This window comes from Halichoerus grypus, chromosome 2 (assembly GCF_964656455.1).
Source record: "Halichoerus grypus chromosome 2, mHalGry1.hap1.1, whole genome shotgun sequence".
NCBI classification, from domain to species: domain Eukaryota; kingdom Metazoa; phylum Chordata; class Mammalia; order Carnivora; family Phocidae; genus Halichoerus; species Halichoerus grypus.
The window spans coordinates 189,361,414-189,425,292 of NC_135713.1; the positions used below are offsets into that span (position 1 = coordinate 189,361,414).

General features: G+C 57.3%; 3 protein-coding genes across 12 annotated transcripts; 1 reads left to right on the forward strand and 2 right to left on the reverse strand.

Annotated features, from left to right (window-relative positions):
- The first annotated feature begins 305 nt into the window (after positions 1-305).
- On the forward strand, positions 306-4,458 carry NKIRAS2 (NFKB inhibitor interacting Ras like 2). The gene is made up of 4 exons (XM_036069174.2): positions 306-437; positions 1,406-1,514; positions 1,941-2,182; positions 2,794-4,458. The coding sequence occupies exons 2-4, from the start codon at positions 1,421-1,423 to the stop codon at positions 3,031-3,033; spliced, it is 576 nt and encodes a 191-aa protein (XP_035925067.1). The 5' UTR covers positions 306-437; positions 1,406-1,420; the 3' UTR covers positions 3,034-4,458.
- LOC118520916 (uncharacterized protein C17orf113) lies at positions 4,398-32,138 on the reverse strand. Of its 5 annotated transcripts, none has more exons than XM_036069169.2 (8): positions 31,889-32,138; positions 13,280-13,428; positions 11,373-11,483; positions 9,372-9,537; positions 7,411-7,698; positions 6,704-6,897; positions 6,300-6,410; positions 4,398-5,820 (listed from the first exon to the last, which is right to left on the reverse strand). In XM_036069169.2, exons 1-8 carry the CDS (start codon positions 32,136-32,138, stop codon positions 5,584-5,586), a joined length of 1,506 nt encoding a protein of 501 aa, XP_035925062.2. In that variant the 3' UTR covers positions 4,398-5,583. The 5 variants fall into 5 exon arrangements, with proteins under 5 accessions (XP_035925062.2, XP_035925060.2, XP_077921864.1 ...); XM_036069167.2 differs by having other exon boundaries at positions 7,411-7,701; XM_078065738.1 differs by lacking the exons at positions 4,398-5,820; positions 6,300-6,410; positions 6,704-6,897; ... (2 more) ...; positions 11,373-11,483; positions 13,280-13,428 and adding exons at positions 13,812-16,371; positions 17,432-17,946.
- A 23,454-nt stretch (positions 32,139-55,592) lies between these two features.
- On the reverse strand, positions 55,593-63,748 carry DHX58 (DExH-box helicase 58). 6 transcript variants are annotated; one of them, XM_036069171.2, is made up of 13 exons: positions 63,594-63,748; positions 63,234-63,402; positions 62,818-63,019; positions 62,227-62,417; positions 61,390-61,506; positions 60,674-60,800; positions 60,299-60,490; positions 59,475-59,728; positions 58,804-58,953; positions 58,555-58,716; positions 57,693-57,883; positions 56,521-56,617; positions 55,593-56,220 (listed from the first exon to the last, which is right to left on the reverse strand). In XM_036069171.2, exons 2-13 carry the CDS (start codon positions 63,399-63,401, stop codon positions 56,035-56,037), a joined length of 2,037 nt encoding a protein of 678 aa, XP_035925064.1. In that variant the 5' UTR covers position 63,402; positions 63,594-63,748; the 3' UTR covers positions 55,593-56,034. The 6 variants fall into 6 exon arrangements, 5 of the variants coding, with proteins under 5 accessions (XP_035925064.1, XP_035925065.1, XP_077921865.1 ...); XM_036069172.2 differs by having other exon boundaries at positions 63,620-63,717; XM_078065739.1 differs by having other exon boundaries at positions 62,302-62,417; positions 63,620-63,703.
- Between the last annotated feature and the right edge of the window lie 131 nt (positions 63,749-63,879).

Here is a 63,879-nt window from a genome sequence, read left to right on the forward strand (position 1 = left end):
GTAACGTTCTAATTCGTCCATTTTTTTCTCAGCGTGTGGTTTTGTACCTGGCACAGAGTAGGTGCTCAGAAGACATCTGACGAATAAACGATTGAATAAAAGAAGTGTTACTGCTCTATGGTAGTCTTTAGAGAAAGAAGATTTGGGCATCAGAAACACCAGCACCCCGCGTCCCCGGCGCCTAAAACGGTGCGCTCGGGCGCACAGCCGGCCCAGGTCCCGTCATTCTCCCCGCCGGCCACTGGGGGCGCTGTGAGTCCGGCTCCCGCTGCCCGCCGCCGGAATTGGTCATGCCGGACGGAAGCTGGGGGGGCGGGGCCGGACGGAGCCTGGAAGGACCCGGGAGGAAAAGCAGAGTCCTTGTGGCTGTGCTGCCCCTCCCCTGGTCCCGGCGCGCCTAGAGGGGCCCGGCCGGGGTGCTGCGAGGGCTCCGGGAGGTACGGAGCTGGGAGGCCACCGCGTCCGGGCCGCCTTAGGTGGCGGGTCTCTGCCTCCGATTCCCTCGGTGGGAATAGGTGGCGGAAGCCCTCTGGCAGTCTCTCTTAGGGGTGTCCCTTAGTTGCGGGGCCCGCAGGCGGGAGGAGGGGTCTGTATCAGGAGTTTACTCGAGAGGTCTCTGTTTGGGACACCTTTTGGGAGTACATCTGTATCTGCTGTCTGGGGCAGTCTTGGTGTGGGGTTCCTTCTGGGAAGCCTATGTTTGGGATGCCTTCGACGAGATCTCTGTCGGGGACCTCTTCGGCGAAGGGGTTTCTGTGTCAGCCTCTTCATCCTGCTTTGTCAGTTGAAGGGCAGCACAGATTTTCTCCTTTCCAAAGCCTTTTCCCCTTAGATTCTTTCACTCTTTTCTTTCTTGTCTGATGTTCTTCATCTTAGCCATGGACTTGACTGGGAATTAGAGGGAATTAATTGTTGTCCAGGTAAATCATACAGGAAAGCAAAATACCCTCCTTATTTGCTCACTCTCCCCACGAAGAGCGGCTTAAGACAGATCCATACAAAACGGGATCCCTGCTTACTTCTCCATGGAGTCATGGTTCAAGACCGGAAGCTGAGCCAGCGCTCCCTTCAGCAACTGGTCTTCCACATCCTGTGCACAGAAGGGAACCTGGGCAGTGGTTCCTTTAAAGCAGAGACTCTCTTCCCCCTTTATGGCATCATTTACTGAGAACCTGTCCTGAGCCAGTTACTGGCCCTGTACTGGTTATAACAGAGATGAATAAAGTATAGCTCACTGTCCAGTAACAGACATAGACACATCATTCCAATACACCCTGACCCTAGGAGGGGACAGACAGTGCTGAATCCCTGAGGCTGTGTATTCTGTCCAGATCCTGGGCTCTCAGTTACGGGAGGTCTGCCCACTTTTTCATCCCACTTAACCCAGTGTGCTTCTGTTTTTCAGGGTTGAAGGCTAAGCATGGGGAAGAGCTGCAAGGTGGTCGTGTGTGGCCAAGCATCTGTGGGCAAAACTTCAATCCTGGAGCAGCTTCTGTATGGGAACCATGTAGTAGGTGAGTGTTGTTGGGGTGGGGGGCATGGTGGAAGAAGTTGAAGAATAAGTAGGATTTGATCACAACACGAAAAGGCTACCTTTTCGGTGGTGGTGGTTATTGCACCCCACAGAGTAAAACTGCATAGTGACCCCAACCCTAGCATATTGAAATCCGGAGAGAGGAAACCCAATACTTGAGCTAGGGAGGAAAAGCTCTCAAGTCACACTTTTGCTTAGCATGGAATTAGCATGAGATTAATGTCTGTTCCCCCCCACACACACACACAAGTCATCCAGTCCTGCCAGACTGTCCATCCCTGGCCCTCTCTCCTCGGCCCCACATTCCTTTCTCTCTGGCTGGTAAGCCTTTTAGGATATACTCAGTCACTCATGTTTCCCACCTTCCTTCTCTCTACAAACAAGTTTTCTCTTCATCTTGTCCCAGGTTCTGAGATGATTGAGACCCAAGAAGACATCTATGTGGGCTCCATTGAGACCGACCGGGGGGTGCGGGAGCAGGTGCGTTTCTATGACACCCGGGGGCTCCGAGATGGGGCTGAACTGCCCCGGCACTGCTTCTCTTGCACCGACGGCTATGTCCTGGTCTACAGCACGGACAGCCGAGAGTCCTTTCAGCGTGTGGAGCTGCTCAAGAAGGAAATCGACAAATCCAAGGACAAGAAGGAGGTTTGTGTGTGCAGGGGACACTGGTGATGAGAGGGAGTGGGCCCTGGGCTAGTTTTGGGGAGCCTGGCATGGCTGTTTTTCATTCATATCTCAGGAGATGGGGTAGGAGCTAGAGGGGGGGATGGAGGCCACTGGAGGCGGTCTTCCCCCTGGAGGTGGCCGTGTGTTGAGGCAGCTCAACCAGAGAGGCTTTTCTTTAGTTTCAGGGGTTCCTGACCTAACTCCGGAAGCCCCCACTAATCTTTCTTGATGATGGTTCCTTGCTCTTAGCTGTGAAGGCCCTTCTGTTCTCAAATCCCCCCGTAAGCTGCAGGTATTTGGGGGTGGTGCTCCCTTACCAGTTGTTTAGACAGACTGATAGCTAGTAACGAGCAGGTGTAGGTGATACGGGGTTTATAAGGGAACTCCTGGAGGGAGGGCCAGATGGAGGCCAGAATTTAAACAGAGGAAGGAGAGGACAAAGCAACCATCTCCCTCTCCCCAGTTACTGTTTCTAATATAGGAAGAGGTGAAACATTCGCCATTGAGACTTTCCCTTCTCTTAGGACTCCTAGGTAGGTGCCTGCCATCACACCACGGTACATCCTCAGGTCTCTCTCTGTCTTCCCCAGGTCACCATCGTGGTCCTGGGCAACAAGTGTGACCTGCAGGAGCAGCGGCGTGTCGACCCAGACGTGGCTCAGCACTGGGCCAAGTCCGAGAAGGTGAAGCTGTGGGAGGTATCTGTGGCCGACCGCCGCTCTCTGCTGGAGCCCTTCGTCTACCTGGCCAGCAAGATGACCCAGCCCCAGAGCAAGTCTGCTTTCCCCCTCAGCCGCAAGAACAAGGGCAGCGGCTCCTTAGACGGCTGAAGAGCTGCCATTCCCTCTCCACCTACCCAGCCTCATTCCAGCTTCTGGGGCTCTGGAGGATGTGTCCAGGGGTGGGGTTAGGCAAGCTGTCCCTCCCAGGCCAGGCAGCTGGGCTGTCCCAGGCTCAGGTCACTTTCACTCCCTCCCAACTCTGGGAAGTGCAGATAATCGAGGCTAGTGCCCCCAAATCCTCCCTCCCCTCCAGCTCTCATCATCCCTGCCCTGCTGTGACCTGAGGCAGTTGTGGGTCAGTGTCCCCTCCTGCCTGCCCTGGCTGGGAAGCAGAGCCACCATGCAGAAGTTCCCGGTCCAGGCTCTGGTTTGTCACAGGGGTCCCCCCACCTGTGGGTTTCCTGCCAGTGACACACACACACACACACTCTCACCTATGGCACCAGCCTGGACTCTGGAGAAAGGCATCTGGGTATCGTGTACATGCATGTAGATGTGTGCACGTGTTCATGTGTGTGCCTGCTGGTGTCCGGCTCCGACCGGCCTCTCCTTGGCTGGAAGAAGCCAGCCGCCTGGGAAGTGTAATTTTCCGCTTTCACTCTCCACCCCCCGCCCAAGTTGTTTTGCTTCCTCTTCCTGCTCAGGGAGCACACGGCCCTCATTGGCTGAGATGGAATGGAATGAAGGCTGGGCTTCACCCGCTGGCTTTGGGACCCTGCAAGGCCTTTCTCCTCTCTGGGTTTCAGTTTTCTCATCTGTAAGGTGATGGGAGTTGCTTAGATGATCTTCTGGATCCTCTCCAGCCCTCAGATTTTCTCATGCCTGTGGCTTCGGGCTGGCTGTTACTGTGCCCTGGCTTCTGCCTCTTCAAGGTGCTATGCCTCCTGGCCCTGGAGGCCGAGACACTGCTCCCCCGAACCACCAGGGGGCAGGCGTGCACTGTCTGCTCTAGTGGCCAGAGTGGCTGCCCAGTGCCCACTCAGCGGACCTCACACCGGTGGGGCCTGGTCTTCACCCCTTCCTGTGGTTGTTTTCGGCTAATAGCTGGACTTCTATTTATAAATTACTTGTGTTTCTCTGCCTGCTGCCATGGTGAAGGCTGGACAAGGTGCTCCTCTAGCCCCTCCTTACCTCAGATGCCTGAACAGAACAAGGCAAACCAGTAGCAGCTTCTCAGGAGCTGCCAGATCTGTCGGGACTCAGAAGGGTGGTTACACTTTCAACATGCTATAAAGTGAGCTTGTCACCCACAACTCCCCATGTCCACTTCATGCTTCTAATGTGCACACCCAGCGTAGATGAGACGCTAGAGCCAGGTGACTTCTAGTACACACCCCTTCTCCCCAAGACGGGAGAGGCGAGCAGGACGGGCTACCCAGGGCTGGGCGAGTCGAATTAGGGCATATACAGGCTCGGGCTTGAATTCATTTATTGATGCGTTGGACACAATAAAACCACAACTGTTATCAAAAAGTTTCCCTTCCCTCCCCCCTTCTTGTCCTCCCATTGGAAATATCTAAAAAAAAGAAAAGATACAGGTGGATACTGGCAAAGTCCCATACTGTGGGATGAAGGAGCAGTGCTGGGGGTGGGATGGGGGTTGTGACATTGACTTTGACAACATGAAAATAGGTCTTGAGAGTATGTCATCCTGGATCCCAACACTCAGCTTCACAGTGAGGGGGGCTGGGTGCTGGTTGGAAGGAGGGGAAGCTGGATTTGGTGTTAGGGACCAGCTTGGGGTGAGGAGCTGGAGGAGAAAGCTCTTTGTTTGGGAGCCCTGGCGTAGGGGGGTTGGTGTTTGCTGGGTCCAGAGTCTGAGACCCAGTGCTTCCCCCCACCCAGGTGGGGTTCACAAGGAATCAAAGGCTGAGGAGAGAGCTTGTGTGGGGTTGGTCACCTCTTAAAACTGGGCCCAGCCAGAAAATCACCCTCACCTAACCCCTCTCCTAGCGCCATCTTGTCAGAGCAAAGGAACCCCAAAAGCCTTCAGCCCCAGCCCCATTTTGGCTTTGCCCCCACGTAGCTCTGCTCCCTTTCTCCTCCACAGTCTTCCACTCCCCCAGGGTCACCCTGTCCAGATAGCCTTGAACCCTCTCCAGCTTGAGACCCCACCTGCCACCTCAGTGATTCTCTGGAGAATCAAGTAAATGGGGAGGGCCTCCCCTGCAGACTTGTCCCCAGCTCAAAGTTAAGATTCCTAGGGCCTCTGGCCATGGGGGTATAGGTCTCGAGTGGGGGAAATGAGAGCACCATGGGGCTGGGGCTACGATTTTGCATAGATCTTTGGGATTTCTCAGTTTGCTCCCCATAAATCAGGCTGGGCAATGCAGGGGAGCCCAGCAGTAGCCTGAGAAGGCTGGGGAAAGGAAGGTGGGGATGGAAGGTCCTTGGGCCAGGAGGGTAGTAGCAGAGTCCCTAGACCAGACTGGGTAAAAGGCAGATGCCCTTGAAACTAGCCCAGCTCTTCCTAGATTGGGCAGGAAGCCCTCGGCTGTAAAAGGCAGTTTCCTGGGGATGGAGGAAACTGAGGCATCTTGGGAAGAGGAAGTGGGGACAGCAACTGCTGGGAAATGAGCCCTGGCCTCCCCAGGAAGCCTAGTAGGGGGCAAAGACAATGGGCCCTGTGGCAGGGCGGACAGCTCCTGCTGGGGTACGAAACAGAGCTGGGCCCAGGATGGGAGCTGGGAAGAGGGTGGTGGCTGCTGTGGGAGCAGGCCGGAGGGCCAGGGGCCCTGGCAGGGCACAGATGGCAGCAGCTGCGGCCGGGATCGGGCTGGGCAGAAAGCGGGCCGCCAGCGTCTTGGTGAGTTGCTTCTGCAAGGCCAGTTTCGACTGCAGAGAGGAGAGAGAGGAATGGACCCAGTCTGACCCAGGAAAATCCCCCCCCCTCCCGGGGCTCCATCCTTGGGCTTTCTGCTGCAGGAAAGACGTGCCGTTTAGGGTTCCAAACCTAAATCCTCCCTTCCCACCCCCAAACACTCATTCCAAAGGGCTTTCTCCACCACCTGTCTTCCTGCCCAGAGGAAGGAGGCTGTGGGGGGGTGGGGGCAGAGATGGTCTCTAGGAGATGCACGCCCACCCCTTGCTCTTGACCCACCTCCCCGGAAATTCCTCTGGGCAGATTCCAAGATGGCCAAAAACACCAGCCCAGCTCTCCCTCAGCCCAAGCAGCCTTGAAGGTCGGGGGAGGGAAGGTGGCTTCCTTCCTGCCCCACCTTCTCCCCCCGCCCCCAGTCTCCCCACCTTGCCCTTCTGGTCCACCCTCTCCCCCTCCGGACCCCGGCCCAGCCCTGTTGCCTGGAGACAGATACCTTGAGGACACTCACAGCCAGCGCGGCATGCTTCTGCAGCTTGCTGTGCTGGCTGGAGGGCTTGGGGGGCTTCCCAGCCAGGCGGTCTTTGTGTCTCCTGCTGCTCAGGTGCTAACGGACAAACAGACAGACAGACTGGCAATGGGATGAGGAAGCCCAAGGACCCCCCACAACCCTATCATCCTCAACTAGCTAACCCTTCCTCCACCCGTGAGTTGCATGTTGGACACACATTTGTGGGGTGTCACCCTGGGAAGGGGAGGTGAGACTTGGCCTTTGCCCTCCAGGAGCCCTCTGTCCTTCCAGCCTTGCTCCTCTTCCTTTACTGGCTCCCTCCGGGCACCCGACACCAGTTCCACCCCCTCACCCTGCTCCAGCCCCAGTCCCAGCCTCACTTCTCCCACCTGCTTGAGCTGGGTCTCTGAATTGACTTGGAGCTGACACAGAGCACAGTGAAAAGGAGGGCTGGGCCCCTGTCGGCCCCCCTGGCCCCCTGCCACTCTCTTGGCCTTGTGTCCAGCTCCCCGGGGAACTGGGCGGCCCCGGCCCCTTCGGGGAGCACCTCGCTGACCTTCCACCATCCACCGGTGCTTGGCTCCTGAGGGAGGAGGGAAGACAACCCATCAGCACCGAAGAGGAGCTGCAAGGGCCATGGAGACCCCCCCAACCTCACCGAACTAGGTCAGTCTGGCTGCCCCATCAAGCCTCCAGCCACCTGAGAGTTCTCTTCCCCACCTCCGCAAGGTCCTCCCAGCTTCAATCATTTTCCGCCAGCCGCCCCCCACACCCAGGCCTTCTTGCAGTGGAACTGCACGGCTTCCCTTTGCTCTCATCTCCTGCCTTCCTTCTGGGTCTGACCTATGGACAGACGGAGGAAGTGTTTCCGGCCTTCTCCCAGTGACCCTTCAGTCCTTGCTGCCCCAGACTTCTCTTCCCAACTCTCCCACCTCAAAAACCAGCTGGAGGAGCCAGAATGCCCACCCAATCACAGCTGAACACAAGGCCTGTGTCACCAAGCCCTTGAGCCAAATGCCCAGAAACTCCAGCCTGCGTGCAGCTGGGGAGGGCCGGCTGCCTGCCCCTCTCCTCTCCTAGACTCCAGCGCACTGACCTGTGTTGTGAGCCTGAAGCTGGGAGGCAGAGTTCACTGTCACCTTGCACGTGGGGCAATAGAGGCGCCCCTTCTCGCTCCTGCCCTCCACACTCACACCAGTTCCCACAGCAGCGGCTGCTGGCTCAGGCCCTGGCGCCTCTCTCCCAGGCTCTGGGGAGCAGGGTGGGCAGGAGGAAGAAGAAGAGGAGGCAGCATCCAAGAGGTCTGAGTGGGCCGGCTCCCTGGGCGTGGGGTCTGGAGTCAGCGGTGGCTGGTGTTGGGGTCCAGGAAGAAGGGCCTCAGGAACTGCTGGGGAGATGGAAGGCATCGGGTAAGAATCATCTCGAGACCATGATTTTAAGTAGTGATATACTTGGGGTGGCATGGCACAGTGGAAGCATCCCTGACATAGGGATGACCAGCAGTGAAATCCAGACTCCATGCTCCCACCAACTCACTGGGCAGACTTGGGCCTCTTTGGGCCTCAGCTTCCCCATCTGAAAATATAAAGTTGGACAGAGGGGTCTCAGAAAGCCCTCACAGCCCTGATACTTCAGAATTATTAGCTAACTGTAAAGTAAGTGGAAGTTACCAAAAAGATGCACTGGAATATTTATAGAGCACCATTCATAATAGCATAAAACTGGAAACTCTCCAGGGTGCCTGGGTGGCTCAGTTGGCTGAGCATCTGCCTTCAGCTCAGGTCATGATCTCAGGGTCCTGGAATCGAGCCCCACGTCTAGTTCTGCACTTAGTGGGGAATCTGCTTCTCCCTGTCCCTCTGCCCCTCCCCCTTGCTCATGCTCACTCTCTCGCTCTCTCTTAAATAAATAAAATCTTTTAAAAAAAGATAAAACTGGAAACTATCCAAATGTCCATAACAGGAGAGTAGATTTAAAAAAAGAGTTGTATGGTCACGCAAGAGGGCTCTACACAGCTTCATGCAACAACACTGAAGAGGCCAGGTACAAAACCTCCATACTACAGGATTCACCAAAACCAGGAGCAACTGATCGATGGCAAGAAAAGTCAAGATCACTTGGGGGAGGGGTGTAGGTAGTTGAATAGTGTTGCCCCCAAATTCACGTCTGCCTGAAACCTCAGAATGTCATCTTATTTGGAACCAGGGTCTTTGCAGATGTAAGTAGTTAAGATGAGATCATAGGGGACCAGGGTGGACCCTAATCCAATGACTGGTGTCATAAGAAGACCATGTGGAAATAAAATAGGATAAAAACAGAGAGGGAGACAAACCACAAGAGACTCTTAACTCTAGGAAACAAACAGGGTTGTTGGAGGGGAAAGGGGTGGGGCAATGGGGTAACTAGGTGATGGCATTAAGGAGGGCACCCGATGCAATGAGCACCGGGTGTTGTATGCATCTGATTCTACCCCGAAACTAATAATACACTATATGTTAACTAATGTGAATTTAAATAAAACAAAACAAAACAAGACCATGTGAAGACACAGAGACACGGGGAGAATGTGATGTGAAGACAGAGGCAGAGATTGGAGGGATGCATCTACAAGCCAAGGAATGCCAAAGATGGCCAGCAACCACCAGAAGCTAGATGAGAGGCGTGAGACAGATTCTCCATCTGAGCCCAATCCCATCGACACCTTGATTTCAAATTTCTCACCTTCAGAACGGTGAGAAAATAAATGTCTGTTGTTTTCAGCCACCCACTGTGTAGTCATTCACTGTGGTAGCCCTGGGAAGCTAATACAAGGAGGCAGTGACTGGGGGAGGGGGCAGCAAGGAGGGCTTCTGAGCGCTGGTGCCATGTTTCTTGATCTCGGTATGTTCAGACTGGGAAAGTTCGTTGAGCTCAACACTTGTGATGTGTGCCTTTTTCTGTATGTATGGGCTACCCCGACATAGGCAAAAATAATAAGCAGAAATCTCCCAACCCCTCACCAGAAACCAGATTTGGATTGGGGAGTGGGGAGGGGAGGGAGAAGAGTTCAGGACTGACCTTTGTTCTGCGGCTCTCCTGGGGATCCACTGGCTGAAGTCGGGGTTGGGGACACCAGCACCCCATCCTGGGCCAGGGTTTGTGGCCTCTGCTTGCTCTTGGCAGCTTCGACAGCCTTGAGTTTTCTGGCGTGTTTGTGGCCTTTGTAATGTGCTTCGGCTTGGTTCTGGGGAGGGGAGGGCTTGGGGTCACCATTTATTTGCTGAGTCTGCATGCCCCCTCCATGAGCTGGCGCTGGGCAGGGGGCAGGTCAGAGGGGGCAGGGCTTCAGCCAGACAAGAGGGGAATCCTTGTTTTGTTTTGTTTTTTAAAGATTTTATTTATTTGACAGAGAGAGACACAGCGAGAGAGGGAACACAAGCAGGGGGGGTGGGAGAGGGAGAAGCAGGCTCCCCGCTGAGCAGGGAGCCCGATGTGGGACTCGATCCCAGGACTCTGGGATCATGACCCGAGCCAAAGGTAGACACTTAAGGACTGAGCCACCCAGGTGCCCCAGAGGGGAATCCTTATCATCACAGCATGTGTGTGGCCCTGAGGTTTACAGAATTCCTTCTCATACATACATGAGCCCCCAGGCAAGCAGCTTCTGGCTTCAAATTCTGTCTCAGCCACTTATTAGCTGTGCATCTCCGGGCAAGTTGCCTCACCTCTCTGAGCCTCAGTTTGCTGACTCGTAAACTTTGTGACAATACTGACCTCACAGGTTGTGAGAATTAAAAAGAACATGAAGGGCGCCTGGGTGGCTCAGTCGGTTAAGCAGCCGACTCTTGATTTTGGCTCAGGTCATGATCTCAGGGTCGTGAGATGGAGCCCCACGTGGGGCTCTGCGCTCAGCCAGGGGTCTGCTTGAGATTCTTTCTCCCTCTGCCCCTCCCTCCACCCTCTCTCAAATAAATAAAATCTTTAAAAATAAATAAACAAAAATAAATAGAACACGAATGACAAGGGCCTAGTACACACAGCAGGCGCTCAACAAATGTTAGTTACCAAGTTCATTAATGCACAAATGGAAAAAATAGAGCATTCCTCATACTTGGGGTATGTGCACCCCAGAACATTCATCCCTTTGTTCATTTTTTTCAGCAAATCGTCTTTGAGCATTTGCTCTTTGCCAGGCTCTGTGCCAGGGGCCCGGCATGGAGAAGACATGGTCCCCCCCCTCAGAGTGACGTCTTTCTGTCCATCTCTTGCAAGACTCATATGACCTGAAAACCTGAAAAGAACCCCTGAATCTAGCCTGTTAGTGTCCTCCCTCCTTCAACCAGAGGTCCCTGCTTATTGCTCCCAAGTATAGGAAAGACAGGCCCCTGTGGCCCCTCCCTAGACCCTTTCACCAGAGCAGATCTCCCCAAGCCCCAGAATTTTCCAGACAGGAGGTAAATATTCCCTCGGAGTCCAGAATGAGGCTTCTCCACTACCTAGGGGTAGGCTGTGGTAGAAAGTATGTGGGCGTTGGGGTCATCCAGGCCTGGGTTCAAATCCCAGCTCTGCTACTCACCAGCTGTGTGGCCTCAGGCAAATCACTTAACTTCTCTGAGGCTGTTTCCTCATGTGAAAAGTGGGGATGATAATAGCACCTCTATCCATCTCACAAAGTATCATGAGAACTAATTAAGATGATGGGCATGAATATATTCAACACATTAACTCTCTGGTGCTTTAAGAACTCAGCTCCAGACCAGGAACTGATTGGGGCCCCTGGGACCCAGAGCAGGGAAGGGCAGTCTTTTCTCTTGCAGAAGGATCCAGAACACAGGAGAGAAGCAGAAGGGAGGGAAATGGAGGCCCCAGGGCCACTAGAGATGAGGCAGAGGAATTTGGAGAGAAGAGACGGCAGGATGGGTAAAGGACTGGGAGCGCCTCTTCTGCACCCAAGGATGGAAAATACGGACCCCAGTCCCTTTGCCAGCCCTATTCCTCCAGGAGAGACCCCAGCGGCCAGCGTCCAACCCTCTCCCTGCCCAGCCCCCTCCCCAGCCTGTTTCCACTACTCCCTCTCACCGCTGAGTTGAACCTCAGGTGACAGATGTTACAGGAAATGAAGAGCTTCTTCTTCAGAGGGGAGGGGACCCCAAACGTGTGGCTGATGACAGCTTTCTGGATCGGGTCCATCTGTGAAGGGGGTGGGAGGGCACAATAACACTGGGGTCGGCTCTGGAAGGGGAGGCAGTACAAAATGCCAGAAACTACAGACTATTAAGGAGGGCAGGCATCGGGACATAGGAAGAACTTCCCCATCCCTGTGGACAGGAGACACACAGAAACAGTCTCTTCCCTGGCTGACCTTCTCTGTTCGCCCGGGCTTCAGCTTGGAGGCAGGGGGGATGGCCAGGGTGAACTCCGTGATCGGGAGAAAAACAACCATGTCCCGGTGATCACCTTGGCCTCTCTTGCTGCCCCACTGGTCTCTGGTTTGGGTTTTTTTTCCTTATTCACAAAAATCACAACTACTAGGACAGAGTTGGGGGCAGGGAGAAACAGGGACGGGACAAAGAGTCTCTCTGTTGGAAATCCTCTCCCATAACCCAGCCTTGTGCTGGGCCTGTGGGCTGGGGGGAGAAGGCTTATCTTTTCAGCTCTGCCACTGTCACAGGGCCTGAGGGGGGAGTGAGGGCATGGCCAGGGCAGGTGGGGGGCCAGGAAGGGGCAGGTTGCAGCACGTGCAGGCCAGACGGTTCCCTGAGTTGTAGGATTATTTCTTTGGTATATTAATTTATGTGGGGGTTTTTTTCCCCTCTTCCTTAACTTTTTTTTTTCCCTTCTATCAAACCAAGGCTTTATGTTCCCTTTCCTCAGGGGCTGCTTGTTGGACCAAAAGCAGTTGTCTGGGCTTGCTTATCAAGAGGAACTTTCCAGACCTCCCTGAGAGAAGAGAACAGAGGCTTTGAGAGAAAAGCATGGTTTCAGAAACTCCCTAGGGAACGGAACGAGGGTCTAACCCTCACCTAACAGCACCTGGGGCTGGGGGCATGCAGGGGACAGGAGATGCCCGGAGATGCGGGCAACAGAAGCTGTACCCACTCCCAAGGGACTGTGTACATGGTGCGTCCGCAAGTGACAGAGAGGACCAAACAACAGGGGACCCTCCCCAAATGGCTCAGGCTCCTGTGGACCTCTGTGCGATGCTGGAGGTTAGAAAGGAAGGGACTCCTAAGGATGACTGAGACTGAATTTCCCACCATCTTGTCAGGATGGGCTGGGGCTCCTTGATGATTACATTTGATGTTTCAGAATTAAAGAAAGGGGGGGTACTTCTTACAGTGAAGTAAAATTTACGCTCCCTGCACTTGTCATTCACACACACGCACATGTGGAAATACAGAGACACAGAGCACAGAAGCCTACAGGCAGGTACGAATCACAGAGCCATGCAGAAAAATGCAGACCCACAGGAGTACAAATGGCATACTTCACAGACACGCTCACAATCACCCACCCCCCCCACACTCAGAGGTCAGACACACACCAAACACGTACAGAGTCAACACAAAGACAAAAAAATCTCTCAGAGACATAGGCACATACGTTAATTACATACAGTTACCAAGGCGCAAGAGTTGTTTACAAATACACACACATCCACAAGTATCACACAAAGACCCATAGAAACATAAACTAAAACAGAAGGGCACACCCCAGACATACAGATGTCCCTCTACAAACACTCAAGTGTAACCTCCAGGCCACAGGCCCAGCAGTCATTACCCGGGGAGGGGGTGACACCATCCTCATTCCTTGGCCTCAGGGAAAGCTGGACCCAGGGGTCCCTGTTTTGGGAGTGCCCAGTCACTCTTGGGGATGTTGCTCCTACTTATACCCACCTTCCAAGAGCCAGCCCCTCTGTGCCCACCTTCCCTGCCCACCCCCAAACTCGGCCGCATGCCCCCACCCACCAGCCCAGCCCGTACCGTGCTGAAGTTGGGGGTGAGACTGAGCGGGGTGGCGCCATTGAAGTGGAAGGCGAGCAAGTGCTTGAAGTCCAGCGGGGGCTGCAGAGGCCTGGCAGGCAGGGGCAGGGAGGCCAGCAGGGGGCTGGGGGCACTGGAGGCTGGGCCTGCTGCAGGAGGAAGAAGGGCAGGGTCTGAAATGGGGAGCCACAGGGCTCACAGTGACCTCCACGGCCAGAAAAAGAGGCTGGTGGGCTTCTTGGGTGTGGAGCTAGGGCAGAAACTGTCTCCCTCTTCACAAAGCAGCACTGGCTAAGCCCGGGGCACTCACAGCCCATTTCTGTGCCTCTCCTCTCCACAATGGGGGGAGCAGAAGCAGGGAGAGCACAGTTCTCAGTTCCCAGCCCTGAAGGATGCCCCTCCCATCCCCTCCAGAGGCAGCCTGAGGGCCCCAATGAACCCCAGCTGGGAATCAGGCCAAGGGAGGGGCAGAGGCGTACACACACACACACACACACACCACACCATGGAGACTGTGTGATGTACTGGGTTTCCATTTATTGCAAGTTAAACCCAAACCCAGGGGGCCTGGGGAAAGGTCAGCCCCCTCCCCTCTCACTAACTGCCCCCCTCCCGATCCCCACATCATTCACTGCAGGGGCTGACAGAGAAGACGGGAAACCCGTTGGAATCTGAAGGGATGTTGTCCCCTAGCTCTGGTGAGGCCCCAACTCCTTCCAGAAGGCAAAAAGCCCTCCAACCCCTGGGTCAGGCCTGAGGCTGGTCCTCAGAGTTGGCCGGTCCAGCCCTGTGGTTTTAGGGTCTTTGGTCTTAAAGGTGTGAGGCAAGGGCAGGGGAAGGCTAGGAACTTTGGAGAGCAACCAGACTCTGAGGAAGAAAAGAATTAGAAATAAATCCAGTCCATCGGGACTTTTCTGGACCCTGTCATTGCAAAACCGTAAGAAGTCCTTTCAGATTTTTTGTGTGTTAACAATATGCAAGATAGGTTTATTTTACATTTATAGATGTATATGTCTATATACACAGCCATATGCAGAAGAGCCTCACGCAGTGGGTAGGGGAGGTAGGGCACCACTACCTCCCTTGAACTGGTAGCTTGTGCACAGAGAGGGTGCTGTGCTGTGTGTCAAAAACAAGGAAGTCATCTGCTCCAGTTCTACCCGAAGAGAGGAGATGCTGCCAGCAGGGGAGCTAACAGCCAAGAACCCACTCTCCTTTCCCTCAATCCCTCAATTCCTGAGACCCAGTCTTCCTCTCTCCCTCCAACCAAGACTCTTCAGTTTTTCTAGGGCCCAAATCTGGGCTTGGTCCAGACGGAAAAAGGTGAGCTACTCCTCACCAAACTCTGGCAAGGGCAGGAGCGATATTGAGGGTGCCCCCAAACCTAGCATCTCTGCCGGCTCGCCCAGGCCTCCCGTGACGCAGCCCTTCCTCCACAGCCCACCGGCCACGGTCAGTACTCAGCACCGAGCGGAGGAAGCCCGGGGCAGGTGGGTGGGAGGCCACCGTGAGGCGGTCAGCTTGGGTGTAGCACGGCCAGATCCGCCTCGGCCCCTAGACTGGCGCCCAGGGCCCCAGGCTACTGGGCGGAGGGAAGGCGGCCGCCCTCACGGGAGCTGCGACCCCAGGAGCCCCTCCGCCCACCCACTCTCCAAGAACTCCACGGCCAGCGCAAAGTCAAACTCGTGCAGCGGAGGCCCATCCACGGCGATCTTCACCGCCGGGCCGCCCCGGCCCTCCCCGGCCCCGCTCTGCCCCCACCACCGCAGCTCCCGGCTGCGGCCCACCTTGTCCAGGAGGCCGGCGCCCGCGGGCAGCGCCAAGGCCAGGGCGGCAAGGGCGGCGAAGTCCGGGAAGAGCTCGTGCAGCTCAGAGCGCGCGCACGCCAGCTTGGCGCACAGGGCCCGCGGGCCCAGCCGCCCCAGGCTGCGCACCACGCGCTTGAAGAGCGCGAAGTCGCCCAGCGCCCGCTGGCGCACCACGGCGGGGGCGAAGGTGCGCAGCAGCACCCGCAGCGCTCCCTCGCCGTGCGCGCCCAGCTCCTCGGGGGCCTGCGGGTAGCCGCGCGGGTCGAAGATCGCCGCGAAGGCGGCCACGGCGTCCAGCGAGGGCCCGGGATAGGAGTCCCACAGCCCCCTCCGCATGGAGTCCAGGAAGGCCCCCCGCAGCCGTTCCAAGCCCCGCACGGCAGCCTCCGAGTAGCCGACCAGCTCCACGCCGCGGTAGGTGCAGCGCCCACCGCCCAAGTCGGGGCCGGAGGAAGCCAAGTCCTGCAGGAAGCCCTGGAGGCGCGCCCCACCCGAGATGCGCTGCGCTTGGAGGGAGGCCGCGGCCCCCATCACCAGGGGCTGCAGCAAGGCCAAGTCCGGCTCTTCTGGCTGCAGGACAAGGGCGAGCTTCTGCACGGTGGGCAGAGTGTCCAGCAGCAGGTAGGTGAAGGCCACGAAGGTGAACTGGCGCAGGGCGAGGGCCAGTGCCCTAGCTGTGGGGGAGGCTGGGGCAGAGGCCTCCAGTGTGGGCACCAGGCAAGGCCAAGCCTCAGCCACTGCTTCCACGATAGGCAGCAAGGACGCCCAGGGCACTGGCCGGGGTCCCGCCAAGTCAACAGCAGCAAGGTCCAGTGCCGCCCGGAGCTCGGGGACCGTGTGGGAACTGGGGCCACCATGGAGGCGGAACAGGGCATCCAGCACACTTTCATATTCACTTAGGTAGGCCGGGGGCTCAGGATCTGTCCGGCCCGGGAGGCAGTGTAGCTCGGTGAGCAGTGGGCAGGCGGCGCGGAGTTGTGGGCCCACGTGCCCGAGGCGGTCGCCGGGGAGGCTCGAGCTGAGCCAGGCCAGCTTGGCTGCAGACACACCGAAGGCCTGCAGGATGTCCAGGAGCTGGCCAGCGGTGGCCTCACCCTCCTGTAGTTCCACACTGCCCAGGAACGTGGTAGCCGGCTGGCCGTCACAGGGGGACACTGAAGTGGCAAACAAGGCCAGACTGTGGGACTCAGGCCAGTCCCTGGTCTCGTCCAACACCAGCCCCACATACGGGGATGCCTTCAGGCGCTGGCAGGCCTCTGTGTGCAAGACACTGGCAATGGCCACCTGGGACAGCCAGGGAGAGAAAGGGAGGGACAGAGTTAGGCTTGTCCTGAGCAGGGGAGGTAGCAGTACAGAAGACAGAAAGGGCACAGGCCTCGGGCGCAGACAGACAGACTAATCCTGGCTTGGCTGCTTACTGGCTGGGTGAGCTTGGGCAAGTCATTTCACCTCTCTGAGCCTCAGTTTCCTCAGCTCTGAAATCAGGCTACTACTTGCCTCTCAGCTCCTTAAAAGGTTGTTGTCAATTAAAAATGTAACTTTCTGTGGCTGTGCTGGTAAGTGTAAAAATGCTTGAGGAACCATAAAGATTCTGCAGCATTTTGTGTGTGTCTCTACAGCATGGCCCCGGTTCCTATTCCTGGGGGTCTCCCTCCACTCTGCGCTCAGGAATTAACTCACAGACATGTTCCCTCCCAGTTACATAGAGCCCCAACTGTGTGCTCTGTTTGTCCGCGTGTCAGCTCTCTGTAGGATGAGATATAACTCACCACCCTCACGCAAGTCCCTAGGACTCACACACCTGGTATGGAGGACAGAACTGCAACTTGCATGCCCCGAGGGGCCACGTGGGTGGTACTGGGCTTGATGTGGGCCAGGGATACACCAAAAGAAATGGAGAAGCCGTGGGTCTTCTTCATGCCCTGAGGGCACAGGCACCTAGCTTTTCAGAAGTCACAAACCCACATTTTCATATGTAATCTCTCTCTCTTTTTTTTAACTTGGAAACTAAGTGAGGTTTTCCAAAAACACTGTGAAAATCAACAAGATACATCTGTGGGCCAGTCAAGCCCCCAGGCTACCCAGCTTGCAACCTCTGGCCTCTGCTGGGAGGGAAAGCCCCTCTGCCCCACCCCTGGGGACAGGGCCTGGTCTGGCCTCTTCGTGGCCGTGCCCCCAGCAGCATGGCTCAGTGAAAGATTCTGCTGGGTGAAGGTATGAATGAAGCTCTCTGGCTCCTGCCCGGGGACCTGGCATGTTGGCGCTGTGCCCAGAGGGCTCGATGTCCTCCCTCCTCAAGCCCTCCCCCACACCTCTGGCCACCACCCACCTGCATGTCCCTCACCCTCCTGGGGCTGTAGCAGTCGCCGTGCTCTGTGCCCAGCAGGGCCTGGCACAGGTTGAACCTCTGGAGCTCGAGCAGGGCGGAGCAGCGGTCGTCGGGCACGTCCTCCTTGGCCATGCAGTACACCGTGGTCAGCACGGCCACTTTGGCCGGGTCCACCTCGATCTTGACGCCCCTGGAGGTGGGGGGCGTCTCCAGGTCTGGGTAGGCCCCTCCTCCCTCGGCGTGGCCCTCAAAAGTGGGCTGGCCCCGGTTGACGGCCAGCGCCTGGCGGTGGGCCCCCGAGGTCACGTGGCGCAGCAGGGCGTGGCGCTGGAAGTTGTCGGTGCCCACGGTGAAGGCGTTCTCCGCTTTGCCATGCTTGTTCCGCACCAGGGCCTGGCGGCACTCGAGGCAAAACATCAACTTCCGCTCATAGTCGAAGTCCAGCCAGGGAAACTCCTCTTTCCAGTGCTCGTTGAAGTAACGCTTGCACTTCTTGTTGGAGTTGGAGGCCTCTCCGGCGGGTTTCTTCCCTGGGGGCACCATTCGTGCTCGAGGGGCAGGGCACCCCCAACCCCCACCCAAGTGGTCTGGCCCCCCAGCCTCCCCCTACACACCGCGGCACCTCCCTTGACAATGGAAGTTGGTGGGGAAGGCAGGAGGGGAGCACGCTGGGCTAATGGGGACCATCCATCTAACTTAGCTGGGAAAGTTTATTCCTGCTCCTCCGGTGGGAGACTGGAGATGAAAGAGACAAGGGAGAGATGTTAGGGGGTCCACCGTGGGTTCATGCTGCCCCCACAGAGCACTCCCCAACTGACCGGGGCACAGCACCTAACGGGGAAGGGCTACTGGAATGGGTGGGGTCATGCCAAGGGCCACAGAATGTCATCCAAAGTGGGGGGAGGCCTGGGGGCCCCAGCCCACTCTGAGGGTCTCCCTCCATCCGGGACAAGGCCCTGATGAGCTGTGACTGTTGAAGCATGGCAGAACTCGGCTCTGGAAAGACTGGCACCCTCTGTGCAACTGAGTCCAGGTGACAGCGGTTCCCAGGGCTCATGAATAATCTGTGACTGAGCCAGGATCGGACCTTGACTCCTCATTCAAGGATGGCCAGTCTCTTCAGTCCACAATCATTTATTTCATGAGAATGAAGTTAGCACAAAGCTGAGATCCCAGAGCCATGGGGCCAAAGAATGGCATTCATTTTCACCGGGCCTCCCTTCCCTAAACCTATACATGGGCACACTCACACGCACACACACACCCTGAGAGTGTGGTGCTGGGTAGGGAAGCCCAGAAGTGGGGGCGGGCCCCAGACTTAAGGGGCTAGCTGGCCACCTGTACCTTGCTCACTCTTCCACCACCCCAGGCATGAGGCCAGTGAGCTGTTCAGGACCAGAGGCCACGTCCTGCCAACGGCCAAAATCAGACACCTCTACCTCCTTACTATCCCTCAACCCTGTCCCCTAGATGCCCACTCATATCGACAGCAGTAACTACCCTTTGTCAAGTGGGAACTGCGTCAGGCCCTGTGCTAAGGACTTTGCAGTGACTCCATGAGAAGACCAAGATTACTCTTGCAAGTACTCTCTGAGGGTGGTAACCTCCTCATTTTGGAGAGGAGGAAACCAAGGCTGGGGGGACCTTAAGTGACTTGCTCAAGGTTCCACAAGCAGAAAGTGGCCGAGGCAGAGTTAGAACCTACGTCCAGGGGCGCCTGGGTGGCTCAGTCGGTTAAGCGTCTGACTTTGGCTCAGCTCATGATCTCAGGGTCCTGGAATCGAGCCCCGCATCCAGCTCCCTGCTCAGTGAGGAGCCTGCTTCTCCCTCTCCCTCTGCTCCCTACCCCTCACTCATGCTCAGTCTCTCTCAAATAAATAAATAAAATCTAAAAAAAAAAAAAAGAAATCTACATCCACTTGACCCCAAAGGCCAAGCTGAGACTCTGGCCTGCACTGTCTCACCTGGATTATACATCCGCCTCCACCTTTGCAGTCACGCCCCCAAATTCGTCCCTCCCTCAGCATCCGGAGAACCAGCTCACACACAGGCCACTCCCTTGCTTCCTTCCACCTCTTCGCAGGTGTCCTAAGTGGTTGCCTGAATCTACACACCTCACCATGAGCCAGCAAGGTCCTCCTCAGCCTCCCGCTGCTCCTGGCTGCTCGCCAGCTCCAGAGGCTCACCATTCCCCCCCCCCCCACACCCAGCTGTTACTCTGCTCCTGCCTTCATCCTCTGTGCCTGGGCTTTCCTATCCCTCCTCCCTGGCTAATTCCCATTCATTCCTGGAGAGCAGCTCTGCATCCTCTCTGCCACCCGGATCCCCCCAACCGGGGTTGGTGCCTGTCCTCTAGTGTCCCATAATTCTCTGGGTGTGGGTCTTGATAATACAATACAGTAAACTCAGGGATTCTCTATGTATCTCTGCACTTGGTTCCTAGAAGGCCAAGATCACATTTGTTCATTTTGGGATCCCTAAGCCCCTGTAGAGGGCTCGGCATGAAGATGCCTTTGAGCAAAAGTTTGTTGTTTAAGAGAATGGAAGGACTGATTTGGGCTGTATGAAAGAACTGCCTGTTTCTAAGGCTACTGGTTAGATGACTGGGCTCTGAGAAAGCAGTGATTGTCTTGTCCTCCTGATATGCCCAGCACCCTTATTGAACCTAGCACTTAGTGGATAAGTAAAGGGCAGATGAACAGAATGCCAGGGGCAGCCTGTTCAGTGCAAGGGAAGGTGCTCCCTATTGCCCGATGCAGTGAAACTCTCAGTGGCATTTGGGACTGCTCACCCCACCCTCCCTGAAACATGCATTTCTCTTGGCTTCCTAGACCCTATGTCTCCCAGCTTTCCTTTCCCCCATCAGCACCCCTCCGCCTCTGATGTCATCTCTTCCTCCTCTTCCTAACCTAAAACTGTCCAGAAAGCTCAGAACCATGTCTGCTGGTCACCCTGAAATAAACCACTCCAGCCGGAGCCACTCCTCTGGGTGCCACACCTCTCCATCCAACCACTTTCCTGGCTTGTCTAGATGGAACTGTCGATCTGTCCCTACAGATATGCTCCTCTCCCAGTCATCCCCATCTCAGGAAATGCCTCCTCTCCTACCCAGGTGCTCTGGCCAGAAAGCTGCCCCTCCAGCCCCTGCTCTCTTCCATATCCTGGAGCTGGTCTATCCACAGGTGCTGTTGGTTCACCCTCCACAATCTGCCTGTAACCTGTCTTGTCTCTCCATGCCGCTGCTACCAGCCTTGTCCAGGGCACCTGCATCTCTTGCCTGGACTACGGCAGTCACTTCCTGATGGCACTCTGGGCTTCCACTCTTACCCTTCTCTGAGCCATCTGGACCAATAACAGCTGGAGGGGGCTTTTGAAAACATACTGCTTAAAACCCCTCTGTGATTTCTTGTTGTCTGAGGCCAGTGGCAGGGTCCCTTTCGAGGTCTGGCACTGCTGACCTCTCTGGTGGCCACTTGTGCCTCTCTCCCCTTCCTGCTACATCAGCCTTTCCTCAGTTCCTCCAGAGTGCCAGGTTCCTGTCCCCAGGGCCTTTGCACATGCTGTGCCCTCTTCCAGAATGTCTCCACCTCCTCTCAACACTTTGCCTATTTCACTTCCCCTTTGGTCCCCTCTTCCAAGGAGACTTCTTTTTCCCTTCCCAGGAGGTCCTTTTCTTTTCTGTCACTATTTCCTGTTTGTTCCCTCATTGTACTCCTCACGGTTTGCAAATTTGCGTATTTTCTCTGCATTTCTATTGCTTGGCACGCTCTCTCTCTCCTTCTTCTTCTTCTTCCTCTCTCTCAAGAATGCAAGCTTCCTGAGGGCAGAAAGGTAACTAACTTGTTCACATCTGAACAGAAGGGAATGCTGCCTGGCACCCAGCGGGTGCTCCACAAAATTTGGGGAGTGAATGAATAAGGAACCACCAGCTTTCAAGCAGAGAGAACAATGAGTGCTGTCTTGGGCACCTGTTGGGTGGCTAAAACAGCTGCCTTTGACCGCCTTTCCTCCCAAGATCCCATGATTCTGTGACCCCGTTTAGCTCACCACCCAAAGGATCTTAGAATGTGGAGGAGGTGCAATTCCAAGGTGGTACCCTTTGGAAGTTTGTCAGCTCCTCTCCATATACCTAGAACTGGCATTCCTGCCCCATTCTGCAGAGGGATAAAATTACTATGTGACCTAGGATGTTTTTGATCAAAGAACAAAAGAGTAGGTAGGGAGGATGCATGGGAAGATGGATTCTGAAACTGCACTGTCAGATATGGTAGCTAGTAACCACATGTGGCTGTTTATAATTAATCAGAATTAGAAAAACATTGTAGAATTCCTCAGTCTCGCTAGCCACATTTCAAGTTCTTGATAGCCACCGGCTACTGTATGAAATGGCCCAGACAGAGACCACTGACTTCACCCCAGAAAGTTCTATCGGACAGCGCTACTCTAAAACAACCCAGCCAAAGTCACCTCAACCTGAGGGAACCAGGCCGGACGGGGTGGGCTGTAAATAAAATGTGACTATGTGACCAAGGCTGACCAGGGTGGCGCACCTGTCAGGCCCAGGTCCCCCACACCTCTCTGCACCCTGGCCACCTAGACGTGAGGCGCCACAACTTGTGGGGCTCCTGGGATGACTGTGTATTGGTCTCTGGTCCCCACTCCACCCTGGCAGGTCAGCCTCAAACACAGAGCTTATGTGGCCCCAGGTGGCAGTCCCCAGCCTCCTCCCCAGGCCCCTTTGGGCCCTTTCCCTTCGGGAGCCCCTAGGGGGATCCATGCTCCGGGTCGGAGGACGGGCGAGGTGGGAGCTCCCTGCTCGCCCCAGACCAGGACACGGAGGGCTGGGGAACTTCCTCTGGGGGGCGCGTGGTGGGGGAGCCCTCGAAGGTCCCGGAGGCCCCCGCCTCCCCCCGCGCTGCTGCCCCGCCCGCAGGGCTCCCACCGGTTGCCCGCCCCCCTCACCCGGCCGGAAGCTCCGGGAGGGGGCGCCCCGCCCGACCCGGGCACCGCGCCCGCCGCACACACTCACGGAGACTCAGGAGCCACCATCTTGCGCGGTGGACGCTCTGGCCGCGGTCTCCTTGGGCCCAACTGAGCGACAGCAGCCACTAGCGGTAACCGGGGCGAAGAGGCGCCAGCAGCCGGCGAGGGCCGGGGCGGCGGGCAGGGCGGCGGGCAGGGCGGCGCGCCCTGGGGCTCACCTGGCGCGGCCGTCCCCCCTGCGCGCGCACTCGGCAGGCAGCGGGGGCGACGGAGGTGAGACCGCCGGAAGGGTGTCCCGCCAGCGGGAGGGACAGGGTCATTCATTCATCACGGGCACCCACCAGTTCTAGAGCAGCTCCCAGGTGAGAGCTCCCAGGTGAGAGCCAAACAGGTAGAGCGCTAGGGAGGCACCGGCGAAACGCTGTGAGATCACAGGGGAGCAGGGGGGAAGCCGACGGTCTGCGGGGAGAGTCTATTAGGTTTCACTGCAGGATAAGTAAAGTTTTAGCAGGGGAAGGGCATCCCAGGCAGTGGGCCTGGCTCAGCAACCATGGGGAATTGAAAGTGCAGTGCAGGTTCACAAAGGTCAAGGCGGAGTGGAAGTATGGGGGGGGGCGGGGCCTGCTGCTGGAAGGCTCTGCAGTGAGACTGGGGAGTTGGACCTTCTGGCCTAGTGGGGAACCTCAGGAGAGGGGTTCCCTGTGTGGGTTCCCAGGTGAGGGGAGGAGAAGGTGGAGGAATGTGGAACTGTGGCGGCCATCCCTCCCAGACCTGGAGTCCAGAGGCCTGCAGTGGGGCTCCAGTGACATTGAACTCTGAGGCCTTGGGCTAGACACTTACCTATGAGCCTCAGCTTCCTCCATCTGTGAAGTGGGAATTACAGCTGGGTGAGGAGGAAAGGGCAAGGCAGGGATGGGTCTGAGGAACAAAGGAGCTAGGTGTGGAGGCCGTTTGAAGAGGGGGTGCTGCGGCACTCGGTGATTTAGTCTCCCCTTCCCATCAACACAGTCATCCAGAAATGCCTTCCAGCCGCACCCCCCCCCCCCCCCGCCCCAATTGGGTACACTTTTCTCCCACACAAGGCCTAGGGCACACGTTGATTTGAGGTCGGGACCTCTCCGGTGGCTTCTGGGAACTCCCCCAGCACCCTTCACACCGCACTGCTCTGTGCCACCCACCATCTGCCGCTGACATTCACCGTGAACCCTGGCCCCCCCAGCTGCTGGGATGATGCATGAGTCATGGCACATGCACACACACATGACCGCCTGGCTTGTGGGTACACTCAAATGAAGGGAGACACCGCAGACCCAAAACCTGCCCCAGGAGGGTACCACACAGCCTGGCACCCATGAAAGGGTCAGGTATATGGGGGGGGAGGTCCTTCTGTGATGGCATTTTGCAGCAGAACACCCTGGCTAAGTCCCTCCCTTCTCAACCCTGGCCGGGGGTCCACAGCTGGGACCTACAGCTCATTGGACGGCTGCCTTAAGAGGGCAGGTTGTTGCTCTGGTCAAACACAAACTAGACAGAGTGGCAGAAAAGAGGCCACCCTCCGGGGTCCAACTGAGGCTGGGGCAGGGGCACAAAGCGGGTGTCTTATGAATTAACATCACTCTGGCTGCCAGCCAAGGGAGAGGATCTGGGCAAACCTCATCCAGCTGTTTTGCCGTCACTTGGAAAGATACACAGAAGAGCACAGGGACATACACCCTGCAATCCACAGGCGCCCACAGATGGCAAGTCACAAACCCCAAGGCACACACTCACACCTCTCCTCGTGATGAGGCCATCTAGGCACACTGATGTGTGCGTATGCAGAGGTGGTACCCGTGCAGAAATGGACAGACGCCCATGCCGGCTGGGGGCAAAGGCCGGCCCAGAGGCCACGCACAAGCATGCACGTACACAATGCACGTACACACAGACAGGCAAGATCAACAAAGACACATTCAGATCGTATACACCCAGAGGGACAGACAGACACATGAGGACCCCCCAGGCCCCTAGTAAGGCATATACAGATGATTTGAAACCACAGCACACACCATCACAAAAAGAGGCATAGACACAAAGATCTATATACACATGCAGTTACCCAGAGATCAGTGCGTGCACACACGCTCTCTTACAAAATTAAATGCATCAGATATACACACAAGCTCATGTAGCCAGACCCAGAGTCTCTGTCTCTTGCCCCACCACACGTCATAGGGGCAGATGGGAGGGCCCTCCCTGAGGTGCACGTGTACACACACACACACACACACACACACACACACACATCTCAAATAGTAAAGCTGCCCGTCCTATCCCAGAAGAAACCAAACTCTGAAGAAAATGGGAATCTCGGAGGGAGAGAGAGCCAAAGGCAGGGACTGGGGGGTTGATCCAAGATCTGTGTGCTCACTCCCCGGTCGGCTTAGGATTCCCACCATGGCCAGAATGCTCCCACGTTCTCCAGAGCCCTCCTCCCCGAGCTGGAGGAAGACCCCCAAGACCAGCCACAAGAAGAACTCTGAGACAGCCCTCCAGCCACCAGCCCTTGCCCTTGTGGAAGGGGTTCCCAAAAATACCTCTGAAAAGGTAATGGCTGTCTCCCTCAAAGAGTGCCAGGTAACCCCTGTGTGGAGAGGTGAGCCAGGAGACCATGGATAAAGGTGGGGGGCATTAGTATGGACCCCAGGGCAGTGGCTGGAGGAGCCACCCAGATTTCTGCCTGTCTCCCTCTGTTCACTTCTCTCTCTGCTGAAGTAATGACTCCCTCTTAAACAGTCCCCCGGCCCCACCCCCCCACACACACCCTCCTTTGGAGGCTCCTGGCAGCCCCTCAGAGGCAGTTGAAGGTATGATTTGATACAAGGAATCTCTGGCACAGGCTCCTCAAACGTGCATCTGCCCCAAAGTGTAGCCCACCTCCCTCCTGCTGGGTGCACCTCCAGTTTCCTGACCAGTCCTGCCCTCCACCCCCACCCCTACCTTTGTTCCCAGCCACAGTGGGGGCTCCCCTGCCCAGCCCTGGACCTGGGAAAAGGTACCAAGAGTCAAATGGCTACCAGAATCTCTCCACAGACAACTTTTGGGGGCCAAAAATGGCAGGAAAAGGATAGGGCGGGGAGAGGAGACACCCACCCTGGTCTGAGCCCCCTCCCCACGCTCTGGCCTCCCCAGCACTCACCCAAGAGCATTCTCCGCCTTTGGAGGCACCGCTGAGCCCGTCTGAGGAGCAAATGAAACCAGCCAGGGAGTGACAGAGGGAAGGGGTGGGGATGTGAGGGACAGGAGGGGAGGGCAGAGGGAGGGACTCCTGCTCCTGCCAGAAAGCACCGGTTGTAGGGCCCTTTCTCCCCTTGTCTGGAAGCAGCTGCCTGTTCCCTAGTTTCTCCCATCCCAACCAGGGTGGAAAGCACAGAGCACTTCCTGCCCCAAGGGTGGAGAATGGGGCAACTGTGGGGACTAGGGACAGGGGGCGGCCTCCATCCCCCTCCTCCCGAGAGTCCCTGTCTAGTGCCTCTCGTACTTAAGCGCAGAGTTGACCCTGCCTATAGAGACCTCCAGGAAGGAGGTGCTGCCAACCACTTCTTAGCCTGCCAGAAAGTTCTTGCTGAACTTGAAGCCCTGCCTCAGGGCTTGCTGCTGCGGGAGCCCCCATTCTCCTGTCCAGCCTTGCTCATCCTCTGGCCCACCATCCCTTTACATTTACCTCCCTCTGCTGAAGGGGAAACTGAGGCCCAGAGAGGTGTGACCACTTCATCCCAGAGCACTGGCCATGGTGGTGGGGGAAGGGAGCCCCAGGGGCTTGCCCTTCTTAGTCCAGTACCTGGACCTGGACCTACTACCCAGGCAATGCCAGGTGGGGTGGGGGGGTGTTCATTTTATCTGCTAGAACTTCTGACACTTCTCCCCTGCTCCAGACCCTTCCCTACCCCCCAGGCTCAGCTCTCCTCCATTTGCTCCTTCCTCCCCCTCCTCTTCCCCACTAAGAGCCAGCTCTCTACTCACCTGAGCACCTGGTGGCTGGGAGGGGTGGAATGGGGGAGAGGAGGCAGCCAACCCACAGCTGGATCCAGTCTGGCATTCCAAGCCCAGGCCCAGCGCTAGCCGCCCACCCCCTCAGCATCCTGTCTCCACCAGACAATAACCTGTAATCTCTGGGGCAGCCAGTACAGCCGGCAAAGGGTCTGCGGAGGGGTTGGCAGCAGCAGCTTCTGAAAACAGGTTTGTTAGGAAGAGGCTCTAGGGGGAAGGAGTTGCTCGTTTGGGGAGAGGAAGGAAACTCAAGCCCAGGGCTAATTAACCCACCCAGACACAGACGGAATCTTTGTCTTCTTGAGGGCAGGGATCTGAGCTAAGCCCCCTAATTCTCCACCCAGACAACCTTGCATTTCCTGGTGGTCTCTGGTAGGGGGAAGGGTCTGATGGTCAGGTTCACACCTGGGGGAGGGGGACGTGATGGCCGTCCAGGGAGAGCGAGGGGCACTTCCATCACCTGCCACTTAAGGAGAACAGCAGCAGGAGGAGCTGGTTAGACTGCAAGAAGAACTTACCAGTGGCCTTGGGGGAGCCCAGTGTCTCCAAAACATGCACCCAAAGGCCTCGGGATGGATTGGGGGGCACTGAGGAGGAATCAGCAGCCCAGGGAGATATGGAAGCGATAGGGGGGACAGGCTGGAGGGTTTCCAGGGCTTCCTGATGGGACTGAAATTAATCCATCTGCGGGGAGTGGGGGGTGAGGAGCTCATCAAGCCGGTGACTCAGGCGTGACCTGAGCTCAAGGTCTTTGATCTCGGGCTCAGAACGCAGCAAGAGGCTTGTGCAGTCAAAGACTCAGAGGGGAGATGGAGGGTCTGATTAGAACAGGAGCTAGGGGAGGTCTGAGGGTGCAGGGTGGGCGACAGCCTCCACCCGCCACTCTGATCCCTGGCCACCCCGAAAGGCACATCTTTGCCCTGAAATCCATTATCGTCTGAGTTCATCTGTCTTCCTGTCCCCCTTAGTGTCTACTCTGCACTCCCCACCCAAGGCCCCCCTGGCCCGTTCAGAACTTAAGTCATTTCCAAAATCCCCTTCTCTCTGCTCCGGTGTCATGTTGCACCGCTGATGGTGGGTGGGGGGCGGGGGGTGGGCCGGTGAATTGTATGGCTGGGTCAGCCCTGCCAAGAGAAAGGAGAAGGGAGGGATTGGCTTTGGGAGGTTCCCCTTCCCTCCCCAGCCAGGTGAGGCCAAGTGGGGGATGGCTGGCATCTCCCCATCTTTCAGTGGAGGATACCAAGGCACAAGGCAGAGGAGAGGCCGTGGGTTCTGAGCACTGTGAAGTCATCTGGGAGCCAGTCAGCCTTCTCTGGCCATCCCTCCTCCCCATTCCTAAAACATCCAGGTCCTATGTCTCTTCATATACGCTGCTCTCCTGAGCAGCAACGGGGCTAGTGCAGGCGAGTCAGACACGCTGGGATCCGAACCCAGCTTTGTGGCTTTGGGTGTGTTGCTTAAACTCTCTGAGCTCCAACATCCCACTGTAAAGTGAGAACTGAGTGCCGCCATCTACTCCTGGCCTGTGGCCGGGTGAGGAGGGAATGCCTTGCTGCATGTGGACGTGCTCCCCAAACAGTGCAGGTCCTAAGTAGATGCATCCGTGTTCCCCGGGCCCTGTGCTGGCCCAGCATCCACAGTAGAGGCTGGGGCTGAGAGGGTTGAGCCAGCAAACCTTTCTGTAGATGTTCAAAAACCACCTAAATTGTTTAGGGTGTGCATGTGCGTGCGTGTGCACATGTGTGGTGGTCAGTAGGGTTACTGAGTTCAGCCTTATTGGGGCGGAGGTACCTGGTGCCCACACACCCCACCCTGTGGGAGGAAGGGAAAAGGGGGTGGGGAAAGATGGCTCAAGACACATTCCTGCAGAATGAAAGGGCCTGCTGTGTAGGATACAGATGGGGCGGAGGGTGGGCAGGGGAAGTTGGGGAAGTACCTGGGGGGAGGGAATCAGGGAAGTCTGGGGTACCTGCCATTTCCCCATCCTGTGTCTCCTCCCAAGTGTTCCAGGCTCACTTAGGTGTGGCTCAGTGAGGAGGCCTCTGACCCAAGCATTGGCAAGGAGGCTCAGAGAGGGAAGAGTCCCAGCCTCCCCCTCCCATGGATGGCCTCAGGGACATGAGCAGGAGAGGGTCCCCGCCTCACTGCCTGTGACGGCCTGTCACTGTGCAGGCCGCCAGCCCCACAGACCCCTAATCAAAGTGACAGCTCCAGGAGGCCTCCCAGAGTGGCCTTCCAACCCCCACACCTTCAGCACCCTCCCAGCAAATGAGTGGGCCTCCTAGCTGCCACGGGCCTGGGACCTCACATGTCTAGCAACAGAGCCATGTGTTAAAGACTCCTATACTTTGCCTTAAGCCTCTTGAAGGTTTATGTGTGACTCTTTCGTTCAGAGGCCAAGGCTGCCCCCAGTCAGCTGCACCCTAAGGGCTCTCTGCTCTGACCCAGTCCCCACCAAGGGCTGGGAGAGGCCTTCGGCATGGCTGAGGGCCTCTCACCCCCAGTCCTCACCCAAGGGCAGTTGCTATCATCCTCAGCCCTCAGAGAGCCAAGGAGACAGGAGAAATGCATGGGAGTGGGTGGAGTGGCCTGGAGTAGGCTAGGAAATAATGAGGCCAATGGAGAACAGGTTCTTAGCTGGGGCCCCCAAATTCCAGGGTTCCCAGAAATCTGAGGACCCTTCATCCCTGCCCTAGGCACGGCTATCACCCTCCCCTGCTCCCACAGTGCTGCTCCCTCCCTCAGCAGGGCGGTTAGAAAGGTCTGGCCCCATTGCTTCCTCCCCCTCCGGATGCGTAACCGAGGGCAGGCACCGAGAACCCCTCCGTGCAGAATCCTGGCACGGGCCAGCACAGACGGACGACTGGAGGGACAGTGACTCTCTTCCCATTTCATAATCTGGAGGGGGGAGGGCATCACGTCTCCTGGTGTCCCCACAAACCTACCCAGAACTCTGGGGATGAGGACTGTGGGAAGAGGGAAGCCCAGCGAAGGGGTCCCCATCCCCTTGAGCGTCTGTCTCTGGCCACACCTGGTGCTACAGCCCTCTCTCCTCGCATGCACGCCATGTGCTCTCTCCAGGGGAGCATGGTGGGCGGGCAGGGAGAGAGGGAGGCTTGTACCCCAGGGACTGCCATCTACCCGCTACTGCCCTCCAGCCCTGCTTCCCCATCAGTACCCCCCTTCTGATGATGGCACTGCCCGGCACAGCGTCACCTTAGCTGGAGTCATCCTGGGCACCTCCCTCTCCACATCCCTCCGTCACCGAGTCCTGTTGCTTCTGCTACAGAAAAGACCCCAGAATCTCTGTCCTCCTTCTTCTCGGGTACCCCCAAGTCTTACCCTTCCCCCTTGCCAGAGACATCTAAAAACACTAACGACGCCCGCTCAGAGCCCTTCAGTGACACCCATCACCTTCGGGACAGAGGCTGAACCCCCAGCCTGGCTGTGAGGCCCTCCCGGGGGGTTCCTGCTCCCCGTCTGCCACACCCACCACACACCCGCTGCTCCCTGAAAGCCATGGGCCTCAGACCGCACAGCATTCGCTCTAGCCCTTTCTCTGCCCAGGATTCCCTTTCTGTCTCCGAGGTCCAACGTCAACGGCGCTTCTCTGAAGCTTTCCCTGACTTCTGTCAATTCCCTTCTGCCTCTGACTTCTCCAAGCACCATCTGCCCAGCTCTTTGGAACCTGTTATTATCTTGGACAAACCTGTCTGCATGTGTCTTCAGACAGCTCTTTCTTGACAGGCCGGTATGCCACCTTTGAAAAATATGAATTCCTCGACAAATACTGTGTGTTCTCAGTTATAGGCAGAATCTAAAAAAGTCAGTCTTGGGGCGCCTGGGTGGCTCAGTCTATTAAGCAGCTACCTTCGGCTCAGGTCATGATCCCAGGGTCCTGGGATGGAGCCCCGCATCGGGCTCCCTGCTCAGTGGGGAGCCTGCTTCTCCCTCTCCTCCCCGCTCGTGCTCTCTTTTGCTATCTCTGTCTCTCTCTCACATAAATAAATAAAATCTTAAAAAAAAGAATCAAAAAAGTCAGTCTCATAGAAATAGAGATTACAGTGGTGGTGGTCAGGGGCTGGTGGGTGGGGGCAATGGGGAGATGTTGGCCAAAGGGTACAAACTCCCAGCTATCAGATAAATAAGATGTGGGGATCGAATGCACAGCGTGGCGACTATAATTAACAATGCCGTATTACACACTTAAGTTGGGAGATGTTAAATGTTATCGAAACGCACACAATCATAATTATGTGAGGGGATGGAGGTGTTAACTAACTTTATGGTGGTAATCGTTTTGCAATACATAGGTGTACCAAGTCATCACATTGTCCACCTTAAACTGACACATGTCAATAATATCTCAATAAAGCTGGAAAAAAGTAAAAATACGAATCATCCAAACAGCAGCTTGCATAGTTGGTTTCTATAAATAGCTAATGAAAGAATGAGTGGCTTTTGAAACACAGACATACACACACACTCCAGAAATATCCATATAGTCAGATACACTCTTACTCAGAGTCACACCCTTGGAGTCCAGCCCCAAGCTCAGGTAGAGCTGAGTTGATACCAGCCATCAGACCATCCCCTGCCTTTGCTTACGCAGTGACCTCTGCCTGCAATGTCCCTTCTTCCCACGCCCCTGTTCCAAAGCTCAGTGTGTCCCCCCTTCCTCCAAGAGGCCTTTCCTGGTGTCCCCAGGTATAATCACCCTTTCTCCCTTCGTACCCACACATGGCACCCACAACACTCATCTGCTCTTTTTGTGTCTGCCTCAGACCAAAAGCCAGACTCCATCTTGGAGCAGGACGGTGAGGAGTAAGATGGGGATTTGTCTCTAGGCCCCAGCACAGTGAGGGAAACGCAGTTTTCCCCATGGCCCCTGTGTGCCTGTCAGCTGGAATCACCCTCATGAATGCATTCACCCATTTCCCCCAGAAATCTGTCTTGTAGCCAGCGGCCCCTTTAGTGCTCACAGCCAAACCTCTGCAAAGTCACCCCAGCCAGGGAGAGGCAGAAATCCTGGCCAGGAGTCCGGCCGCCAAAGGAAGAGGGGCTTCCCCTGTCTGTCCCTCAGCTGGAGTGCCGTGCACCTTGCTGATCCCAGCCTTCAGAGGCTAGAGCAGGAGCCCAGGCTACCCCTTGTCAGAAAGGCTATCCCTGCCAGGGGGCTCCAGGCTGGAGAAATGCTGCTTAGGGGTCCTAGCCCCAAGAGACCCCACAGGGAGAGCTCCCACACCCCAAAAAGACTTCAAGAGAAGTCCTCAGTCCTAAAGACCCTCAGATCCTGAGAGACCCCACGGACAGTTGTCCAGATGTATCAGGGGGACTTCCGACCCTGAGACCCCATTGAGGGCACGGCAGACCCAACACCCCCCAGAGAGAGGCCACAGACCCAGAGCCTCTCATGGGGCATAGACGGAGCCTGTGGGAGCAGTGCCCCTCCACACTGACCTGGCCCGGCAGGGGTCTTCCCCAAGCTGAGCTGCCTTAGCCGCCGCTGGTGGGCGCGCCCCCCGCAGTGCACCTGGGCCTGGGCTGCCGAGTTCAGCTGGATGTTGCAGACGTCACAGAGCGTGTAGGACGGCCGCTTTCTTTCGCGCTTGGGCTTAGGCAGTTCTGGGGGCCGAGGGGGGCACTCCGTAGCTCCAGATATGGGGGGCTCCTTCTCACCCGGGGGGGAGGGGCTCAGTGGCCGCTTCATACCTGAGCAGAGAGAGAGGGAGACAAGTAAACAGGCTGAGTACTGTGAACACATAGAAGGAGCAAGAGGGGTTCAAGACCCTGAGACACCTGTGTCCCAGATGAAAATCCCCAGCTTTTGGACATCCGCAACCCAAGGGCGGCAAAGGGAGCGTGACGGGGTCCATTTCAAACAAAGCAGCATTAAAATACAGGGATGTCTGGAAGAGTGTCACAAATGTCCGCACCCCAAGAGGCCGACACCTGGGACTCGGCCACAGAGCAAAGCTCAGAGAGGAAGAGTTGGACCTTGGGGCCCGGGGGAGCAGGGAGGGGGAGGCAGCAGTGAGGTTAGGGGAGTCGCGCTGGGGGAAGCCAGGGCCCCATGCTCAGCCTCGCAGCAGGCGCTGACAGTCCTGTGACAGGCAGGCATGTGGCGCTTGCTGCGGCCGCTGGCCAGAGGGGTGACTGCAGAAACCCTACCTCCCTGTGCCCAGTGCCCGCCGGGTGACATTCACAAACATTGACAGTGTGTGAAGCCATCCCCACCCCTGACCCACGTGGCTCCAGATGTCCCTTGCTGTGTTGGCCACCCAGGCCGTGGCAACAGTTGGTATTTTCAGTAACGACCTGGGCCCTGCTGCCTGCGTCGGCTGAACACAGCCTCTTCCCTCTCTCTCCCTCTCTCTCTCTCTCTCTCTCTCTCTCTCTCTCGCACATGCACACACACGCACACGCACACACGCCTGCGCCACCCCTCCAGGCCCCTCATCTGCCACACACCATCTTCCTGTTCCGACTCACTTCTCTGGAACCTTCCTGCCTGACTCCTCAGCTCTAACCTGCTCTCTTCTGGGCTTGCCAACTCCCTTCCTCACACTGAACTGTGTTCCTTTTCACTTCCTGGATCTGTGTGCGTGCTCTCTGCCTGGACTGCCCATGGGGGGGGGGGGCCTCCCTGAGGGCCCGGCCTGAGCCTCCCTCCTCCCTCGTGGGGACAGAGAATTCCCGAGCTCAGGGACATGTAACTTCCTCACAGCCCTCAGAAGAAACCGACCCTGATGACACCTTGATTTCGGACCTCTAGCTTCCAGGACTGTGAGGCAATACATTTCTGTTGTGTAGGCCACCCGGTTGGTGGTACTTTGTTGCCGTGGCCCTAGGAAACTGCTACATGGAAGTTCTGACCCGTGGGCTTTCGACGGTGTCTGGCGGTTTGAGGGGCAGCCGTCCTGGAAGCCAGGTGGAGCAGCGAGGGTGCAGTACCAGTGACAGGCTCCAGGTGGCGCCGCGAACACCTAGCGGGAAGCGAAGGGGCTCAACTCCATACCCCTCCTGGAGGGGAGGACCCCACTCCCCCACACTCCTGCCGTCCCTAGCCCGAGCCACGCCAACCTCCCGGGCACTGTGTCTGGGGTCCAGGGCACAGTCCTGCCCACAGAGGGCACCCTGGGAGGTTACTCCCCTCACATTGCGGCCGACCCCCTCCTAGGCTGCACTGAGTCCCCACCTACATTCTGCACTCTTTCACCTCGAGGGAGAGGTCATCAGAGTTATGTTCTGGCCTGCACACCGTCTCAGCAGGAGGAAGGAACCGGAAGAAAGTACCGCATGCAAGTGTTTTAGGGGAGCTCCAGCTTGCCAGTGGGGAAGAGTCTTCAGGGGAATGAGGTTTTCCTGGCCAGGCCTAGGAGAGCTGCCTGCCCCGCCAGCGAGGGGACGGGGGATTTTGAAATCTCAGTGCAATTTATGACAGGCGGGCTGAGGACACGGCCCAAGAGAGCCGACAAATATCTGCCGTGGGGCTGATTAAACCTGTGTGATATACAGCCTCTGGGCTCACAGGGCCTGCCTGGATTCCGGGGCTAATTGTGCTCCCCTGGCCAGGCTGCCAGGCTGCTGCAACCTGCCCGGCCTGACCCAGCCTCCCCAGCTGTCCCCTCAGGAGCCACACTGCTCCAGCTAAGCTATGACTCCCAGGCAGAAAATGTGGATGGGTGGACACTTTTGAGGGCACCCCTGCTGTGAGCATCAGCAGGCCAGCACCCCTTGCCTATAAAGCGGCAGCATGACTCACCCTCGCTGGACCTACACTTGGACAGGACCTGGCTCACATGTTCTCTTTAACAGAAGAGGAAATTGAGTCCCAGAAGGGGTGAGTGGACTTGCTTCAAAGTACATGGGAAGACAGGGAAGAGCTGTTTCTAGAAGCTTCCTTGCCTCCCTCTTTACCCAGCTAGCCAGGCCACCTCTTCAGAATTGCAACCCCATTTATTGAGACCTTCCTATGTGTCAGGTGCTTTGCACATAGGATCTCTTTTAAACTTCATAACACCCCATGAGGTGGGCACTATTATTAACCTATTATCCCACTTCATAGATTAGAGAACAGGCATTGAGAAGTTTCATAGCCAGACAGGGAACCTACACTTGTCTGACCCTGGAGCCCAAGTCCTTAACCACTGCCCTATCCCCCCTCTCCTTAAAGTCTGCCAAGTCCTCTTTTGAACTTCTGGGTGGGGAGGGGGGTTTTCAGATTCTGGGAAGGACTCCTGGGAGGACTTGGGGTTGCCCAGCCCCTAACAGCTGGAGTGCCAGGCAGGAAGGGGCCGGAGCCAGAGAGGCTGGGAGGGAGGGATGTGAAGAAAGGGGGAGAACTGAACCTGAACTGAGTTCTGGAAATGACCAAGTGAAAGCAGAGCAAAAGAGCATGCACGTACCCAGGTGTCTGTCTGTCTGTGATTTGCACAGACAAAGCCCTCTTGCTCCCACCTTCCCTGAGAGAAAGCCAAGGCTGCAGCAGGGAGCCGGCCTTGGACGGTGGAGGGAGCCACCCATGTAAAGGCAGGCTCACACCGGAGCTGGAGAGCTGATGGAGGCCAGGGTTCCTGCCTGTCTGTCTGTCTGTGTGTCCACCCATAGGGAGCTGGAGGGGGTGGGGGATGGAGGGAGCACCCAGGCAGGGCCCCAGGGCTCCACCTCCACCACCACTGCTGAGTGATGAATGGACTTCAGGGCTTGGGTCTCCGTGGGGCCTCGGGCACTGCAGTGGGGTGGAGCCCTCCGCCTGCCTGTCCCAAGAGCGCTGGCTGGAAAGGGGCCTTGGAAGCCGAACAGTGCAGAGCGGGGAGCTGTTTCAGCTGCAGGCTGGGAAGGGGTCCTCAGGAAAGAGCCGCTTTTGCCAGAGGGTTAATGGGAGTGAAGGGTCTAGGCCTGTCCCCAGCCTTGGGCAGGGCATGAAGGGCTCCCTCACTAAATCCTTAATGAGCCCAATTACACTCTGGTATTTTCCCCCATGCCTGCCAACATCTACCCTCCCACCTTCCCCAGCCAGGTCCTAGGCCCTGCCTCTGAGAAGGGAGCCCGGCTGGCTGGCCAACCTTGGGCTAGTCCCTGTCCCTCTGGGCTTCAGTTTTCCTTCTTTAAAGAGAGGGGGGTTGGGCTGGGCTAATCTCTTAGGTCCTTGGCAGGCAGTGGTGCCACCACCACTCCCAGCAGCTGCCTCTAAGGTGGGGGTGAGGGGAAGACCAGGTCCTATTGGTCTGTCGCAGCCACCAGAGAAAGGCGGGGGGGTTTGGAGAAAGAACTGCCCATGGTGGGTGCCCCTTGCACTCTGGGCACTGTGCAAACTGCACCTCCATTGACCCTCACAGCAACCCTGGAGGCATTAGAGATGAGGAAACTGAGGCTCAGAGTCTAAAAGAGAGGCAGGTGAGTAGGGCCAGTCCTCTCCCATCCTGTGATGCAGGCGGAGGGGGTGCATGCCCCAGCAGCCCCCATCCCACTCATTCACAGGATCACCAGCAGGAGCTGGGGGTCCTGCCCCTCCCCACCAACCCAGCTGCGGAGAGAAGTGTCTGGAAGAAGAGAGGCCTTGTTTGTTCTTGTCCTAGCAGAGTGTGAGCCCTCCTGGGCCTGGCTGCCAGCTCAGTGCCCCTGAGGAGCCACCACTGAGCATATTGGTCTCTCCTGCCACCTCCCCTCTCCCAAGGCTGACACCTTTCCAGGGTGAGGAAGGGGGAATTAGCCACTTCAGTGCTTGGCCACCACAGGGTGGCATCTATCCCCACCATTCTGTGGGCTCAGAGAGCTGGAGTCACACCCAGGTCACACCCCAGACTCCCCACAGGAGCCAGAGACCCCCCACTAGAGGAGTAGGATGGCCTGAGTAGGGCCAGCCATGCCAACCCCCGCCCACACCTCCCCACTTTGCCAGGGCAGGAGGCTCCAGGTGTCGGGGGCCGGGGGGGGGGGGGTTTCCACTGGGCAAGCCAAAGCAGCCATGTCTGTCTTCCCATCCAAAGTAGTGACAGAGGCAGCCCATCACCTTCCCCTGGGGATGCTGGGTGCTGGGGATTTCAGGAGTAAACTGGCTGAGAGGTGCTGAAAGCCTAAACTCAGCTCCAAGGAAGGGAGAGAGGGCATGGGAGGTGAGGGAGAGCCATGGTCCAGAGATGAGGTCACCGTCCCCCACTACTTCCCCTCCTCCAGTGTGCTCTGTCCTCACCCCTATCGGCTGGGTGTCCCAGAGGGCCTCCTGCCATCCTGACACCCCAAAGATAGGGGCTGTCTCTCCTGGGCAGTGATCTCCCTCAAAAGAGCCTCAAGCCACCCTCAGGAAGGAAGTCCTTCTTGCTATCTAACCACAGTGACCACACAGAGAAGCTGCCTCTAAGATGGTGATGGGGAGGGGCGGTTAGGAAGGGAGTACTAGCCTCAGCACCCCCTTTTCTAGCCTCTGCTGCCAGGCCAGGCCTGGGAAACCTGATTGTTGTGCAGGAGATCCCCTTACCTCCACCCCTCTTAGCATCAGGACCAGGATCTTGGTGCCCTGGCCTCCTCATCCATGGCTTGCTTGCCCAGCCCAGCTCCCCACAGGCTGAGCAGTAGCTCCCCAAACCCCATCCCCTGCCCATGAGGGCTCCACCACCAACACTTCCAAGCTAGGGCTGGGGCATGAGTCCGGGGAGCCAGAGGGAGGAGGGGTGGGAGTCCCCAGACTGTTTGAGAGTTGTGGGTGGAAGGCAGCCCAGGAGCGCCCCACCTATGCCCTTTGCCAAAGATGAGGCTATGGGCTTGAAGGGGGAAGGGCGGACAGGAAGGCCTCCAATGACTGGGAATCCTGGAAATGGAGGGGGGTGGCGAGTATGCTCTTTGCACCCCCAAAAAGACAACAGGAGATCTCCCCTCCCCTACTCCTTCCATTCTATTTTATCCCAGGGGCTGATAGGGGTGGATTGATTTTGGGATTCTCTAAACTCCTTAGGAAAAGAAAGTGAGTTATTTGGTCCAGCTCCCTATCTCCAGAGAATGGTCCCCTCTTCGGGGGGGGGAGGGGGGTCTCACCTTCTCTGCCCTTCCAGCCTCCCTTCCCCTAGGGGGAACTGGAAGTCCTTGCCATCACTCTTGTTGTCTCCCCTCCCAACCTCGGGCGTTTGGCTAAGTTGCGGTTCTTGCCTGCCCACCTCCCCCACCCCACAAGGTGGGGCGGGGTCCTTGCGGCTGTCCGGCTGCCCGCAGCCCTACAGAGCCACCCACACCCCCAGCTCCGGCGCGCGGGCCCCTCGGGCGCTCAGCCCCAGCGGAGCTCTGTCCGGGATGGGGAGCCAGGAGTGCGGTCCCGCGGCCAGCGCTGCCGCCTACCTGAAGGGCGCTGGCGACCCGAGCGGGGCCGCATCCGGCTCCCCACGGCCCCCCGGGGCGATCCGGATTCCCGGCTCCTGGAGGTGCGTGGCGGGGTGAGTCCCAGGCCGGCGAGTCCCGGGGCAGCCGCCAGTCTCCCGAGCCCGCCCCCGGCCGGCCAGCGCAGAGCAGGTGCCAGGAGCCGCGCCGCTGGGAGTGGAGCGCAGGCGAGACCCCGGAAAGGAGCTGCGCGGCGGGGCTCCCCAAGAGGACAGGCGAGGAGAGACCCAGGGGTGCTCCCTGCAGAAGGGCTGGGCCCATTGGTGAGTATCCTTATCCCTGGCCGGCCAGGCATGAATGCCCCTTGGCGTCCGAGGGGCCCTAGAGCTCAGGGAAGGGAGTCCCAAAGTGGCCACCTCCCAGGGCTCTTCTGTGATCTCCCCACCCCCTGCAAATTGCCCCTCTTTTGGGGGGAAGCTGGGAGAAAAGGAGGAAACTGACATTCAGGGAGCACCTACTGGGTGGCAGGAGGGATGGCCTTCAACCCTCATAACCACTCTGCCTGAACTGGTGTGATCCCCATTTTACAGACCAGGAAACTGAAAGATTGTCACTGGCCCCCAGTCACACACGAAGTGAGCACCAAGCGGGAGACTCCAGACTGCTCCTAGGATCCCTTTCCGGAGGTCAGGGGAGACAGCCAGCGGGGGAAACTTCACCCGTGTGTGTGGCTGGGGATCTTTCCTGATTTCTCCCAGGGCATCAGTGCATGGTGTCTGGCCCAGAGGGGCGGCACAGTGCAGGGGCATGAAGCCAAGCAGGGGTGGGCAGGAGGCAGGGGCTGGAGGCATGACCTCCTGAGAGTGCTCTGCCATCTTTCTGTTAACGGAGAGGCAGTAACAGGGTAAGAAAGTGAGTCTCAAAGAAAGGGGGTAGAAATGGCTCTTGTATCCCAAGAAGATGCGTCAATACAGCTTACCCCCATTGTGCTCAGGGCACTGTGTTTACCGGGCCCTGTAAAGAGGAAGTCCCACCTTGGGGAGCCCTGGCCAGGCCTCGCCCACTGGGGCAGGGCACCTGGCTGCCCCTCAGTTGAGCAGAACTTCTTCCCTGTCCTCACACCCATCAACTCACTCCTGTCTTGAGGCCTTTTGCCACTGCTGTTCCCTCGGCCTGGAACCCTCCCCTAACCTTCACAGGCTTGTTTCCTTGTGGCTCAGGCCTCAGCTCCAATGTCCCCTCTCCAGGCCCCATTGTCCCCACCCATTATTCTTTGTTCCAGCCCCGGGCTATTTCCCTCCTGGCACATCCCCCACGATGTCCTTCTTCTGCTTGGACACTTACCTGTCTCCTCCAGAGGGCACGGCCTTTACCTCCCAAGTGTCTAAAGCACCAGCCCAAAGCTTGATGTGTAGCTAACAGATGCTCGATAAACAGTTGTTGAAGCAATGCATGAGTTCCTCCCCACTCTAAAAGTAAATCCATATTACATTGCACACTTCAGCGAGGCGAATTGTATGCTCCGCGAATTATATCTTAATAAAGCGGTTACTATAAAAAAGCCCAGGGTGGGGCTGATAGTCACCGCACACGTACGCCTCACCGTCCGGCCTCTAACCTGATCCAGTCACACCTGTCCCCGGCACAGTCCGCATCCTGTGTCTGGCCGTGGAGGGTCACAGTTGCTCAGACTTGGAAGGGGTCTTAGAGGTCATCCTGTCCCTTTTGTAACTTGTCCCTGACAAGTTACCCTCTGGCCTCTGCTTGCTTGCACATGCCACAGGGAGCTCCCTGCCTCACAAGACAGAATATTCCATCGTTGGGTGGTTCTCAGTGACAGAAATCTTATCTGTATGGGGGCGTGAAAGCTGCTTTCCTATAATGTTCCTGCATGGGTCCTAGATCCGCTCCTTGGTCGAGCGGAAGAAACGCATACCACCTTCCACAGTCAGCTGAACATGGCTGGCAGCTTCTTCCTAAGGGGTCCCTTCTCCCAGCTCAAGAGACCCATTTCCCTCAACCCCTCTTCCCCTGACATGGCCACCTCCTCCAGGAAGCCCCTCCTACGTGCTCCCAGGACACTTTGCATTGGTCCCTAACACTGTACTTTCCACATCGTATTGAAATGTCTTCCCCAAATCCTGCCCCAGCCACCCCTCTGCACTAAGTGGGGGTAGTTCTAGGCCTTTATTCACTCCCTTCTGCCCAGGACCTTATGTGGTGACCAACTGAGCCGAACTAAGCAATTAATAAAAATGTGTTCCCAGGGGTTTTATTATCCTAGTCACATCCCTCTAAACTGATTTAGGCTTTCAATGTCCTCCTTAAAACAGAACAAGGGAGAGAATCACTGCCCCCCATCCTCAACCCTGTTTTCTAAGAATGCTGTCCACCCCTTAACTTTTCTGCACTCTTTAGTCAGCTCTATACAGAACTGGGCGGGGGTGGGGGGGTGGGGTCCATGAAACCCCCCGGGGCTATTTTCCCGAGATACGCTGGCAAGCTCAGCCTCCCCATTTAGTCGCCAAGAGAGCAGTTTCTTGAACTGTGAGCACCAGACCTAGGTTTCGGCTTGCTGGAGCTCCCATTCTGCCCACAGCCTGTTGAAATCATTCAGCGGGACCACAGGTACCAGCTTAGTACCACGGCAGGGACGTGGCTTCACCTAGCTACCTAGGAAGAACACATGACTGAACTCCAACCCCGCACACAGACAAAACACTGTCATTAACTGTGGGCCTTCTGTATCCTGTACTCTTCCCACACCTCTATCCTCCCATAGTCCTCAAAGGTCAGTATTCCGCTCAAAAATAAGGAAAGGGAGGCTCTGAGAGGTTAGTTCAACTGCCCCAGGTCACACAAGCTAGAAAGAGGTGGAGTGGAAATCCATCTGGTTGACTCCAAGCCCTAGGCTGTCTTTGCTCCAAGTCCTGGTGCTTCTAAAGGCTTTATCTCACAATGCCTGGGGACTCTTTTCCCCTAATGGTGGGGTGAGGAGGAAGGAAACACGGAAAGCTTCTTCATAATAATGGGAGCTGGATGGGCAGGGCGGTGGTGCTCGTGCTCCCTCACCCACCTACCACTGTCGGAGGAGGGCTTCAGGCCCCAGGTTATTGCCTCCCCCCGCCCCCCGCCAGAAAATGACCCTTAGTCCAAATAAAGCCACCTAGTCTCTAGTTGGGCCACTCAGTTCTCATGGCAGCCCAGTCTCATCCCATTATTTCCTCTTCCTCGGCCTTGTCTGTGAGGAATCCCCAGCCCTAGAACAGTGCCTGGCACTCCAAAGAGAACCAACCCATGTTGCTGGATTTGAGGAACGAACTGACTCTCATTGTGAGAGGCAGAAATGGGTTGGGGGCGCCCGGGTGGCTCAGATGGTTAAGCGTCTGCCTTCGGCTCAGGTCATGATCCCAGGGTCCTGGGATCGAGTCCCGCATCGGGCTCCTTGCTCAGCAGGGAGCCTGCTTCTCCCTCTCCCTCTGCCTCTCCCTCTGCTTGTTCTCTCTCCGTCTCTCTCACAAATGAATAAATAAAAATCTTTAAAAAAAAAAAAAAAAAAGAAATGGGTTGGGTCCCTTACTCTGGCTGTGTGGGCTGAGGCAAGTGACTTTCCCTCTCTGAGCTTCAGTTTCATTATCTTTAGAACGGGGCCATGAATACATAACAACGAAGCCCAGGGTAATGTGAGATCATCCCTGCAGAGTGCCCGACATCATATGCATCCAATTAATAATATGGGCATCCTTAATGAGGTGTTCGGGTCCCCGCTTGAGAGACAGGGCACTGGGGCTTAAAAGGGGGACGGGACTTATGTAGCCCATGGTACCAGCTTGGAACCGGCCTGTGCAGGACAGGAGCCTGGTTGTGTCTGCCTTCAGGCTGAGCCCTCTTCCCAGCCCCATGGGGCCTTCCCTGAGTGCTCAGTAAATATAATTTCTACCACAAAATTATGAGATGGTTATACTAATCATTCATAGTAATAATACCAAGAGCCCCGGCTGAAGCAAAGCCTACAGTGAAGGGGCTCAGGTAAGGAGCTGTAGACCCCTGCCCAGCCGGCTGCTTCTAGTCTGCTCATGGCCCCACTGGGGCTGGGGTACGCAGAGTGGTTCCAGGCCCCTGGGTTCCAGGAGGGTGAGAGAAGTCCCAACCTCAGGTGGGCCTGTCCCGTCCATTACAGCTCCTTTCTGTTCCGTTGCTGAAAGGGCAAACTCACTAAAGACTTGAACAAGTCCGCCATGATCCCTCCCCCAACGGGGCCAGCCTTTTGCCTCCCAAAATAGCCCAGAGCCACCATGTGCCCAGGGCGGCTCCCCACTGGTTGCAAATCCCCCTGAAATTAAATCCCCATCCTGCCCCAAGCAGGATGGCACCACCCCCTGCCCTGCTGAGCTCCAGGGCTGGCCAGGCTCCCCCCAGTGGAAACCGGGACAGTCGTCCTTCACGGTGACCGAGACATAAATCCCCAAATAATGAGACAGGCGCTGGGAGCACAGAACCAGACACGGTGTTAATTGGTTCACTTCTGGGCAGGCATGATGTGGAGGCAACAGCAACAGGCCTTGGTTTCCCAGCCAGCAAAATGGGGTGGGGGCTGCTGTGATGATGTCCTGTGTCCCTGGCTGGGCTGATTCTCTGACCGGCCTCCCACCCAGACTCACCAGCAGCTCTTCCCAACCTTCCTAGAACACTAACTTCTCAGATGTAAAAGGGAAGGATCGGGGTCCACTTGTCCAGGTCTCAAGGTAGGGAGGCCCAAATCAACCCTCCCATGATCTAGAACCATCTTCTTTCCTCTAAAACCAAACCAAAAGGCTCAGTCCACCTCAGCATGCAGGAGGATGGGGGGTGGGGAGGCAGGAGGGCCCAGCGGAGCCTCCCTGCTCCTCGTGTGAGGCGGGTGATGGATTCCTGGACGAGCAAGAGGTCCTCAGTTTGCAGTAATCAGAATGAGATTATCACATTAAACTCTAAAAGTCTTTGCTCAAAAAGTAGCAGTGACAGCTGACACCCTTAACTCCCCCGACTGCCACCATCACCCTCTCTTGGACCGTGGCCAGATGAGCTCCAGATCCTGGCCACGTGGAGGCTCCACTGCACCGGGCTAGAGGCAGGGGGATGGACAGAATGACTTCTCCCGGTCTGGGCTGCTTCTGAGTTGCGGTGAGATGGCAGGGGGAGGAGTTGGGGGAGGGGGTGAGCGTTGTCTGGGGGATGGGAGCATTGTTTGGAGGGCCTCAGGGGAACCCAAGTAACTTGAGACCCGGCAGACCTGCACTGATTACAACTCTGCCACTTACTATCCCGAGCCTGGGAACACGCCCCTTTGCTCCACACCTCAGTCTCCCTGTCTGTGAAATGGGGATAACGATGACAATAACTGATAATAACTCCCTAACCCAAGGCTGACAGCTGAGGAGATTAACTAAGACAACATACAGACCAACCCCTGCAAGCTGCGAAGAGCCATGGTCCCGTGAAGGATGACATTGTTACAGCAGGAGGGACTGTGATCAGACTGCAGAAAGAACTTCCTCACAGCTGGGCGTTAGAAACCCATGGGGCAAGAAGAGAAGCCAGGCACACGGGCCTGGGTGGGGCCCCCAAAATGTCACCCACGATCCCCCCTCCCGCCCACGGTGCCCATCCCCATGTCCAGACCAAACCCCTCCCTTCCTGCCCATTACCTCGCAAGGCTGACAGCCTGTCCCCACTCTTTCCCAGTCCAAAGCTGTATCCAGCTTGTGTTTGTTGCCAACGCAACGGAAATTATTTCAACCTCCTCACCTGGCTTGGCAAAGCTGCCTGGGTTCTATAGGAGAGGCCGGAGCTGGAGGAGAGGAATCTGGGAACTGGGGTGCCTACAGCAGGGTGGCCCCCTCCCCAGAATATTAGCTTCAATAGCAGCAATCAAGAAGGCAGTCAGCCTGCTGGGGGGACTTCCCCATGCTGCCCCATGGGAGGGAAGGGAAAGGCTGAGGGCCCGGGGGTCCTCACCAGGACCTTGGCTACCTTCCCTCTTACTTAAAGAGCTGCATTCAGAGCAGGCCGGGAAAGGCCCTGACTACCAGCCAGGATCAACCCTGAAGAAATTAAGATCTTTGCATTTTCTTGACCCACCCTTCATTTCCTGATGCTCTTATTTAGTTAGTCTGTTCAACAGAATCCTCTCACCCTGGCCCACCCCACTGGACCCTGGGGCCCTTCCCCTTCCTCAGTATTAGAAGCTGGATCCAGAAGGATGGAGGCAGGGAGAGGCTGAAAATGACCCTGAGATCTCAGAGTCACCCCGAGCAGGAGGGAGGGAGATGGTGGGGTGGCCCTGGTCTACCTTGCTGGCCACGGAGAAGTGCCGACCACATCAAGGAGTCCTCCTCTCTAATTGGCGTGTGGGCGGAAGCACAAGGCCCTCGCTGGCCATGAAGGAGGCCTTTCAAAACCAGCCGAGAGGTTCCAAGAACGCCCCTGGGATGGGCTGCGTCAACATGTCCCAGGCCCCTCAGGCCCTCTGTCCGGCCCCAGGGCTGCTCAATGGCCTGAGCTGGGAGGCAGTGTGGGGCCCCGGGACAGACACCAGGCACTGGAGTCGTCAGACCTTGGGCAAGTGGCTTCACCTCTCTGATCTGTAAAATGGGCCCAATGGTATCTGCGTCATGTGGTTATTGGGGAAATTAAGGGACGATGTAGGGAGATGCCTCCCTTTGTGCCGACCACAGAGTAGGGAATTAGGAAACTCGTGGAGTAAACATCTGTTGGACATCAGCCACAAGCCAGGCCCTCCATTCTTCGCCCAGGGGATCCAGCACTGAACAAAAGTCCTGAGGGGCCGTTATGGAGCTTGCAATCTAGGGGCGATGGTCATGGTCACTAAGTAGATAACCACATGAGGTCAGGGAGGATGAGTGGCCAGGAAAAGCCTCTCTCAGGAGGGGACAGTTCAGCCCAGACCTGGCTGACGTGAGGGACAGGCCTGCCTCAGGGTCCTCGACCGTGGCGGCTCACTGGACTCCCAGGGGCAGCTCTGAAAGCTTCTGATCGCTGGGCCCCTCCCCAGGGGTTCTGACGGGACGGGGCTGGGGTGCCGCCTGGACAATGAGATTTTAAATTCTGTCCAGGTGATCCTGATGTGCAGCCAAAGGTGAGAACCCCTTGCCCTGCAGTTTTCCCAAGTGCCTGTCCATGTAATTTGTCTGGCATCCTGGGCTGGGCCGCAACCCTCTAGAGATGTCTAGAGATATGTTTCGGAGACGAAGTCTGAGCTCTGAGCTTGGCACTGAGAGCCCCCCACTACTGACCGCAGCCACGCCCTCACGGGACCATCTGCCGCTTCGGGACACGCTGACCCATCTCTGCCTTCAGCCTGGGAAGCGCCTCCTTTCTCCCAGTGAGGTCGTGGGCATACTCCTAGGCTGATCATGGAGGCTTAAGGGCCCCACTGCTGTGGGCTTAGGATCTGTTTCCTCGCTCCCCTCGGCTCCTTGGCCAGAGCCCCTGTGCCATTCTGCCCATGCGTCCTGCCCGACCAGACCCTAGGCTCTCCAACCACATGGCACCGAGCCTGGCATCCCACAGGGTTTGCCTCGTCCTAGTTGAAGGAATACCAAATCTACCCAGCCTCTGCTGGGCACAGCTGTCCCCACACCTGCCAAAGGTGGCAGGGTTGTGACCCGCTCCGAGAGATCCTTGTTCCATCCCTCCTCCCAGGTTTCCTCCTCCGGACTCGTCTTGTGGAGTCTGACTTCCCTCTCTCCTATCGTACCCTTAGCCCTGCCCTGCAGGCCAGGCCCTGGGATAGGAGACATTGCACACTTGTGTTCTCTAAGGCATGGGTGTGCCAGAAGACACCCCTATCCCTGCTGAAGAATCAGGGTCCCCCCACTTCAGGGGCCTGGCATGATGGCCACCCCTTTCTTTTGGGAAGCAACATAGTATAGCCATAATGCCTGGGTTCAATCCTACCCCTGCCACTTTCTAACTGTGTGGCCTTGGCCACCTCTGTGCCTCGGTTTCCCCATCTGTAAAATAAGAATAAATATTACCTCTCTTAGAGGGTCACTATGGGGATTAAATGAGCCAATAGTCATTAAGGGTTCAGCAAACAGGCACATGGTAATCACTATGTGTGAATGTTTAAAAATACACGATTCTATGAAGGTGATGCTTTAGTCCATCAACGAAGTGGGTCCTGACAATGCACCAGGTCTGGGAGGCAGGGATTAAGATTCCATTTTACAGGTGAGGAGACTGAGGATCAAGGAGAGGAAGGGACTGCCTGAGACGACACCCAAACCTCGAGTGTACAGCACTTCAAGCCTTCTTTCTCCTGGCACCCCCAGGCCCACCTCCCTCACTCCTCCGGCGCCTGGCCTGGCCCAGATGGGCTCTGTGCCCTGCACTGACAGAGGCCCCTTTGTACCCCTGCCCAGGGTCACACCCTGAGCTCAGAGCCACGGCCAGACAAGCGCCCTGTGTCTGGGTCTGTTTCACCGCCAGGCCTGCGGTCGCCCTGGCCTCTCCGGCCACGTGCTCTGGCTGGGCGGATCTGAAGGCCGTCCCCCACCCCAGCTAGCCCTTCCTCCCCAACCTCAGCAGTGTATCCCTGACCCTCCCTCAGCTGCATTCAGCCAGGAGATAGACTGGGAGGCAGCCCCACGGAAAACACCCCATTCTTGGTCTCTACCCTGTGCAAATTCCGGGTGGTCAGAGTCTAAGATGTCTGGGGCCCCAGAGGAAGAGACAGGCAGGGGCTGAGGGGGTGGGGAATGACATGGAGGTTACTCTGGTTACCCTTTCTGTCTCCCTAATCTTTCTTCAATCTTTTGACTTCCTTTACCACCTGGACTGACATAACAGCCTCCTCACCAGCCTCCCTGCCTCCTCTTCTCCATCTCTCACCTTTCCGGTTTGTTCTCCACGCACCAGAAGGAGCCTTTTAAAAACGGAAATCTGATCATGTCCCTCTCCTGCCCTAAACCTCCAAAGCCTTCTCCCTCACCTTCACCTTAGGAGAATCCTTATCCCCAGCCTGGAAGATCTGGCCTCTGCCCACCTCCCGCAAACCCTCTCCTCTTCCAACCCGCCCTTCCACTGGATTCCTCCCAGAGATTTACTGAGATAGAAATACAACTCTCCAGCTGAGGATGTTACCAGTAGGTCTAACACTGATGATGGCTAGAACCAGATACAGAAAAACTCCTCATTGATGAAAATGGACAGAAGAATCCAGTCTTGACCACAAATGTTTTTTAAAATTTAAATCTTCCAAAATCAGATGTGTTTACTGAGTCAGTCACACAATGGCTGAGACTAAGATCAGGCGCCTTCAATGGATGCCGAATTGATTGATGGATCAGATCTCGACAGCAACATTTTACAGCATTGATGCCAATGAAAATAATTCCAGTAAAATTAAAATGGAATTTTAAAAAATGGAAATGTGTTTAGCTGTGCCATATAGGAAAAATGGAAAAATCTGATCAAGAAATTAAGTTGGATGAAAAGAATTCAAACTGGAAACCACTTTCTAAAAAAGTCTTCAGTGCTGGTATGTTTTCGTTTAAAATGTTTGCCTTCAAAACATCCTGGGGGTCCAAATGTCCAGGTCAAAAGATCCTGTGCCCCTCTGATGTTTTTGTACCCCTCCCTCCCCTGCTCAGGATACTCCGGCCACACTGGGCTCTTTCTCTCCCTGAAGCACAGCGAGGTCCCCCTGACCTTGGAGCGTTCTCAAACCCTATTCTTTCTGCCTGGAGCACTCTTTTCCTCCCGGCCCCTACCTTGCCTTCTCATGGCTGATACCGAAATGCCACTTCCATGAGCTGCCTTCTCTCACCGCCCTCAAGGTAGATTTCCTTCCTGCCTCCTTGCACTCCTTCTTCTTCACCCTGTCTTGTTCCCCCCTTGAATTCCCAGGGCAAGCCTAGCAAGTGTAACACATAGTAGGTGCTCAATAAATATTTGTGGGATGAATAAATCAGTGTCACGATGGTGAGGGGCATGGGAATGGGTTGGAGCTCACGAGGGCCCTTGGGAGAAAAAAGGGACAGGACAGAGATATACCCTTCCACCTCTATCCCAACCCCTGCCCCCCTTACTCATGACACCAAGTTCCAGAGGAGCCCATTAGCAAGGGAGAAAAGAAGACAATGGCAGCCCTGCTTCTTCCCTGCCCCTTGCCCAGCTTCCCAAGGCCCAGGTCCCTTTGCCAACTGGCCAGCTGCGCCCCGGCTGGGCTGCCCCCACCACCACCCGGCTCCCACTTTTGGCTGCGGGCTGGGCTATTTGGGGAAACTTCCTGATCTCCCCTCTGGCCTCTCCACCTCCACACCTCATCCTGAAGCCCCGGAATAGCTGTCCCAGCCTCAGCCTAGGGACAGTCGCATTCCCAATTAGCACCCAGATGGTTGAAACCATGTCTAAAAGCTTCTCATGTCCCTCTCCCCTCAGGAAGCTGCTAACTAGGACAGCAGATCTCAGAACGAGGTCACAAGAATGCTACCTGCCCCTACACTCCCTTTCCAACCGGGGACACACGGGTGGGGACCAGGAGCCTCTACTGCAGGCCAGTGAGGACAGAGGGAACGTGAAGGGGGGGTGAGATGCGGAGAGAAGTGGGTTCTTTTTGCTCAAGGGGCAGCTCTGGCCCAAGCCGGTGAGGGGGCCTGGCTGTGGGGAGGGAGGAGACCTGGTTTCAAATCCAGACTCTGCCTGGGTGGGGATCTCGTTACCTCCTCAGGTGCTCAGAGGGCAGGATGATACAGTTCTGTATCTAGTACGGCTCCACAATCCAGGAACGGACCTTAGCGTCCCAGAGAGATGGTTCTGGGACAGATCCCTGGGGGCCGTAAGCCCATTAGAGCATTATTTCTCTGTTCGAGTCTCACGCTAGCCCCGACTCAAGCCTCAGCCAGACGGGTTAGGCAGGTGTGCATACTTCTGCCACTTTCCGAAGACCACACCTGTGTGTCTCTCTCCTCTGAACAGCCTCGCAGCCCTCCCCACCTGCTGCAGCAGCTTCCCCCAAAGAACCGGAGGGTTCCAGTTCCCAATATCGTCCCTCAGTGAGGGACGGGGTGGTGAGCAGTGTGACTCATACTCCCCATCCTGCCCGTCCTGCCCGTGGGAGGAGTCACGGACTGAGACCAGGAGGGGAGAAAAGTCTGAGGCTGGAGGATGGAGCAGAGGCAGGTGGGACCTGGGGGAGGGCAGTGAGGGGAGCGGGACACGGCAGGCCCGGTCTGGCCTCTTGCCGGGGCATCTGAACTGGGGAGAACTATCTGTGGATTCGGTCTTCTCCCTGCCCAAGGAAACCTTAGTCAAAAAAACAAACAGCCAACGCAGCTGCTCCTGTGTGAGAGGCCAGGGCAGTGAGGAGAGGCCGGCTGAGGTGGGGGCCTGGGGAGAGGACAGGGCGGTGGAGCAGGCCCCTCGCCCCGGGCCTGTTGGCAGAAGTGTTTGGAACAGGGCGGGGAGTCCGCCGGCGGTTTGGAGCAGGAAGCTGGGGCCTGAGGTGGGTGCGTTGAGCTTGGCTGCTTCGAGGAAAAGTGTCAAGTCAGCCCCTCTTCTGAGGGAGACTCCAAGTCTCCAACAGCCTTCCTTCAGCTCAGGGTCAATCAGATCAACCAGACAGACAAGGGGCTCTCTTCTTTGTCGCTTGGAACCCCCAGCCCTGCTCCCCGGCCATGACCCTGGGCCTTGTGGCTGAAGAAGAAGTCTGGAGCCAAAGCCCCCAAGTTCTGGAGTTCTCCACAGAGAAGATGGGGGAGGTAGACTGACATCCATCTTCTTCAGAACCTGATATTCCTCCACACCGGGTAGTGGAGTGGCCCAGAAGTGAGGCCAGCACCCCACCCCGTGCTTCGTCACCTATACACCCAGAGGTGTCCTGCTCCTCTGGGACACCTCACGAGAGTAAGACAGACGGGGATCAGACAGACACACCCAGACTTAGAGGGAGAGAGGGAGAGAGGTAAAGACAGACGAACTCAAGAGATGCCACACAATCGGAGACACAGAGCTGAGACAAGGAGAGAGCCTGAGAGGAAGTGTGTGTGAGTGACAGAGGGGCAGAGACACACAGAGAAAAAGAAAGGGACTTAGAAAGAGGGGGACAGAGACACTCATACAGACAAAAAGAGAGAAAAAGACACACTGAAAAGAGTAGGACCCAGAGACGGGGAGAGAAGGAGGGACAGATGGAAATGACAGGCATAGGTACAGGGGAAGGACCAAGCAGGGGACCCGGGGACAGATGCACTTACAAGCTGAGAGGCAGAAAGAGGCTCACAGAGCTACGCAGGGACAGACTGACTGAGAGACTCAGGGCCTGGGGACACTCCCAACAGACCAGGGGGAGGGGCAGAGGTGCCCAACGTCGAGTCCAGTGGGGTTTGCAGGGAGCCCCAGGAGGGCATTGCTGTCTTCTGTCCCCAACACCAAAGCGCTGCAGGCGTCTGGCCCCCAGCCACCCCCGAGTAAGCCAACCCTTGGCCACTGGAGCTGGCAGGTCATCCAAGGTGAATGAAAAGTCACCGATCAGGGAGGGTGACACGGTGGCTGTGGTGGAGGCAGGTGGGTGGCCCAGGTGCACGTGTCGGCGTGGGCCTGCAGGGGCCCCATCCCTGACATTGCACTCGGAGCCGTGTTTGGGGTGTGCAAGCGCGGACAGCGCCATCTGTGAGCTCATGCAGGGGGACGAGTGTGCCTGGCTATGCGAGGGGGTCCAAGGGTGAGTGTGCCTGCGTCCAGCTCCATCAGGTCCTCCACGGCGCCAACGAGGCCAAGGTGGTGGGTCTGGTCCTCAAAGAGCCCAATCAGAGTCGATGAGTGTCAGAGTCGGCCCCAAAAAGGCCGTGCGTCTCTCTTCTCTGAACAGACGGTGTGTCCAGGTGCCACAGGGCACTCAACTGGAGGCGAGACCAGTGTGCCGTTCATTCCCGCCAGGGATGACCCCCGCTGCCTGGCCAGCTGGCCCCCATACTCTTCTCCAGCCAAAGCCCAAGATCCAAACTTACAGGAGGACCCACATTACAGACCCACGCCCCCTTCCCGGCTGCGGGCACCTCCTTCTCTCCCTCTCTGAGAAGGGCGGCAGGAGGGGTGGTGGGGCCTGGCCCTGACCTGCCCCCCAGCCACACAGCCCTCCCCACCTGCTGCAGCAGCTCCACTGAGCTCCTGGGGCCCAGAGAGTGCCCACACCCTCCCCACGCTCAGGAGATAAGCGACTCTCTCCCTCTCATCCATTCCCTCTTAAGCATCACAGGACATTTGAAAAAACTGTCCCAATTTTAGGGTGGAGAATGAGGTCAGCAAGCCCAAGTGGGGACTGCTTGTTAGTGACAGCTGACAGTCTCCATTTCACCTTGAAGCTCCTTCCTGGTCCAGGGGGGCGTGTCCTAAGCCCGGTTTTACAGGGGTGCTGCTTGACTGGGAGACCGAGTGAGCAGGAAGGGAATTCACCGAATAGCAGGTGCTGCCAGGCCCACCCCTAACATTTGTGGGGCCTGGGGCAAGAGAACGAGTGGGGGCCCACCTATGCATGGCTAAATATTTAAAAGTTAGAAACCAAGCCAACGCACTCTTAATTACAATGTGTTCTAACCTCCCATCTTGACAAGGACACTCTCATAACAACCTGGAAGACCAGGTTCCAATGCAGATTTCTCTGACCCCGGGGAGTTTTGCGGGAGAACAACACTGTGTGGGGAGAGCTCCTTCCTGCACCGCAAGGGACTCTGATGCATGCATGTGGATGCCCAACCTCACATCCTGGCTCCGTCCTCATGCTTGGCAAACAGCTGCCCCTTAGCCGTCACCAGGGGCCCCTCAGGTTTAGGGGTGCCCATGCTAGTGGGATAACTTGCATTGAGAACAGGCCCAGGGCGGAGGCTTGCATGGCAGCAAGCTGGTGACCATCTGGGCAGGGACCTCCAGAGTCACAGGTCTGGGGAATGTGATCTTGAAGGGGACGTACAGGCTCATCCCCTTGGCCTTGCTGACCCCTCAGCCCACAGGGAGAGGGATGGCCAGAGGAGGATGGGAGTGGAGCCCTTGAAATCACCCGGGGGGGGCACGGGCACTCCCTCCCCTGACCAGGTTTAAGGGTGATTACTAGAGCCAGCCTTCCCCAGCAGCCTCCAGAGCTCGGGCCAGGGACTGAAGCTGTCTTTCCATTGGACGGCAGCTTGGACAATCCCCAAACAGGACTTTCAGTTACTTGTATTATTTATCTTCCTGGAAAAATTTAGTGCGGCTTGATCCCAACTAGTGGATTTCTGGAGGTGGGGAGGGCAGGGAGGTGATGACAACGGGGCATTTTTTTTCAGTTGGGTCTCTAAGCCACTCTGTTCCCTTAAGGCACAGCCCCAAGTGGGCTCCTGCTACCAGTGGCCCCCGCCATGTTGGGGCCCCCCCTCCTCACCCCGGGCGACTAAAAGAGAAGGAGGAGAGGGGCCCTGGGCAGCCCAGACAGATCCAGTTGAGATCCAGGGACCAGCAAGGGGCAGGGGCTGGAGGGGTGGTGGTGGTGAAGGGCATTGCACTCTCCGGCCAAGTTTAAAAAAAACTTCCACACACCCCCCGCCCCCCCCTCCCCCCCCCCCCCCGCAGATCGGCTTTGCTGTCCTACACACGAGGGGACACTTACACTTGTTGAGCTCTCACCAGGCGCCAGGCACTATGCTAAGCGCTCTCCGTGCGTATTCTCATTTAATCCTTGCAGCCACCCTATGAGGTGGGTTCTATTATTATCCCCATTTTACAGGTGGGGAAGCAAATTCAAAGAGGTTAAGTAACTTGCCCAAGGTCACACGGTAGGTACAGGTGATAGAACTCAAGTCTAACTGACCACAACGACCCTGCTTTTTCCACTATAGCACACTGCCTCCCAGAAGCAAGAAGCAGGCACAGAAGCAGAAGGGATGAAGGTCAGATATGAGAAAGAACTTTCTGACAATGATAGTTTGTGTGGTGGAAGGAGACAACGGAATGGGGAAACTAGACATACACAGGAAGCCCTCCCACCTGCATTGGATCTCTGTCTGTCCCTGGGCTTGTGATGATCTCTAGAAGGTCTGTGGGGTCCTGGCTGGATCCAGAGGGCAGCATCCTGACTTCCCTTTTTTCTACAGTCTGGGGTCCTCTGCTTTACCCCAGCCCAGCACCAAGGCCCAAAGTCTGACTCTCCCTTGTGGCTCAGAGCTCTAAGCATGACATCTGAGCTGTCAGCCCCAGACCTCCTCTTCCAGGAAGCCTTCCTTGAGTACTAGGAGGCAGGACCCTTTTCCTACAACCCAAACCCCAACATGGAGCGTACAAATGCACCCCGCGTCTGCAGGAAGGCTCCCTTCGGTAATCACCTTTTCCACCTGGCTCTGGGACATGAACACAGAAAAGATCTAGGCAGTCCCCAGGCTCTCTGGGCTCCCCAGACCATCTGGATGATCCCCGGCTCCCTCCCGCTCACCCATGCGTATCTGTACCCAGGTGTAACAAATGATGCGGGTGCCCTGGGCTTACGGGAAAACCCAGGTCCCAGCTCAGCTATGCACTCTTACCTCATTTACCCATAGAACAGACGATGTTTGGGTCACCCTCATCACTCCCTAAGGGTGGGGAGAGGATGCTGCACCTGGATGAGGCCCGGGGCACCCCAGTCAGTCAGTGGGTCCTCAGCGGGAGCCCTGCAGTCACTATCCCCAACCTGCTCTCCTGCAGAAAGCTACGTGCCTAATGCCGGGCTCTGTCCCTTCTCATCCCTCAGAGCCCACCCCAGCATCAGGGATAACCAGCCGGGAGCCTCTAAACTTCTCCAGAGTTTAGTCCCACCCGCTAGATGCCCAGCCTCCGTGCGCAGAGCCAAAGGGTTGTCCTTTGGGGTCCCCCAGTTTTGAGACCAGGGCACAGGACAGGTGGAGGGGGCTGCCTTGTTCTCCCCGCGCTGCCCTCGAGGTCCTCAGCGTGGACCAGCCCGCGTCGCTGACTTACCTGCAGGGCAGAGACGGAGCCCGCCGTGGCCACCTGCTCTCGCTGCGCTCCGGAGCGCGGCGGCTTGGGGCTGGCCGGGGGAGCGGGCGGGGCCCGGGAGGGGCGGGGCCCGGGAGGGGGAGCCGCGGCCGAGCCCCTCCCTGAGTCGCGGCCGGCCGGGTGGGCGGGTTCATTCAGGTGGGCAGAAAGCGAGGAGAGCTTCTGGGCCACCAGGGAGGGTCTGGAGCTCTGGCTTCTTGAGGGCTGAAAAGGTAGGATGCCTGCGTCCTGAGAACCCCACGAAATCCCCTGTTTCAGGCAGCCTAACCCACATGAAGACCCTTCCCCAGAAAAAGAAAGCCTAGGAACTTCTCGTGGCCATCCTAGCTCAAGAAAGCTCTCCCAGCCTGGCAAGGTGGGTGCGAGATAGGTCACCCCCTCTAAAGTCAGGGTCCCTCATCCAGGGGTCAGCTGTGTAGGGGTCCAGGCCACTGGGGGGACCACTAGGTGCCAGGTCGTCTTTATCCTCCATCCATCTCTCTCTGCAACACTACCCCCTGCCCCGAACGCCAGCTCGAGCCCCTCAGCTGTCACCGTTTAGCCCTGGAATGACAGGCGTCCAGACTCCGTGCGCCCAGCCGCATTCAAGGCCATTGAGCTTAGCACCCCTGGGCCCCGGTCCCCCCTCCCTCTGCCCCCAGTCGCTAATTTTATTGACCTGTAAAAGGCACGTTGCTGGCAGGGGAGATAACTGAAGGCGAAGTGGGGAGCAGATGGGCAGAAGACAGGCCCCAGGAGGTGGAGATGTGACAGCAGGGAGAAGGGTGACTTCTGGAACCAAGGCCAAGGGACACTGGAGATTAGAAGGAAGACAGGCCCGGGGGAGAGGGGTACCCTTTGGGGAGACGGAGACCAGAGAAACTGGAACTGGAATTTCAGCCTCCATCAGACAAGAGACAGACTGGAGAAAGAAGGTGCTGGGGAAAAGAGAGGGCTTCATTTCCTGGTCTACCCCTTAGGCAGGACCAAGGATGTAGCAGGAGGGAAGGTGGTTAGACGGCGGGAAGGACAGCCATCCTGCTCTCAAATCTCTGCCCTAGCCCCCTCCCTTCCTCTTGAAGGTGACTCCTGCCTGCTGGGCCTCTTACTACAGAAATAGCCCTTTCCCTGAAGAATCAACCTAGATCTTGCCTTTCTCTCTCTTCTTTCTTTCTTGTTAAAATGAGAACAGAAAATTTAGGCCTTTACAACTTCCCCCATTCCCATGCCTACCTGAGCACCACCCCTCAAGTCCTGGATCTCAGCCTCTCCCCAGCCCAGGGAGGTGACCTGGGGGTTAGGGGAAGATGGAGGGGGCACCACTGGGGTTGGAACCTCTAATGAGGTGGAGGGGGCGGGGGGGGCCTCACATTCTGGATGGCTCTCAAATTTAGACTTGTGATGCTCTTTCTAAATAAGGTTACATGAGAGCCATAAAGAGGTTGGTTAAAAAAACAAAACAAAACAACTTTAACATTAAAAATATACCACGAAGCAGATCAGGGGAGGGAAGGGGTAACTTGGGAACGAGGAAACTTTTGAGGGTGATGGCTATGTTCATTATCTTGATTGTGGAGGATAGGTTAAAATTTATCAAACTGTATACTATAAATATGTACAGTGTATTTTGTCAATTATACCTCAACAAATCTATTTTTAAAATATTTTTTTTTTAAGATTTTATTTGAGAGACGGAGATAGCGAGAGAGAGCATGAGCAGGGAAGAGGGAGAAGCAGCCTCCCCGCCAAGCAGGGAGCCCGATGCGGGACTCGATCCCGGGACCCCGGGATCATGACCTGAGCCAAAGGCAGATGCTTAACCAACTGAGCCACCTGGGCACCCCACCACATCTTTTCTATAGCAATTTTCTACCAGTTTATTTTCAATTTATGAGGAACCTGAAAAAATTGAAGGGAAGGAATGTCAAGGGGTCACGGGAAACTGTGTTCATTGCTAGTAGAGTGTGGCCAGCTTCCTGCCCCAGTTTCCCTCCCAATCCCCCCAACCTCTCCCTCCATCTAGCGCATTTGAGTGTCTGTGGGTGTGAGGGGGGACCTGGGGCCGAGCTGTGGCCCCCGAGCTGCTTCCCCAGTGTGGGAGTCTGAGCCAGCCTGGGCGCCCCAGGTTCCGCTGTGGCTGGTCAGCATGCCACCCACCCCCACCCCCCCACACACCCCCGAGCTGATGACTCAGGCGGGAGGGGCTTGGAGGCAGGCTTTGCCCAGGAGAAGATAGCGGCTGCGGCTTCTCCTGCCCCCTGCAGCCTGAGGCGGGCACTGCAGGGACAAGGTGCTCAGTCCAGGGAGAGGCTGGCCAGGTTCTGGGCACAGTGCAGCAGATAGTCGAAGTCAGGCACTGGGAAGGGCACGCGGGACCACTTCTTGGCCTGGACTCTCCCTCGGGGTGTCTCTAGAAGCATGCTGCGGACCCTGAGTGCCGGCAGCTTCACTGACTTGTAGATCATCTGCAGACCCCAGGCCTGAGGATGGAACAGAGAAGGCTGGGTTGGGGTCACTGTCCTCAGACTGGGCTTCTCTCCTCAAGGTGGAGGATCCATGAATGCAGGGCCTGTGTCTCCCACCTCAGAGCTGTCTCCCCAATCACACCGCGGGCTCCCGAAGATAGCAGTTCGATCTCTCTCCTCTGACTGGGGGCTCCTGGGGCGGAAGCTGCTTCCCCCATCGCAGGGAGGGTGTCCTGATGGCAGAAGGCTGGGCCTCCTCTCTCAGACTGGGGACTTCTGAAGACTGTTGTTAAGGGTCATGGCCCCAACACTTACCTCCCCACAGTTCCTGCAGTGAATGGTACCCCCAGGCCTCCAGTCCTTGAAGACTCTGTCAATGACTACAGCCCCTTGGGAGACAGTGTAGTAGATCCTGGAGGGGAATGGGAGTCAGTCCTCATGACACCCCCCCATCACCCCCGAGCTCACACCCTCCTGCTTGCTGGGCCTCTACCTGGGCCTCGGGCTCTTCTGCCTGCCCAAGAGGCACAGAGACCTCCCAGAGCCAGGAGATCCGCCCTCCAATAAGCTCTGCCCGTGCAGCTTCATTGCGTGCCCTCTGCTCACGTTCAGGCCTCGGCAACACCCACCCAGATGATTCCCACAGTCCCCCAGCGGATCTCCCAGCTCCACCCTTCCATCCCATTCCATCCTCACTCCCAACCCACACCGTCCTTCTGCCAACTGCCAGGGTGCTCTTCTAAAAATGTAAATCTGACCTTGACGTTCCCTTGCTCAAAACCCACCCAAGACTCCTCACTGCCTATGGGATGAGGCTGGACTTCCAGGCCTGACCCTGGCGGCTCTCCACAGGCCAGCCTGTCTTCCTCAGAGTCTCATCCTTCACGGTCCTTCCCACTCGAGCCAGCCAGAGGCCACGCTGGTACATCATCCCTGCCTGGGCTCATCCCACCTTCCAGCCCGATCCGTCCTGCAAGACCCCGCTGAAATGCTGCCTCCTTAAATGAGAGAAGCTGGTGTGCAGATCCTTGGCCCCATGGCCTGGCAGAGTGGCTCCCTAATAAATACTTAATGAGTGGATGGACGGATGGAGGGTGGGGGAAGGTTACCCTCTAGGGGACAGAGGATGAGAGGATGGCTCAGGGACAAGCAGCCCCTCTGTCTTCAGAGTAGGTGGGACAGGGTGGAAGAGGGGGGGAGAGCCCAGTTCGTGGCATCTCAGCATTTGGTGTCCTGAACTCCAACTCCCGCTCAACCACACAGTGGCTGTGGGAGCCTGGACAAGTCCTTTCGCCTCTCTGAGCCTGCAAAATGGGGTGGTGATAAAACCTGTCTAACCAGCCTCTTGAAAATGCAGACTCGGTACTTGTCAAAATGCCATTTCGGCTCCCAAACCCTCAGAGCACGGTCTGGATGGGAGGAGTTCTCTGTCCCCCATCACACCCCTCCCTCCCTCTCATCCTGCCAGCCCCTTCCCCTGGTCTCACGAGAAGTTGGGGTTCACATTGACGTGGTGGGCATCCTCCACCTTCCGTAGGTCGCTCCCGTGGCCCACGGCCACCATGCAGTTGACACAGAGGAGCTGCACCTGTTCGGCCAGGAACTGCTGCCGCTGATTCTCCCGCTGGGCTGCCCGGGCCGCCCGCTTGACCACAGCTGCCCGCTGCAGGTCCCGGATCTGGAGTCAGAGGGGACACCAGGCAGAGCTGGGGACACCGGGCAAAGCTGGGGCCCCACAGGCCTGACCCCTGGAATGCTCTCAGGGTCTAAGGGCTCGCAAAGACCTCAGATCATAGTACCCAGAAGGGACTTCCCTCAACTCTCCCTGGAGCTTCGAGAAGCAGCTCTGTGGAGAAAAAGAATATGGAGCAGGGGCAATGTTGGGAGCAGGGTGAGCTTTGTGGCCGAGTCTCTGCCTCGTCTTTGGAGGATTTTGTGCAAAGCTGCTTCTTTGAATCTCACATGGGGCATCACTAATAATTATGCTGGGATGACAGGGCTACACAGGGATCGTCCTGGGTGAAGCTGGACGACGGTGACCCTGCCTCAGGGGAAACCGATTTAAGTCCTGGTTCTGGGCTTATTCTGTGCACGTGACTTTGTTTCCCCCTGCCCGGTGCTGGAAGGATCGTAAGGCAGCTCTCACAGATACACTGCCTTCCCAGGCAGCCCCACCCTTGGCCTCTAACCTCCCCTCCATTCACACCTCCCCAGGTGGGCCATGTTAGCCCCCAGAGAAAGGGGAAGCAGGGGTGTGTGTGTGCAGCCAGAGACCTTCCAGGCAGAGCATCCTCAGCACCCCCACCCTCCCACCCCCCGGCCCACACGGCGTGCAGGCTGCCCGCAGACCTTGGCCTGGTACTCGGCCTGGTCCATCTTCTGCACGGCAGCCACGGCCCGCTCCATCAGCGTCTCCAGCACCTCATTGGTCAGCTCCCGCCGCAGCTCCCGGCTGCCTCGGGTCGCCACAAACGAGTACGTACTCTGACCAGCCCGGGCGCGGCCCCTGGCCTGAGGAAGCAGACAGCAAGGGGCCTGAGTGGGCCTAGGGTCCCACAAAGATCTTTGAGGGCTGTTGGCCACACAGGGTTCACGCACCTGGACCATGGAGATCTCGTTGGTCAGGAGCCCATAGCGTACCACCACGTTGCACTGGGGGATGTCCAGTCCCTCTTCTGCCACACTTGTGGCCACCAGGAGGTTCAGGGTGCCAACCCGGAACTTCCGGATCACTTCTTGCTGGTCTCTCTGGGGTGGGAGAAGAGAAAGAGGATGGTACACCAAGTGGGTTGCCTGCCCTCCCGCCAGCCCAGCCTCACCTGGTTCAACGAGTTTGGCCCCTTTGGCCCCTTTTCCTAGGGAGCCTGAGTCTCCACCACTACCCCCAGGACCTTGCCCGTCTTGCCAGTGGACCGATCACCTAACCCCCGTCTCCCCTACAGACTCTTTAGGGCCCCCACCTGTCTACGCTAGGAGGTCTCAGGACCTATTCTTCTCCAGCAAGGGACCCCAGACCTCTGATCCTCTGTCCTGAAAACATCACTTACCTCTTTCCCTGCAGATCCCCCAAGCTTCAGCCTCTCTGTCCCCAGGGACCCCTAGACTAGGAAAACCTCCAGTCCTGGGGATCTCAGTGTCCACCTCTCCCCCCCAGTTCTCTGCCCTCTGCCTGGGGAAATCAGTCCCCCATAGCTCTGTGAAGATTCTATCCCCACCCCTTCCCCTCTAGGAACTCCCCCAGTCCCAGCTCGTTTCCTCAAAGCCCACACCTGGGTCATATGGCTGTTCTGGCTACTGTTCCCTGCGCCGATCAGCAGGTCAGCCCTCATGTCCATGGTCTGCAGGCCCGGCTGCTGCCGGAGCCAAAGCAGGAGAGAGTGAGCGCTCTGGCGGGTCTGGGTGAAGATGATGCCCCGGGGGCTGTCGCTGCTCCCAAACTGCTCCCGCAGGATCTGTTCTAGCATCTCCAGTTTTGGGTTCTCCAGGCTGCATGTTGCCAGGTGGGCCAGCTCATTCTTGTAATCTGCCAGAAAAGCCCAAAACAGAGGCACAGGATTCAGGCCTGGATGTGGGCACGGCATGCATGGGAGAGGGTGTGGCCCACGGGGACAGGATTGCAGGGGGGTGGGGGTGTAGAGGGAGCCTGAGGATATCTGCTCCCAATTCCCCCTGAGCGGCACCAAGACAACATTCAAGGACACGCTCTGTCCACCCAGCCAGCCTGACACCAGGGGCCTACAGTATAGATTTCTTAGCAGACATACCTCGGACCTCAGCTACCCAGGATTAACTCAACCTCAGGTCCCTTCAGAAAGATCCTTGCCCCGCCCCTCAGGCTTGCTGAGGCCTCTAGCCTCAAATGTCACTCTCTGACCACCTCCCTTTCCCAGCTTAAAGGTACCACACACCCCAGACTTTCAAGGGACGGTCCCCCAACTAAATTAATTAGCTTTCATGTCTACACAACCCTTCACAAATGAGGGCATACGTCTTTTGTCCTATCCACCGCCTTGACCCTCGGTTAGAAATACAGGGTCCCAGTACCCTCGTTGGCGCCGATGCCCTGGTCTAGTCCAGTTCCCGCGAGCCTCACCATCGAACAGCGCCAGCAGCCAGCGCTCGGCCTGCAGGACCTGGGTCTTCGTGGCGCGCTCCCTGTCGTAGAAATCCCGCAGCGAGTCCAGGGCGTCCACAGGACGGACCGTGTCGTGGACGAGCAGCGCATCATTGTAGCGCCGCAGGTGAAGAGCGTACACCCGGCGCTGCTGGAGGCCGGCCTTGGCCGCTGCGGATGCGCGGGAGGGAGGGGGGCGCGCAGGGTCTGAGCGGCCACGCCCCTCCAGGCCTCCTCCCGCCTAGACCCCGCCCCCCGAGAGGCCGAGCTCCGCCCCAAAAGGCTTCACCCTGGCAGGTCCCGGCCTCCTCGCCCCCACCCCGCCCCCCGCCCCGCGCGGACGGCCCCTCTCACCAGCCCGGCTCAGCTCCACCACCTGCTGCTCGTAATTCTGCGTCCCGTAGTCCTGGCTCAACTCGGGCATCTCCAGGCGGTTGTGGATTCGGTCCATGAGCTTCTTCAGTGTGTCCCCAAACGGGTCCTGGATGGGAAGAGGGCGTGAAGGGATTCCCATACACGTGGGGGTGGGGGGCAGGGAGCACCCAGTGGGGGCGCTGATCTCCGCTTGAAGCCGCAGGGCTCCTGCTGCCACGTCGGTGTTTGAGAAGAGGAGCTCCAGAGAGAAGCCCGCTGGGCTGTGAAGGAGGCCCCGCTGGAGGCTGGGGTCAGGTGCCTGCCCCTGGCTCCTGCTCTGCCTCCACCTCCTCCGCGCCCTTGACCTCTGGCCTGAGCACAGCGATGTCTAAGTCCCCGAGCGGCCCTGCCACAGCAGACGCCGGAGTCTGCGCCGCCCGAGAGCCTCAGCACAGAGGGCCCGAGGTGTGTGGTTCGCAAAGCACCCCACGGGGTTTCTACAGATGCCCACAGAGGCCTCGGAGTCAAACCAAACAGCAGGCTGTGGGCACGGGCTGCATCTTCCCCATTTCACAGAACGGAGAAATAGAGACGCAGAGAAATAAGCAAGTAACCGGAAGTCACGGAGCTCGTGGGGGTGGAGGCAGGGCTCAACGCCAGGTGCCCTAACTTCACACCAGACCCCACCTCCGCCCCCCACCCCGCCTTCCACTCACCTGGCTGCGCCTGCAGCACAGGTTGTACTGTTTGCAGGGCTGAGGGCTGTGCTCCTGCAGCTGGGGGCGGTAGGTCTGCGGTGACATGATGCGCCACGTGTCCAGGTTGGCACAGAGCTGGGGCAAGAGAAAGGGGTTCACTCGAATGGGGGAGAGCCCTCTGAGGACAATGGGCAGAGTTCTGAGACAGGGTAGATCCCAGCTGCAATTGAGCGGGGCCACTGGAAGTGGGGATTCATTTACTCAACAAATATTTATTGCTCGCCCTCTCTGTGCCCAGTGCTGTGGTAGGTAGTGGGGATCCAGAGTCTTACTTTGGAGTTGGGGAGACAGGTGATAAACCAGTAAAGAGTAACAGAATGGGAGGGTTTCAGGCAGTATTAATGAGCTCTGAAGACAAAATTGGATGACGGGACATGCTGTGGGGGTGACCAGGGAAGACTCTGAGGAGGTGACATTTAAGCTGTTCCCTGAATGACAGGAAGGAGCCAGACAGGTCAAGTGCAGGGGGAAGGGCATTCAGGGCAAAAGGAACGGCGAGCACAAAGGTCCCGAGAAGGATGCGATATGCTCAAGATCCAGAGAGTAGGCTGGCAGAGTAGGAGTGAGGTGTGGGGAAAATGAGGTTGGAGAGGTAGGCAGGGCTGGGTCCCATGGAACTTTGTTAAGCCACCGTATAGAGGGTGGGGTCTAACCTAACCGAAGCTCAGTGAGAAGCCCGTGGAGGCTGGAGTTAAGAGCCTGGGAGAGCCTGGGGAGGGCTGCTGGGCGAGGGGCAGGCCGGGGGGCGGGGGGCGCTGGTGGAGGCGGCGGCGGGGTCACAGGGGCCCAGCTGACCTGCAGGATGTGGTCAATGGCCCCATTAAGCGTGGAGGCCCCACCAGTGCCTGGGGAGGCTGTGAGACCCAGCACCTGGGGCAGGGGCTGTGTCCTCTGGAGTTTATGCTCTAGGTACCGGCTCAGGATGATGTTGTAGACGGTGTCTTTGTGCGTGTGGTGACACTCATCCACCACGAGCAGGGAGAAGGCTGGGGACACATGGGGCAAGGCTGTGACCGACATCTGCAAAGCCCTTCCTCCCCCATAAGCTTTTCTGCATGTAGCCCCCACAGGTCGTCTCACTCCTTCCTCCTTTTACAACTTGCAGCCAGGCTCCAGAGAGCAGCCTAGGCAGGGGTGACCTACCTCCATTTTACAGATTAGGCAACTGAGGCTCAGCGGTGGTGGTGGTTGGGGACACTTGCCCCAGATCCCGCACCATAGCCAGGCCTACTTCTACGAGGCCGTATGCCAGGGTTTGGTGAATGGGGAACCCTTCACTGCCACCAAATGTCCCAACAGCTCTACCAGAAGAGGTGCCCTGGGGGTGGCAGGTAGGGTGCCTCAGGGGCATACTCTCCGCCCTCGCTCACGGCTCACCGCCCTCACCATTGAGCTCCACGTGCTCCTCCTCCTCGGGGCTGGTCAGCGCCATCTGCAGCAGCTCAGCTGTGCAGATGATCAGATCATGGCTCCGGGCCAGGTGGCCAAAGCCAGCTCGTGGCCCCATGTCCCCACTCAGGGTTATAATGGCCCAGCCTTTGTCCAGCATGCGGCTGAACTCCTCACGATGCTGGCTTACCAGGTGCACCTGCCAATGGAGAATGAGGTGCGGAGAGGAAGCTGGGCTGGGGGCAAGGGGGATGGGGAGGAGGCAAGCTGACCCCCCAGGACTTGGCTGGGGGCAGGAATGGGAGAAAAGGCAGGTGAGCTTAGAGATGACCACAGCAGCTCCTGAGTTCTGGAGGGTCTTGGGAGACACCTGAGGAGCTGAGGCCCCAGCAAGGGGAGTGCGGGCTACTCACCCGGTTGACCAGTACAACCACCTTGGCTCGGTCCACAGTCTCTAGATGCCTCTTGGCCACATAAGCAGCCGCCCGGGTCTTCCCAGCCCCCGTGGGCAGCCATATGATGATATTCTTGCCCTCCAGGGCAGGCATGATCACCTCCCACTGGTAGGGTCGCAGCTCCATTCTGAGAACGGAAGGAAAGTCAGACCCCTGGCCCACCTGGCCACCTCCCAAGCCCGGCCCCCTCCCCATTCCTGGCAAGCCGTCTTGTGCAGAGACCTCCCCATCCGGCTTGAGGGAGGTGAGGGAGGGCACGTAAACGATCTACCAGGAACCTGATCTGGCCAAGACAGGTGGGAGTAACACAAACTACACCTGACTTCTGCCCTGTTGGTTCTTACCTGCAACACCTGCCGAGGTGCTGAGGCACTGAGGGGGGCCCGCTTAGCTTAGCTCTGAGCCGAGCCGGGTGCCACTGGGCTGTGCTGAAATCGAAAACAGAAACTGAAACTGAGGGAGGAGTCAACTCGGGCAGAGCTCAACCTTAGCAATCTCCTTTCCCCTTCTTCCCTTTCCCCGCTCTGTCCTCCTCCCCCAGAAAAGCTGCTGGAAAGCACCCTTTCACTCCTCCTGGGTCCTACCGGCCCCTCCCCCGAGAGCC

Excerpts from the sequence above, each read along its gene's own strand:
- NKIRAS2 (XM_036069174.2), top strand. The coding sequence starts at position 1,421 with ATGGGGAAGAGCTGCAAGGTGGTCGTGTGTGGCCAAGCATCTGTGGGC. Across the intron at positions 1,515-1,940 it reads GTATGGGAACCATGTAGTAG|GTTCTGAGATGATTGAGACC; the intron begins GTGAGTGTTGTT and ends ATCTTGTCCCAG. Across the intron at positions 2,183-2,793 it reads AATCCAAGGACAAGAAGGAG|GTCACCATCGTGGTCCTGGG; the intron begins GTTTGTGTGTGC and ends TGTCTTCCCCAG.
- LOC118520916 (XM_036069160.2), bottom strand. The coding sequence starts at position 32,138 with ATGAAGCGGCCACTGAGCCCCTCCCCCCCGGGTGAGAAGGAGCCCCCC. Across the intron at positions 17,947-31,888 it reads GAAGACCCCTGCCGGGCCAG|GGAAGAAACCCGCCGGAGAG; the intron begins GTCAGTGTGGAG and ends TGGTGCCCCCAG. Across the intron at positions 16,372-17,416 it reads GGAGGGTGAGGGACATGCAG|GTGGCCATTGCCAGTGTCTT; the intron begins GTGGGTGGTGGC and ends TGGCTGTCCCAG.
- DHX58 (XM_036069171.2), bottom strand. The coding sequence starts at position 63,401 with ATGGAGCTGCGACCCTACCAGTGGGAGGTGATCATGCCTGCCCTGGAG. Across the intron at positions 58,954-59,474 it reads AGAACAGCCATATGACCCAG|AGAGACCAGCAAGAAGTGAT; the intron begins GTGTGGGCTTTG and ends CTCCCACCCCAG. Across the intron at positions 57,884-58,554 it reads AGGCCGAGTACCAGGCCAAG|ATCCGGGACCTGCAGCGGGC; the intron begins GTCTGCGGGCAG and ends CTCTGACTCCAG.